This window comes from Vipera ursinii (assembly GCF_947247035.1).
Source record: "Vipera ursinii genome assembly, chromosome: 10".
Classification (NCBI taxonomy): Eukaryota; Metazoa; Chordata; class Lepidosauria; order Squamata; family Viperidae; genus Vipera; species Vipera ursinii.
In genome coordinates this window covers 21,096,875-21,166,160 of record NC_139520.1, presented here as the reverse complement: position 1 = coordinate 21,166,160, position 69,286 = coordinate 21,096,875, and the positions used below count along the sequence as shown (strand labels likewise).

The 69,286-nt window shown below is 45.3% G+C and overlaps 4 protein-coding genes and 1 long non-coding RNA gene across 6 annotated transcripts; 3 read left to right on the top strand and 2 right to left on the bottom strand.

Moving 5' to 3' along the window:
• Positions 1 to 393: 393 nt before the first annotated feature.
• Positions 394 to 14,922, bottom strand: LOC310645240. The gene is made up of 4 exons (XR_014493452.1): positions 14,886 to 14,922; positions 13,294 to 13,402; positions 9,702 to 9,823; positions 394 to 3,086 (listed from the first exon to the last, which is right to left on the bottom strand). It is a non-coding gene; the product is annotated as an uncharacterized lncRNA (long non-coding RNA).
• Positions 14,923 to 17,352: 2,430 nt separating this feature from the next.
• On the bottom strand, positions 17,353 to 22,949 carry EMC8 (ER membrane protein complex subunit 8). Its single transcript, XM_083370815.1, has 5 exons — positions 22,659 to 22,949; positions 19,694 to 19,770; positions 19,189 to 19,258; positions 18,629 to 18,723; positions 17,353 to 18,236 (listed from the first exon to the last, which is right to left on the bottom strand). The coding sequence occupies exons 1-5, from the start codon at positions 22,872 to 22,874 to the stop codon at positions 18,077 to 18,079; spliced, it is 618 nt and encodes a 205-aa protein (XP_083226941.1). The 5' UTR covers positions 22,875 to 22,949; the 3' UTR covers positions 17,353 to 18,076.
• Positions 22,950 to 23,044: 95 nt separating this feature from the next.
• COX4I1 (cytochrome c oxidase subunit 4I1) lies at positions 23,045 to 27,951 on the top strand. Its single transcript, XM_083370817.1, has 5 exons — positions 23,045 to 23,241; positions 24,876 to 24,955; positions 25,782 to 25,946; positions 26,554 to 26,685; positions 27,563 to 27,951. The coding sequence occupies exons 2-5, from the start codon at positions 24,877 to 24,879 to the stop codon at positions 27,697 to 27,699; spliced, it is 513 nt and encodes a 170-aa protein (XP_083226943.1). The 5' UTR covers positions 23,045 to 23,241; position 24,876; the 3' UTR covers positions 27,700 to 27,951.
• A 2,679-nt stretch (positions 27,952 to 30,630) lies between these two features.
• On the top strand, positions 30,631 to 44,975 carry LOC310645235 (dual specificity protein phosphatase 22-A-like). Its single transcript, XM_083370814.1, has 7 exons — positions 30,631 to 30,692; positions 32,195 to 32,228; positions 32,609 to 32,691; positions 36,283 to 36,332; positions 38,859 to 38,933; positions 39,551 to 39,722; positions 44,201 to 44,975. The coding sequence occupies exons 1-7, from the start codon at positions 30,672 to 30,674 to the stop codon at positions 44,417 to 44,419; spliced, it is 654 nt and encodes a 217-aa protein (XP_083226940.1). The 5' UTR covers positions 30,631 to 30,671; the 3' UTR covers positions 44,420 to 44,975.
• Positions 44,436 to 61,795, top strand: IRF8 (interferon regulatory factor 8). Of its 2 annotated transcripts, none has more exons than XM_083370812.1 (9): positions 44,436 to 44,500; positions 51,598 to 51,772; positions 53,025 to 53,208; positions 55,066 to 55,154; positions 55,978 to 56,092; positions 57,456 to 57,500; positions 59,171 to 59,539; positions 59,934 to 60,049; positions 61,407 to 61,795. In XM_083370812.1, exons 2-9 carry the CDS (start codon positions 51,662 to 51,664, stop codon positions 61,581 to 61,583), a joined length of 1,206 nt encoding a protein of 401 aa, XP_083226938.1. In that variant the 5' UTR covers positions 44,436 to 44,500; positions 51,598 to 51,661; the 3' UTR covers positions 61,584 to 61,795. The 2 variants fall into 2 exon arrangements, with proteins under 2 accessions (XP_083226938.1, XP_083226937.1); XM_083370811.1 differs by lacking the exon at positions 44,436 to 44,500 and adding an exon at positions 47,380 to 48,417.
• The last annotated feature ends 7,491 nt before the right edge of the window (positions 61,796 to 69,286 follow it).

The window sequence follows — 69,286 nt, the reverse complement described above, 5'->3', positions numbered from 1 at the left end:
CCCATCATTCAGTCAGAACCAAAGAAGCTTCTTGGATGAGAAGTGAAACATTTTCAAAGGGAAAAAAAACCCAAGAAACACCAGTTGCCTTTTGAAAAACACCTTTGGGACAGCCACAATCCAGATGGTTGAGAAGCTCCATAGACATTTGAGGATGACCCCAGTGAAAAGCATGCTCCATTGTTCTATGGGAAGATCTTAGATCACTGTTTCTCAACCTTGAGAACATGTGGACCTCAACTCCTAGGATTCCCTAGCCGGCACAGTTTGTTTGCAAAATCAAACACACCCCATTTTGGACGTATAAGGAATTGGAGTTGCTACTTCAGTTGGAGAGACGAGAGGGCTTTTTTCAGAATAGAATAAATGACTTAACATAAACATCAGGTGGAAAATTTTTAATGTGGTGTAATAAAACTGCGATGCTTTATAAATATTCCACCCACTCCAAAGTCTTGGAAAACATGACTTTGGAAAGGAAAAACAACCAGAACATGCCAATTCATGCTAAATCGGAAACAAAATGCTCAGTCAGATCTCGCATTCAATTAAAACATTTGCATCTCACTCGAATGAACCTGGAGGCATGAAAAAATGATTGTTTTTTGCAACCATTATAAAACGGGACAGGAGGGAGAAAGTGCACCCCATCTTCTTATGAAACCGAGCTTGGGAGACTCGGGGAACAATCCTTGGGGATTTATTCCAACAGTCATTCCATCTGGAATAAGTCAATCGTCTTTCATCCTGAATGTAGAATAGTAGTTGCAGGTTGAGTCAGTTTTAATTGCTTGATGGCACAAAGTCAGCGAAGAGAGTTTTGATGCCTTAGATCAAGAGTAAAAATCTGGCTATGGAAAAGAACGAGTTCATCACCGGACAGCTATTTGTTTGGAATGCTATAGGATCTCCTGCTCAAGCAGGGGATGGACTTGACCCCTTCCAACTCTATTATTCTGTATTCAATTCTCCAAAGCACATGAAGGCAGGGAAGCAACGGATGGAAACTAATCAAGGAGAGAAGCAACCTAGAACTAAGTAGAAACTTCCTGACAGAACAATCAACCAGTGGAACGGCTTCCCTCCGGAAGTTGTGGGTGCTCCATCACTAGAGGTCTTTAAGAAGAGACTGGAAGGCCACTTGTCTGGAAGGGTATAGGATCTTCTGCTTGAGCAGGGGGTTGGACTGGAAGACCTCCAAGGTCCCTTCCAACCCTATTCTAGTCTGATTCTGATTCAACCAAGGATTTGATGGTCAGTCTTGATGGAAGCCAATGATGATTTCTTATGCCATTCAGCTTGGATAGTTCAATCATTCTATCCATAGCAAACTCATTATTTTTCTCTCTCATTGGCTGTGAATGAAGTCCATGTGACTTCTTTCCATTCAGGCATGAGGTGGCAAGGAAGACAACATTCCCTTGGAGCTCCAACAGAGAATCTTTCTGGCTGGATGAAAATCACCTTCCTTCTCCAGTTTTAATGAAACCTTGTGTTGATTGGGGGAAAGTGGCATCCATTACACTACTAAATTCAAGGCTGCATCACCGCAGGTGACACAAGGGATGCAAACGGGTGCAAATCACATTTTTGTACAATGGTCAACCCACCTATGGACTACTATGGAGCTTCACTCGTGACAAGAGGCCTGGAAAACTGAATTCTTGGAAATTAAGGTTCCATTGCATTCCTTATACTGTGAGTTGAGTCTGTCTTCTCCAATCTGGTATCCTTCCAATGTGTTGCACCACAGCAACCATCGCTCCCAGTCAGTATGGCTCCTGAGGGCATCAGCCTAGCATGCTTTCTTCATCATGGCACCTTCTAGAGACGCCAGGAGAAGAACAGCAGCCAGAAGAAAAGGAAAAGACAGATGCTAGGTTGGAGACAGTCAGATATGGCCCCTATCCTGCCCCACACCACGTGGCTTGCAAGTACAGCACCCTGTTCTTGGAGAAACTCAAACTAAGCAGACTCTCCATAACCCTCCTTGCCAACCCCACCCAATTAGCCCAATTCCTAACTGGGCTAGCAAAAAGTCTGTTGATTTCCTACCAGGCCTGTGGCTTCTTTACTCTTGGGGAAAGCTCCCCGTTTAGGGCCAAGTCTTATTCAAACACATTCCCAGTTTCTTCCTTAGTTGTTTCTAAGACCTAGAGGCCACCTCCATCCACAAAGAAGGATCAGGCGAGAGAACCAAGAGCACTTTTCCCTCCATCCACTCAGGATCTTGGAGCAAAGCAAAGTTGGATTGTTTTGCTAAAGTAGCCTTCGGTCCCATTTGGCAGAGGGACATCTGCTGGAAGGGTTGCCCCGTCCAGATCCACTTTGAACACAGCAGAAGAAACCAATGAGAACTTAAGTGTTTCTCAGAAGAAGAGACAATCCAAATAGGAGATGGAGCAGCAGCAGCAACCCCCCCCTCCCAAAAAAATTCATATGCCCTCAGTCTTGTTTGCTCTTGAAACCACCACATTTCCCCTTAAATCTGCTCTTAGATACCACCAGAGGACCTGGACACGTCAGTGTCCTTTCTCTTCTGACAATGACCTCAGCTGGGTCCAAGTTGACCAACACCACTAACGAGAACCTGAGAGCCACCACCCATCCATTGTGCCACCCTCCTAACCATTACTGTAGGTCTTCTTCCAAGTAGACAATCGGTTTGCCGGACTCCTTGAAGGACCCTTTGCCTGCAACAGTGCCATGGTCGCAAGTGTGAGTGAGGTATATCTGGTGATGTTGGTCCATTTTTAAACAGCCCGGGAAGGGGAGAAGAAACGGGAGGAGTTTGCAAAACTCAGAGGCTGGGAAAGTTCCTGAGCAAGAGGGTGGAGAGCCACATTCTCTAGCAATGCCAGGGAGGTCCCCTTCTCCTTGGCTTGGAGACAGCAGGCTACATCTCTGCCTTCTGGCTCAGTAGTTGTCTTGGGGTTCATCGCCGTCCAGGCTGGGGTCTCTCAAGAGGGCCTTCCCCGTGGGAGTCGGAGGGGTGATAATAATATCCGGGACCCTTAGTCTTTTCTCAGCCATGACCGCCACCTCACTGCTGCTGACCCCAGCCCCGCTTACACACATCTTGAAGCCTGAAAGAGAGAGAAAGCGAGGATCATCCTGGTGCTTCTGGTGGCACCTGGCAGCAATCGAGAGAGGAAATCATTTCCCAAAGGACTCAGATGGTCCCCCCTTTGCCCTAAAAGTCACTTCAGGACCTATAATTTGATAGCCCATCCCCGAGTCTCTCTGCAGCTCGATAGAGCCCCCAACACTTCCTTAGTCATTGCCCGTGTAGTCAAGGTGAGCTTGGAGAGCCAAGATCTGCCATGTCCAAGTGGGCAGTCTTCTCGTATGGTGTGCCTTCACCATGATGTAAGGACGATTCCAGAAGATCTTTAATGAGCTAGGCATAAATGAATATGAATTATGCAATGATATTCAACCAGACATGATGGGCGTCCCACCTCTTTGCTAGCCAAAAGTCAAAACATGTTGTAGGGGAGTCCTCTCGTGGCCATGCGAGGGATGACCGCCTCCGGACTGACCTGGCCTAATAGGATTAATTAGGAGACGTCACCTTTTCCTGACCCAGAGGAAACATGCCATGAGGAATCAGGGCGATGGGAGGGCCAGGAGTCATCCCTAGGGATGTGGGGAATCATCACTTGGGATGTGGGGAAGGGAAGAAAAAGCAGAAGAGATCTAGCAAATTCCATCAGCAGTGAGGAACAGGACCGTCTGGGCAGAGCAACCTTCCAAGAAAAACGCCTGTGCTTGGGATCCTGCCCGAAGAGGACCAGGTGTGCATCTTGTGGCAGCTGACTTCTTAACAGAGATCTTTCCACAGATGAAAGGTGTCAGTTCATGATTGAACACAACACTGTCAAACCACTTGCTAAAGCTGCATTACTATGATTCTCCTCGTCTTTCCTATTACCTACCCTTATCTTCTTTTGTCTATAACTTGGTTGCTTGTATCTTACAATTTATATTGTTTTTAGTATGCTAGTATGATTCATTTTGTTGCTCAGCTAGTATTCTATGACTATTACTACATGTTGCATCTTATGATTTCTGATGCAGTTGTAGTTTGTGATTTATGATGAATGTATTATTATCTTGTTTATAATCATGATTTATCACTATTACTTGTAGGAACACGGAGAGCTTCTGCACCAGAGACAAATTCCTTGTATGTCCAACCAGACTTGGCCAATAAAGAATTCTGTTCTGTCCTGTCCTGTCCTGTCCTGTCCTACCCTACCCTACCCTACCCTGAATAGGAATGAAGCGGGCAGAAAAACAAGAGATTAATATTAAACTAAGAATAAACCAGCCTGCTTCTCCTCGGAGGACTTATTTTTGAAGCCATGTGCTTACACTTGGCCACCTAGTCCCTGGGTTGTGTTGTCACCGGAGGGATTTGCACAAGAGAACAGCTGCCCCATTGCACAAGTCCCCACTTCAGCAGCGCTTTGACAGGAGAGCCTGCGTCACTCAAGACGTACTTCGCAACCTCTCTCCCTTCCCGGCTTGCCGTATAATGATATTTAAGCAGAACAGGCTCAACAGGCTATTAACAAGAGAACTGTTTGTTTGGAGATCAATATGAGGTCTTGCTCTCCAGCTGGTGGATAAATCTGCATTAGGGGCCGAAGCCAAAATCTTTAGTGCCCCCAATGGATGTAATTTACAAATGCATTTGCAGGCAGCCCAGAGCAAGCCCCTGGCCTTTGACGCATAAAGGGCTGGGCTTGGTCTCTGCTACGTTCACGAGGCAGGGCAACGGCTGGAGCCACGTCAGCAAACCTTGCGGATAGCACTTAATGGCTTTAGGCCTTGGGGTTATTATGATGCAAAGGGGGGGGGGTGAGGGTGGGGTGTCAGGCCTTCTCAATCCCCCTGCTTCTCATGCACTGAAACTGGTTTAGGTTTGAAGTCGAGCCTTTGAGACCACCTTCTGGTGGGGTATCTTTCTTTCCTCAAAATGAAAAATGAAATGGTGTCACCGATTATCAGGGGTTGGGGCAAGGGCTGGGGGGGTTTTTTAGAAAATTCAACTTATTATCCCTTTAAGCCATCAAGGAATATACTGCACAGGAGCACGTGGTAAAGCGCCATCCAGGCATTTGAATGGACATTCCGATGCTATGATGGACCAAGATCAGAACTGTGCAAAGAAAGTAGGGCTTTGAAGAAGCCAGGATAGGAAGAGCATTGGCTCTTTGGAAACTTGGTTTTGGATAAAACCACGAACAGTCAAGGAAACTAAGCAAAGAATCATCAAAGAAATGAACTCAACGTTCTCACTGAAAGATCAAAAGACCAGGCTCAAGTTATCCTACTTCAGACATGTTATGGGAAGACCCAGCTCTCTTGAGAAGGTTTGCCATCTAAATCATAATAACAAGCACAATCAAAGGGAGGGGAGGGGAGAGGAAAGGAGAAAGAGAGAGAGAGAGAGAAGGAAGGAAGGAAAAGAAAGAAGGAAAAAAGAAAGAAAGAAAAAGGAAGGAAAAAAGGAAGGAAAAGAAACTTCAGTCTAGCGCTGAAAAGCAAACACATTGCTTAGATCATTTTTCTTCCAGCAGTTAAAAATTGTTCTGGGTGATATCAACATGCAAAGAAATGAGCAGCATCTGCAGGAAGCAGTCAAAAAATCAGGCTGGCCACTGTGATGGAAACAACTGAAGCTTCACCTGTTCTTCAGGTGCCTCAGCCAAGGTCAGCCAAGCGCTGCCATCTGCTAAGGCTAAAAGTCAAATCTATTTCCTGCAGGCTAAGCTTAATTCCTGGCCACTTCACGAACCTGCCCATGTGTTTTTGCTCCGCAGAGTTTCTGGACAGCCGAGAGCCCTGGGCTTCCCAGCCGAGGACAAAGCAGATCTGATCCTGGTTAGTTTCTTTAATCAGCGAATCTCAACCAGGTGCTGCGGTGGTTTCACTGGCTGGGTGTGCAGAGCCATCCTGGCTGCCTGTACCGAATGAAGGGCCTTAAAAAGCAAACTTTGGGAAAAACAAAGGGCTCAGAATGGAATTTCCTGGGGCAACGCACATAATACGCAGGGTAGGGAGCATTTGCCAACGAGGCAGAAGTTCCCTAGGGATGCATATCTTGATTGCTGCACCTGTTGGCTCTCTACCTGCCCCAGACAAGATGCTTCTGGGGAAGAGACGCATTCCTCTGAATGGCAGCTTTGAAACCCAACTGTCATCCCAAAGGGGGCATGAATTAGCTATGGTGCACAGACCGGTCCGTAGCTGCAGCATGGGTCTCTGGGATACGGGGAGCCAGCCTGCTCCTCCCCCCCCCATGCAAGAAGACCTCCCTGGGAAGGGGAATCAGCAGGCGCCAGGCCTTTAACGCTGCATTAAAGCTGACAGCACCTGCTGGCACCGGGGCTACGCAGCAGTGAAAAGCTAATGGGCAATGCAATATTTAGCATTTGTCCCAATTACCCAGCGAGAGAACCGAGCACATTGCAAAGGGGGGGAGGAGGAGGAGGAGGAGGAGGAGAGGAAGGGGAAGAAGAACCTTATGAATGTGGTTTCAGGAAGAAGAGAAGGAGGGGGTAGTGGAGGAAATGGAGAAGGAGGAGAAGAAATAAGAGAAGGAGAAGAGGGAGAAGGAGGAGGAGAAGGAATGATAGATGAGAGAAAGAGAAGGAGAAAGAGGAGAAGACGGAAGAGAAGAAATGAGAGGAGGTGGAGGAAGGAGGAGAAAGAAGGGAAGGAGAATAGATGAAGGAGAAAAAACGAGAAGAGGGAGCAGCAGGATTAACAAGAAAAGGAGAAGGAGGAGAAAGTGAAAGAGGACGAGAAGGGGGAGGAATAGGGATGGAGAAAGGAGGAGGAGAAGGAGAAGTAAATGGCCCTTTAAGAAGAGGAGGAGGAGGAGGAGGAGGAGGAAGCAGCAGCAGCAGCAATGGAGGTCTGTGAATTGGGGCTTCCGTTCTTCCTCTGCCTCCACCCCCAGCTTGGAGGGCACCCTTGGGTCTCCCTCAGCGTCAGCTGCCTCCTCCTGCCAACTCACTCATCTGGACCATCAGGCGAGGCGGGGGCTGGGAGCAGATGTTCCCATTACTTGTAAGTAAGTCCGGAGCAGGGCTTGTGTTGGGGTTGGAGTGTGGGGTTTGGCCTCTGCATCGCCTTTCCCACTTCCAGGCAAGGGGCCAGCCCTCCCCCTTCACCCGGGCTGGCTTTTAAAGTCGCACTGATCAGCCTGTGATTCAGTGCAGCTCGCAAACGGTCAGCCTAGACAGCCATAGAGATCAAAAGCCACCCGCCTCTTTGGGGTGCCAAAGGAAGCAGCCCTCGGTGTGCTGAACCTTCTGACCCAGACAATCCAAATTGGGGAGGGGGATGGTGGGTGGTGAGCCACTTCTGAAGATCAGTTGCCCGTCTTCTCAGGCTTCCTTCTGGGCCCTGTGTGGATGTGACTCTTATTCCTTGCAAATGAGGGTGAACTATCTGTGTCCCAGGATATCACTGCAGGAGCCAATCTGAGTTGGTCATCGGGCCCAGAGGTTTTATTCCTCCGAGCTTTTGGGCTCATGCTGCAGCCCCCATCCTCTGGGAACTTCTCTCTCTCAGTTCAGTTTTGCAGCTACTACAACTGTTGGCCAAGCAGGGCCAAAAAAAGGCTGGGGAAATGGTGGAAGCCGGGGAAAGGAGCCCCCTGTCAGTCGACAGGAGTGCTGATTTATGAGCAGCTTGTCAGGCACTTAGGAGCCAAGCAGCAGGCACAAGGAAACAACAACCAGCCACTTAATAACTAGCCATCAACACCCTAATTAGCAACTAAAAGCTACATACAACAAGGTATCATATGAACACAACAGATAGAACAGCCCCGTGCACCTAATCTGGAGAGAGAGGATGGTCCCCAGCACGAAACCGAAAGCTTAGAAGGATAAACCTTTGGTCCCTCTCCTCTCCTTCTCCTCTCCCTCTCAGTTCTGCATCCACAGGTGCTGCGGGACTCTCCCAACTTCCAAGAATTCCTGCCAAGTCTGATTTTAAGTGGACACGGGGGAGGGAGATAGCAAGGGGGTGGGGTTGCAGATGTCGTAGGCAGCTTTGGGCTCCTGTTAAAGGAGTCGTAAAACCATCTTGCTGGTGCCGAAGGTCTTTGCCCAATTCTTCCGAAAGGATAAAAGACGGGCAGTTGAGCCAGCAGCTGCTTTTGGTTTTCCATGAGTCCTGTGTTTCACTTCATTGTGGAGAAGACACGTTTTGGGAAACCGCTCTGCCATTTCTACTTAACAAATTATCAGGGTGGGTAACACACCACCCAGAGGTTGCAACACCCAGAGGTTGTCCCTTTTCTCCTTGGATATGGGAGAAAGTCGTTAAAAACACACACACAATTTTCTCCAGATGGATTGAAGGCACATAAATGCAGACATAAATAAATCCATCCAAACTAAACAACTTTACAGCCAAAGAAAACAACTCCAAATAGTAGGGGGGAGGGGAAACAACTAAAAACAAAAAAACCCCACCCCAAAATAACTGTTTGCCGAACACGATTGCAACCCTATAAGATAACTGACCCAAAATAATAATGTTTAAAGTTGAGGTCTTAGCTCAGCCTGGTCAAATACCGGCTCTGTACAGCATAGCTAAAATATGTTTATGTTTAGAAGACTCTAGTATTTTTCAACCTTGGCAACTCTAAGATGGGTGGACTTCAGCTCCCCAGAATTCCCCAGCCAACAAATTAGGAGGCTGGAACATTTCTGTTGTTGTTGAGACCTTTCTCTAATCTTTAACAAGTTAGTTAACAAGTCTGGAAGGGTTTAATAGAATAAAATTTCTTCTCCCTTCTCCCTTCTCCCTTCTCCCTTCTCCCTTTCCTTTCCTTTCCTTTCCTTTCCTTTCCTTTCCTTTCCTTTCCTTTCCTTTCCTTTCCTTTCCTTTCCTTTCCTTTCCTTTCCCCAGCAAGGCTGGCTAGGGAATTTTGGGTGTTGAAGTCCACCCATCTTACAGTTGCCAAGGCTGAAAAGCACTGTTTTGTATTATTATTATTTTTTAATTTTAATTCCATTTATATCCCGCCCTTCTCCGAAGACTCAGGGCGGCTTACAAGCTTAGCAGTAGCCTTCATTCTATGTATATTCCTGCTTATTAGGGCTTTCACACACACCCCAAGCGGCATTATTACAAAGTCAGCTTAATTGCCCCCAACAATCTGGGTCCTCATTTTACCTACCTGGGAAGGACGGAAGGCTGAGTCAACCTGGAGCCTGGTGGGACTCGAACCTGCACTAATTGCAGGCAGCTGGTGTTACTTAAGGAGGCATTAGCCCACTGCTCCACCAAGGCTCTATGAAAGAGGAATTGTACTTTGCCACATTTCAACCAGCGTAGCACTATCAACCCCCCAAACAAACATGCTTAAAGGAGCCCCTTTGAAAAGTAAAGTTTCTTCAATAAACACCCAACTCCCTTCTTAGTCAGGAGTGGCCACTTTTACATCCACGCTACCCTCCACGTGGAGACAGCCTCAAGAGTAACATGCATTTCTTGCTGAGAAAAGCTACTGATGAATCAGAAGCCAAGGAGGGGAGAGACCTAAGTGCTCTTTTGGCTGCTAACTCTCCCTCCAGCTTCCTGGCCCCAGTGTCTCCAAGACCATCACACGCCATTCCTCCCTCTCAGCATCTTTTCTCTTCCCAGCGGAGCAGAATTCTCCCTCTTACCTTTCAGACAGGAGACGCTCAGGCCCATGGTTTCATCCTTTTAGCCGGGGTGGGGTGGGGTGGATGGGGTGGGTGGGATACAAGTCAGAAAGATCCGCTGCAGCTGCTTAGCTTCATGGAGGCTGAAAAGAGAGAGTTGTGGCAGTTCATCAAGTCTGCAAACAAAGGCAACTTGCACGACTTTCCAAACAGTCCCCCATCTCCAAGCACTGTGTAAGCTCAGCTGCCACTAAAATGAACACAACCAAAACAATTCCTGTCAAAAACATTAGGAGGCCAAACCTTCTTTTGTTGAAACCTTTCTCCAGTCTTTAACCAGTTAGTTAACCAAGCGTGGAAGGGTCCAATAGAAGATAATTTTTCCTTCCTTCCTTCCTTCCTTCCTTCCTTCCTTCCTTCCTTCCTTCCTTCCTTCCTTCCTTCCTTCCTCCCTCCCTCCCTCCCTCCCTCCCCCCTTCTTTTCTTTCTTTCCTTTCTCTTCCTTCTCCTTCATTCCTTCCTTCCTTCCTTCCCTCCCTCCCTAAAACCTCTCCTCTCTCATCCTCACCCGGGGAGAGAGTTTTATAGAAAAGAGGCAGGATGGGAGAAACTGCAAGGACTTCTCAAAAGAGCTGTAGGATACCAGATTAAACCTACAGGTTCTCTGTGTCTGTTTAGGAACACGATGGCTGGAGAACCGGGTGTGGGCTCTCTGTGTGTAATGTAACACAGGAGTTTTCCATTTTTTTAAGGCAAAAGCACCTGTTGGTATCCTTGATCCAGAGGCTTGTGACGGAGGATTCACTGGGCGTCAATGAACCCATCAGGCTGTTGACGAACCTGAGTTTAACGTAATAGAGTGGAATCAAGGGGGGGGGCAGGGGCCACATTCACACGTAGCTGTCAATTCTTCCTCCACCACCAAGCTGTGGCCAGCTTATCTTGAGCACGCTTCTGCGTGCACAAGAAGAATCTAGCAGAAAGTGTTTCCATGACTGTAACCTTCCTTGGACGGGGAAGTAAGTGGACCTTATCAGTACAAACAAGAGGAAGACACTCTGCCTTCATCAGGCTTCAATTTAATCATTAACTTCTGATCAGCTCCTGGAACCCAGCAGGGCTACCACCGCCAGATGCTATAAAAAGCAGATTCCTGGGTGTGATGTGACTTGGATATTCCATCTGGGGCTGGTTGGGATCCATGGGAATGAATCTAGCTTCAGTCCTTCGCTGGTCTCGGTTTAAAGGAAAGATTCCAAGATATGCCCGCCATTCAGCAGAAGGAGATTAGGCTGGAACAGCGGAACATTTATTTGTGGGGCAGAAAAGAGTGAAGTCGGACACCTTGTCAGAAATGTCCACCGCTCAAAGAACAGTCCTGCAGATGTTTGAGAGGGCCCTATTTTGCATCAAACAGAGCAATTCTCCTATGCTGTTCTCTCAGGCTACCGGAGGTTTCCGAAGAGGGAGAAATTCAACAGGAAGAGCCTCACCAGATGTGAATTTGGCTGTGCTCCCGTTAAATCAGGAGTGTAAAGTATCTGGTTTGAAGGCTTCATGCTTTCTGAGACTTCTACTCTTTCAAGCCCCCAAATTTAGGGGTTGGGGGTGTTTTTTTGGCACTGGGGGGGCTGGAAAAGGAGTTCAGGGGCAAGATGACTCCCTTACATTTTGCAGAGGCATAAAATATCACTTTTCCCAAAGTTAAAAACCCCTGAAGCTCCTTTCAAAATGGGCGTTGTCCCCATCTAATTTGGAAATATAACATTATTCTCCCCAAAGTCCCAAGCAATCTGGAGTACCTGTGAGCTGGTAGGAATGGTGTCACTCTGATTTAGGTGCAACAAGGACTTTTCGGGGGCTGGGGTGTGTGTGGAATGGGGGCAGCTTAACTCCATATCTCTAGATTCTGAATTGCTTCATTTTTAAAGAATTCAACTTTTGCACATAGGAAAAATAATGCTACTTGAAGACAGGATTTAAAAACCCACCTTGGCTTGCTTGTATCTAATTTGTTTTCATCCCTTAATGAGAAATGAATAAATGTGAACGCTCAGGTTTGAAAAGACATTTCAAGAAACGGGTGACAAGAAAAGTTCCCTCCCCCCACCCAAAGGATTTGATGTTCCCACTTCTTCACACAATGTTTGCCTGAAACAGAATCTGGGTATTATTTATAGCGGGCACGTTGACTCTGCCAGGAGAGTGGAAGAAATTGCAAATGGAAAGTGCAAACAGTCAGTGTACATCCACCCAAAATATGAAACCAGATGTTGCTGAAAATCCCGGTGGCCCCCACTGGCCTGGCAGGTGATGAATTTCAGCAGCAGCTGGGATGTTTCATGTTTCTTTCTCCTGATATAGACCAGGCCAATGAGCTGCAGATCTGGGGACAAACTGGTTATTTGCAGCTGAAAATCCCAGGACACAGGGTATTCATAGTACCAACAGAAGAGAATATGTGTAGCTCAAGGTTGAATTGTGGGGGTCCTTGGTGCTCTCTGAGCTTGGTGGTTTTCTTGCAGAGGTTTTATTATCCAAACTAAGTAATGTCATCAGTGCTAGAAGACAGCCGAATTTGCGAAGAGGAGGAGGAGGAGAAGAGAGAAGGTGAGGGAGAAGGAGAAGAAGAAAGGAGGAGGAGGAGGAGGAGGAAGAGGAGGAGGAGGAGGAGGAGACTGTGGGGTCCTTGGTGCTCTCTGAGCTTGGTGGTTTCCTTGTAGACCAGGGGTCTTCAAACTTGCCCCTTTTATGACTTGTGGACTTCAACTCCCAGAATTCCTCAGCCAGCGTGCCTGGCTGAGGAATTCTGGGAGTTGAAGTCCACAAGTCATAAAAGGGGCAAGTTTGAAGATCCCTGTTGTAGACATTTCATGACCCAACTAGTGAACGTCTAGCTAGTACTAAGGATTCCACAGAAAGAGAAACCCAGATAAACATGGATTAACATCAAACAAACAATCAAGCAGAAAACAATACCTTAATCAAGAAACTACAAAGAACAAAAAAAAAACCACATTCCCACGAATACTGACAGGACAAGCCACTTGTATATAAACAGTGAGACAAGCCTCACTCCCTTGTAGCACCAATGATGTTACCAAGTTGGGTAATGAAACAAAAGTCTGCAAAAAAGCGAGCTCAGAGAGCACCAAGCACCCCCCAGCATCACTAGCATTGAGGTTGCGGTTCCCTGTTCAAAGAAGTTTGTGTTTTAGCACTGTCGGAATGCAAGGTCCATCAGTTTGCAAGCGAGTTGGTGAATTTTTCATTGGCTCAACTTCACAAACATTTCAACTCCTAGCACGACTACTACCAGTTGTGACAAAGACAGAGGGGTCAAAGACTGTGCCTCCAATGTAGCCATTACCAGTGACTGGATTCATCCCATGCGCCAAACCACCATTTTGTGACTTAAAATGTCATTTTAATCCATCTCCTGGGGTCTGTAACCCACGATTTATGGCTTGGTATGTTATATGATCCTACTGCTCTGTGGTTTGTTCCACAAGCCCCAGTGGAACAAAATGTGGCTTATTTTAGGAGAACAAGGCCAATGATTAAATGTCTAGAGGAAGCCAAGGAGTATCTAAGTACAATTGGAAAAACTCACTGAATTTTAGAAAGATAGCAGAGGGCACAGTTCCAGGAGAAGAAACCAGATTCCTATCTGGTGCTCAGTTGTGAGTGGAGAGATCAAGAAAATTGGACTTATTTCCCAGCTGAGCAGGGGAGAGAGAAAAATGAATATTAATACATCCAGAGGACACCCCAATCTGTGCACAATCTGGTTCTTGAACAGTTCCCCCCCCCCGATTATTAAGCTCCAGAGATGTTCTCCCCATCCCTCATTCCTTAGGCTATTATTTCTTAGGATATGTGTCATCCTAGTTCAGGGGTGTCCAACTCTGGCAGGTTAAGACCTGTGGACTTCGACTCCCAGAATATCCCAGCCAAGATGGCTGACTAGGGAATTCTGGGAGTTGAAGTCCACACATCTGGCTGTCCACGCATTCCGGAGCTGAGGTCCACAAGACTGAAAAGTTGCCAAGGCCGGGTACCCTGTTCTGGTCCAGCTGCCCATCAGCGCCCCAAACGGAGGCAACTCCCTTCCTTTGAGAGACCACAGAAGGAAGGAAAGTTTTTAGAGCGATGGTTTCTAAAGAAAGCAGAACTGGAGGCGTCTAGCTGGCTGATCACACCCTTCCTGGATCGAAATCCATAATCGCTGAGGTGGAAACACCTTTCACCTATTCCTCACGCAAGACAGCAAATCGTTTCTTGGCAATGCCGAGCAATCGGTGGGAAATCAATGCGCCTCGAATGGCTGAAAAGTTCTCTAAGAGAGTCGTCGGCGAGCACAACCGTGTTTGCCCCCAGCCCTCCGGAGACTGCTGAACTACAGTCCCCAGCATTCCCAGCCCCACAGGGCCACGGTAACAAATGCTAGACCCCCGGGTTCAACAACCCGGAGAGGAGAAGAGGAACGAAGAACTCCCCCCCCCCATCCGCTCCAGCTGCTTCTCTCGCCAAACCGGGGGAAAACTTCTGAAAAGTTAGGGAGGTGGCGCCCCTCCCAAACCCACTTCTTCCCTCCGCGATTCAGCGGAAGACCGAGCAACAGCTGGAAGCGTGCCCGAAAGGAAGCGCCTCCACGGGTGCCAACTTTTGTGCCTCGCCCAGATGTTCAGCTCCTCTGCCCTCCTCTCCGCCCGGCTCTCGGGGGGCTGGTCCCGACCTGGGCGGGTGTGTGTGTGCGTGTGTGTGTGGGGGTGTGTTTGCAACCGCCACGAATGATTTGGCAGGGCGCGGGTGGGTCTCCCACGGTGGTTTAAGCCTCCTGCCGCACTTTTGAGCCGGCCCCGCGCCACAGACACACATCCCGGTGTGATTCAAGGCGTTCCCCTCCCCCCCACTCGGGACCCCTGCCCACCCCCGCAACTGCCCGGATGCCCGCGATTCCCAGGCGGCAGCTCGGCCGGGGAGCAGTTTGGCCAGCCGGGAAAGGCAGAGAGGGGCGCGCGCGGGGCAGGGAGAAGTGGATGGGGGGGGTGGCGATGCATGCAGCATGCAGCACAGAGCATGCAGCACGCCCCCCCCCCCACCGCCCCGTTGCAGCGCAGGCGGAGGGAGCCCCGCCGACCCCCTTCACCACCACCACCCGCCCCCCGCTAGGTCCGGGCCGGACAGAGCAGAGCCACTCACCCGCTCGCGCCAACTCCCAGCCGCTGGCATCGCTGCGTGTGCCCAGCGCAGCAGCAGCAGCAGCCCGGGAGGCAGGGCCAGGGCGATTTGCATACGCGTGGCCGGGGGGGGTGGGAGGGGTGGGGAAGACGAGGAGGGGACGGGATGGGCCATCTCCGTGGACAGGCGTGTCCAGCTCCCCCCCCACCCCGCAGGAGAGCGGAGGGAGGGTCGGGCGCGCTGCCGCTGCTGCGTCTCGCTTCTGGCCCGGTGCGGGGCTGCAGCTGGGGTAGGGGGGAACTGGCGAGGTCCCGAGGCGAATGGGTTGTGTGTGTGAATCCTAGCATTCCTGGGGTGGGAAAGGAAGCCAGGGCTCTGGAGGAAGGGGGCGGGAGTCAGAGAGCCAGGGTGGGGAAGCTGATGCAGCTTCTCCTGCTGCAAGAAGAAGCGGCAACCGGGTTTTCCACCCGCAGGTGGGTGCTGTAAACAAGAGAGACCCTCCAAATTAGGGGATGCTGCTGGGGCCGACGGGCAAGGCGACAGGAGTTGGGGGGTCCGATCGCCCCTGCCCCTCTGCAGGTGCGCGGTGCCCTCCCGACCTCTCCACGCTGAATCCCTTGGCCTCCATCCTTGCTCCGGGGCGAGAGGCTTTCCTGGCGGAGGCGTGGTAGGGGCGCGTTCCTCAAGGAAGCCCCCTTGGCGAACACCCCTTGGATGGGTGGGTGGGTTTGTGCAAAGATCCAGAAGCTGCGAGGGACCGGCACTTTCCAATAATGCGGAAAGGAAAACGGGATGTAGTCACGGGGCTGGCGCAAGCCCCCTTACAAGCTGGCTGTCACTCTCCAACAAGTTTGGTTCATAGGCTCCTGGCCACCTCCCAGGATTAGAGGGGAAGAGAACTTTCATGAAGCTATGGGAAATGAGCAGACACCCCCCTGCCACCCCTAAGCAGAAACCTGCAGGAGAACTGCCCTCTCAGGCTGCATCTTGGTGGCATGCCAGCTTGCGCTGCTGCCTGCAGGAATGGGAGCCCAGCAAGGAAAGGTTTATAGCAGGGGTGTCCAACCTTGGTCCCTTTTAAGACTTGTGGACTTCATCTCCCAGAATTCCTCAGCATACAATAGCTGGTTGAGGAATTCTGGGAGGTGAAGTCCACAAGTCTTAAAAGTTGTCAAGGTTGCAGACCCCTGGTTTATAACCAAACACAGAGGTGCTTTTTCAGCGTTTGTTTCTAGCTGAAAATCAAGCTAAAAGCAAAGCTGTCCAAGGTGGAAAATGTTTTTCGGTCGACAATATACCCCGTAAAATTTTCCATCTGCCTCGGAGACACCCATGCATCGTTTGGCTTTGCTAAAGGTCTTCAGATCATTATAGAGAAAGCAGGGAAGCTCAGCCAGCCAAATCAGGGCTGGTGTTTTAGGCAAGTCAAACACTCTTTTCCAGAGAGCAGAGCTTTTAAAAGCAGCCACTGCACGTAAGGTACATTCCATCAGAAAACCCTCTTCTGCTTTGCAACACAGCCTTGACCTCCAGCCAGGAAGATTCCTCCACACCTTGCAATTCTCTCCTAAGGGCAACTTCAGACTGACAAACAGCATGTCACATCTTCTGACAAAATGAGGTTTGTTTCATCAGCTTTATTTTCAAGGGGATGAAGGAAAGAAAGCAATATAAGAGCCGAAATGGCTACTGTTTGAGATACAGAATATGCCACCAATAAAAGGTCGCCTTAGTGCAGGATCAGTCAAGGTGGAAGAAACGAAACAAAAAAAAAAAAAAACAGACCTGTAAAACAACACGAGGAGGAGCACACCTTAAAAGGGGGGAAAAATATACCAAAGTGACACAGGTTGTATTATTTTAAAGACTCTTTTACACTTTACACCACAAAACCATCATATTATAAGCCGGATCCAAACAGCTCAACAGGTAACCCCAACTGTTAAGACACCATGACATTTGCTTGCAAGGAAAGAGCATGACAACAAACAGGAAGGCCAGCACTGAACGATCAACAGTTGTGCTCTTCCACACTTAACTTTCACTAGACAGGTGACAGGAGATGTATCCATCAATGTGTGTGCATGCTATGGAAAGTAGGGGGACCAGCACCTGGAGGCAAGACACGAGTCCATTTGGAGCGCGCTGATTTTGAAAAGGGTTGCACATTCTTCTCCTTTGTGTGCAAAGATCAAAAGTTTGCACTGAATTGCAGCTGGTGATTCTTTCCGGACTTGGAAAAAAACCTGGTCTCTGAAAACCTGAATAACTAATCCGAACTTGGGAGGACCGGGAACAGAATTGGCAAATCAGAGGAGTGTTTCAAATGCACAACTCACAGCTGTCAGAACCCTTTTCCTGATGGGGCAACACAAAAGGGGAGTGCTGGGTTAGAGGCTACTCCATCGGAATTGTTTTAGGAACTGGAATCCATGGCTGTAACTTCTCTTCCTCCGTTTGTGCCATGAAACATCAAAGAAATTATTCCCCCCCCTCCAGATGCAAGAATCAAGAGAACTATTTTGCTTTTTTGTGGTTAACAAAAACACGTGTTTATAATTCACTCAGCCGTTTGGTCTATACTGAATTCACGAAAGGGGTTCGGTGTTCCAAGTTCAACATTCAAAACTGGAGTCAGAAAAACTGCAGCGTTCCCGAATAAGGAAAGAAACTTGGCAGCTTCTGGGGATCTACCGTATCTCAAGTTTTTTTTCTCCCTGCACAATCTACCCATCAACTGCAACCATGTCCAGAAATCAGCCCTTGGAGTAAGAAATTCCAAACTGACCTGACCATGTAAAGCTCAATAATTTATTTAGATGCAGATTCTTTAAAAAATAAAACTAGCTGTTAACTCTCTGAGATATTTCATAAATCTCTTTTTTTTAAATTATCTCTAAAGGATATGAAAAGTCAAAACTTTTTAATACGAACGATTTGGAACAAGTAGATCTAGTTGGAGGGTAACAAGAATGCATTAGCAGGAGGACACCGGGGCAACGGACAGAAAAAGGCTTCAAAATAGGGTGGATGTCCCAAAGATTCTCATTAAAAAGACTTCAACTGCATAGCAACACATCCTTTCCCAGGTGATGGGACTCACTCACCTGAAGGAACCATCACCTTTCTATTTACATTTGAAAATTAATGCTCTTTTTTTGTTTTCTTCAGCACAGTGAAAATCCCAGTATGTCAAGTCAGTGGGAATCTTCTTAGCAGAGGTGCAAAACAGCCTTATTGATCTCTGGGTTTGTCCAGTCATTCCGAATGTCATCTAAGTGGTTGTCAAAATCCACTAGTGTTTCATAGGACCGGCTGTCCAAAAGGGATTCGGAGATCCTTTGGGCTTCTGTCCAATCCTCACAATAATCCCTAGTGAGGAAGAGAAGGGAGAAATAAAAGACCATGTTCGAAGGAACAACAGCGCTGGAAAAAAGCGACATTTACAATGATTACTACGTCCCGGGGGGTCACGTGACTGACATTGGCAGCTTGGCCAGGAAGCTTTCAACAAACCAAGTGAATGTGGGAAGCCAGAACGACCATCTGATTTGCTTAACGACCACAGCAAAAAGGTTGCAAAATGACCCATTTCACGACTGCATTATTTAGTGATGGAAGATCCAGTCTCAATTGTGGTCGTTTTTAACGTTAATCCTTTTGTTTTCTGCTTTTTGAAATAGCCCGGAAGGAAACTACTACGTAAAAGAATTGCAAAAGGCATTCATTTTTCGGACAGGAAAGCTTATTTTAAGAATACTCACATGTGTGGGTCTCTGCATCTCCATTTATTTTCATGGTGTTCATACACATGAACTGCTGGTTTTAGGCACTTCATTGTAAATTTAGTGTTATCCACCTGATGCAGAACAGAAAAACAAGGGTTTATTTGTGTTATTCCAATACCTTAAAATGGAATGTGTGAACACTAAAGTATTTGGCTTATTGCTCTTCAGGGATCTGTACACGCAACGTAAGGTTAATATAGGAATAAGGCGACTTGCTCTCATTTCCAAAACAATTTTCAGGACAGGCTGTCCATTCTCAACAGAAATGACCATCCCACCCCGCACCTTACATCGAAACAGCATGAGATTTTAACTGCTTTCAGCTGCTTCAACAGGAGTGCTCATTTGAAAGTAAAAAAAAACCTTGGTTGAAATCGGGTTATCAACTTTAATTTTTCCCCCTAATACACATTGTAAGGTCAAAGACAGTTTACGGTTGCCAGCCCCCTCTGTTATTAGATAACTCCGGAAGCAAGTCGCTGAAGAAATTGCCCATGAAATAAATATTAAACTAAGAAAAAATAAAGCACGTCCACCATTATGAGGGCTGTATCACTGAAGTTTTCTGCAATCCTGGAGGCGACTTTTTCAGCAAGCAGGTTTGGACTGCAAAGCAAAGAGAGGAGAACTTGATCAGATAGCATGTAACGAGCCATTAAAGGGATGAAGAAACAATTTCAGAAATAACATTACTCTCGTTAGCAGATATGAATAATTCTCAACCCAAACTAAAAACAGCAATTTCCTGTAATGTCATCTTACTATTCTTTAGAGCGGAGGACTCCAAACCTAGTCACTTTTTAAGACTTGTGGACTTCAACTCCTAGAATTCCTCAGCCAGCCATGCTAGCTGGTGAATTCTGGGAGTTGAAGTCCACACGTTTTATAGTTGTAGACTTATAATTTAGAATAGTAAGCCTGTTTCTCCAACTGCTTAAGTGCTGCAATGCAAAGCATGGACAACTTGGAAGAAATCGGGAAGGAAGGTGCTGCAAAAGATGAATTAAGTCAAGGATAAGGAAGATAAACCCAGCTACCCACCTGGCATCCTTCACACGTTCATTTGCTTGGTAGTAGCCAGCTATTACATAGCTGTTCTCTCGGCACCAAGAATCAATCTGAAAAAGTCATTAAAAAAAAGATATAAGCACCCAAAGACAATAAAGGCAGAGACTAAAATATTGGATGTTTGCAACAGGCAATTTTGTTGAAATCACAACCCGATTATCCATTTTCTTGAGAGTTATTTCACACTGACATATCGACTGACACCCATCGTCGGGACATGCTAAAAGCTGCTGCAACAAAGAAGATAAAATATAACTGGCAATTGGTTTTTACCTGCCAGATATCTGAAAAGGCATGCTCTGTATACAAAGCATGATCTAGTTAAGCTTCTTAGGCAGGACTTGGAAGTTTATGGCAAATTCTATTATAACCTTTGTTTTGCTACTGAAAATTAGCTACTGCAGTGGAGAGAAAGCTCACAGATTTTACAAACGTGTTTTCTGAATTAGCAGCTCTAAGGAAACACACAGTGTACTGAAACCCTTCTTTTTTTTTTAGTGGGTCACTGACGCTCTCTGAGCTTGATGGCTTTCTTCCACTGTGCAGTGATGATGTTACCTAGCTGGGTCATGAAACATCTGCAAGAAAACCCCAAGCTCAGAGAGCACCAGGGACACCCTGCTCAATTCAACCCTGAGCTGCAAGTATTCTCTTTTACGGGTACCTTCTTCTTCAACCTCTGATCATTTCCATGGAAAATGACCTCAGGGAGGAACGGAGCAACACAAAGAGACAGATGGCAAAGCAAGAACAAAAGAATCCCTCCCTCCCCTCCCCTCTCTAATTTCTTCAGCAATATTGAGGTGGGGTCAGCACAGGCTGAACCTGGGAGGGCGGAGGAGAAAGTGGTTTATTAATTCCATCCTGAGGGGCCCACATCCCAAACGGCAGCCGGGACCGCAGGCTTTAAGATCTGGAGATAAGCCTCAAATAATGTCTTCCTCCTCCCAAGAGGCACTTTAATTATACAGTCAGCCTTGGTATAAAACTCTTATTTTATCGTAATGTACTGTATCATCTAATCTGCCATAAAGCTTTATTAAAATACTTAGGAAGAATTAAATGTTAGGAGGCACAATCTGATCCGAATGCATTTATCCAAACTCAGATTCTGGCCCTGCTTGATAGCTTTGAAGTCACTACATTTGCTTCTTGTAATAAGATTATCTGATTAAGATAATCCAGTGATTTAGGGAAGCGGGAAAAACTACCCAGAAATTATGTATATGCCAGCTACATTTAAAAAAAAAGGAAAAGAAAAAACTATCAGTTCTCCATATTTCACCTAATTTTTTAAAAAATCCCATTTATATCCCGCCCTTCTCCGAAGACTCAGGGTGGCTTACAATCTAAGAAGCAAAAATCAATGTGCTTAGCAATTACTATTGCCCATTGAATTACAGTCTTATGCTTTGTGGGCTTGGGCCAGATGGGTAGCCAAGCCTGGAAGGACAGCCAGGCCAATCGTATTTTTCACTTCTCATCATTTCTACTGGCCATTTTCAAATAAAGCTGTCACATCTAATTACTCAGCAGCAAGAAAGTTTCCCAAAGACAGATCGGTGTCCTGACCTTCTAAGACATAATGCACTATCGCTAATTAAGTCTTCTCAGTCTGTTCTAAGTCCCCCTCAGCAATCCACCCTGATTTACTAATTGATTCAGCTCTGTCCATTTCCAATTTGGATGGAAACAGACAAAGTCAATTGCTTGAATTACTTGGTATGCAGACTTGTGACACTGTCCAGGTTCTACAATGGCTGTAAATGCAAGCCTAATTTTGCAGTGAATTTTCACGTACACTTTGGCAAAATAACATCTGAACGCTTGGTGATAAAACTACCATGTTTCATAGGAAGGCATTTGCTGGCATTTTTGTCTTCAGTGAGACTTTCAGATACAGGCAGAAAATGTCATTTTCCAAATATTTCTATCTGCAGCTAACATACGAAGCCCAGCAGCATCTTGCAAGTCTCCATCTCATAACGTCCAAAGGGTTCAGCCAAGATAGCAGGATGTTTCTGCAGGGACTCCCCCCCTAACATTTTGTAAAAGCTGTTTGAATGACTTTATTCTACTGGGTTTTAAAATCCTTCTCGCTTCTCTCCTCTGTGGGAGTCCCTGGAGCTTTCTGAGTTTTGTTGTCGGCTCGCAGATATTTCATTACCCATCTAGGGAACGTCATCAGTGGCAGATGTGAGGTTGGCTGTCTGTTTATATACTGGCCCTGACAGGTGTGTGTGTGTGTGTGTGTGTGTGCGCGCGCAATTTCCTCCTTGATGATTCTCCTTCCTTCCTAGATTTTCTATTACCTCTTTTGAAGGGCACGAAAATGTGATTTATCTGGGTCTGCTAACGGTTGGTTTGTTTTGAAGACCAGAATCTGTCCCCTCCAGCAGCCCTCACTCAGAGAAGCAGGGATCAGCCCCAGACCAACAAGCTGGCAGAAAACAATGACTAAGGAACCTTCTTCTACGACCCTGTTTCCCCGAAAATAAGACCCAACCGGAAAAGAAGCCCCAATTAAGATCATCAGCCAAATATAAGCCCTAACCCAGGGCTCTTCCAACTTGGCCCTTTTATGACTTGTGGACTTCAACTCCCAGAATTCCTCAGCCAGCTGGCTGAGGAATTCTGGGAGTTGAAGTCCACAAGTCATAAAAGGGCCAAGTTGGCTGAGGAATTCTGGGAGTTGAAGTCCACAAGTCATAAAAGGGCCAAGTTGGCTGAGGAATTCTGGGAGTTGGAGTCCACAAGTCATAAAAGGGCCAAGTTGGCTGAGGAATTCTGGGAGTTGGAGTCCACAAGTCATAAAAGGGCCAAGTTGGCTGAGGAATTCTGGGAGTTGGAGTCCACAAGTCATAAAAGGGCCAAGTTGGAAGAGCCCTGCCCTAAATGGAAAACAACGCGTCTCTTCGCTCTCCCTCGCCCTCCTCACCAGGCTGAGCGCCACCTCCAGCATGGGCGCCAGGGCCAGGCTGCCGTGGAAGAGCGGGATGCAGTCCACCAGCAGCGCCTGGGCCGGCGACTCCCGCTCCCGGCCGCGCTGGGCCGGCGGCTGCTTCTCGGCCACCAGCAGCCCGTTGACGGCGCAGTGCGGGTACTTGGCGCCGTGCAGCACCATCTTGCAGTAGGCTTGCGTGCTCAGCTTCATGGCGGCCGCCGCCGCCGCTGCTTCTTCCTCCTCCTCCTCCTCTTCACCGGGTCTCCTTCCCGGGCCCGCCGTCGAGCGGGCGAAAAGGCCGCAAAAACGTCGCAAAAGCCACTCGGCCCGCCGTACGCCAGAGGCGCGCGCGTGCGCAGACGGGGGAAGGGAAGAAAGAGGGAGCCTGAAGGAAAGACGGAGCGAGCCGCTCTTCACGCCATAGCTCTATGGCGCCCGCTGCTTCTTCTTCGCCTCGCTGAGTCCGCCGATATCCCGTCGTGCCTTGGAGCTCCACTTCCGGCCTGCCCTGCCCCGCGTCTCCCGTCTTCTCCTTCCGTCCTCCATCTCCGGCTGTAGAGGACACGGGCAGTCTCGGGTGAGTGGTTGGCCGGCGGCTGAGGCGCCCGACTCCCCGCGGGCCGGGACGGGGAAGGGGCTGCGGGGACCTGGAGGGGAGACGCGGAAAGGGACGGGGGGGGGGAGAGAAGCTTTCCAGGGTGCCCCGCACTACACCTCCCATCGTCCGCAGCCGAGGGCCATCTGTTGGGGCGGACAGAGGTGAAGGGCGCCCTAAGCCTCCTCGGAGTAAGGTCCGCTTATGCGCGCGCGCCCCCCGCTTTTTTGGGGTGGGGGGAGCTACACATACAGAAACACAGCCGCTCCTGGGGCTGGGCTGGCGAAGGAGGGGCAACTTTTTATTTATTCATTTAAAATATTCCTGTAACCTCCCACAGGTTAGATAGGTGGGATAATAGCAGCAATAAAGTGGGAGTGGGGAGCAGTAGAGAGGCTTGTCACCTTGAGTATGTAGATGATAGATAAAAAGGTAATACCTGTGAGAGACGATTGGATAGATAGGTAGGTAATAGGAAGAGATGATAGGAAAGTGACAGATAATAGGTAGAGATGGTATATAGCTATATACATTGATAGATATATAGATGGATAATAGGAAGAAATGATAGGAAAGGCATACGTAGAGATGGTATATAGATATATAGATTGATAGATAATAGGAAGAGATGATAGGAAAGTGACAGACAATAGGTAGAGATGGTATATAGCTATATACATTGATAGATATATAGATGGATAATGGGAAGAAATGATAGGAAAGGCATAAGTAGAGATGGTATATAGATATATAGATTGATAGATAATAGGAAGAGATGATAGGAAAGTGACAGATAATAGGTAGAGATGGTATATAGCTATATACATTGATAGATATATAGATGGATAATAGGAAGAAATGGTAGGAAAGACATAAGTAGAGATGGTATATAGATATATAGATTGATAGATATATAGATTGATAGATAATAGGAAGAGATGATAGGAAAGAGATAATAGGTAGAAATAATACATAGATAATAGGTAAGAGAGATGATAGGATGGATTGATGGATGGATAATAGGTAGAGATGATAGGAAAGACTGACAGATAAATAGAGATGACAGAAAGATAACAGGTAAGAGAGAGAGGGGGGGAAAGCATAGACAAAATAAAAGTGAGATCATGCAGTTTCACCTGTTCCCAGGTTTTGGGATTCCGTACAATAACATGGGCCATAACTCTACATGGGAATGAGTCTGTCTCTGCCAGTCTTGATCTGAGCTCACTGGGGTTGACTTTAAAGCAGCTCTGAAACAGACTGGCTGTGAAGAAGTAAATTTTATGAAACTCTTGGTGGTTAGGATTGGTTGCATCTTGAAAATATCCCTGCAAAGCAGATTAGATAGAAATATTCCTTGGTGTGTGCTAAACAGAGAAGATTATATTAGGATTGAAACATTTGTTCCCCACCCTCTGTGTTCTTCGTATTGTTGCTTAGAAGATCTTTTATTCTTAAGGACTTCAGTCTACATTAGCATCATTTCCAAACACAACAGAAGCTCTTCTTGTGATATCTGAAAAAACAAGAAATGGCATTTGGAAGGACGTTGCAAGTGGTGGATTCCTAGTAATTAGTGCTACATAATGTCCTACCTTCTTTTTTTTCTGTTTCAGGATGTTGGCTGCTAGGGCATTCAGCCTTATTGGCAGGCGTGTTTTGTCCACTTCTGTTTGTGCAAGAGGCCATGGACATGGTAAGCCAGCCGTTGAATCATCTTAACTGGTAGCTTGAAAATTGTTCTTGACTAGCCCATTTCAATTTAGGGATGCAGATTCCCTTTCTAACAGTTCTTTAAATTCTCTGTTAAGTTCTCTGTCATGTTCTCACCATATGCTAAATAATAAATAAAAATGCTATAAAATTAAAATAACAGTTTACGCATCTACCTAGAGAACTTCACGTTGACTAGGCAGCCGAGTTGATCTCAGTCTCTTTTGCAGGTTCCAGTCTGGATCAGTCCCTGGGATCAAAGGTTTAGTCCAGGGATCTTCAAACTTGACCCTTTTATGACTTGTGGACTTCAACTCCCAGAATTCCTCAGCCAGACACACTGGCTAAGGAATTCTGGGAGTTGAAGTCCACAAGTCATGAAAAGGCCAAGTTTGAAGACCCCTGGTTTAGTCTTTTGAGCTTTCACACCTATGCTGGAAGTCAGGGAACTTCTATCAACTTGGAAGACTAAACCTCTGGTCCTGGTGAACCAACCCAGACTGGATCCTGCAACACTCTCCTGGGACATGTACATTTGCCCTCATCCGTCAGTCTCTCATCCTTTGTCTGGTCTATCATAGTGGCCTGACAGAGCCAGATCTAAATTTCAAGAATTCTTCATCATGGCTTTTTCTGAAGAAATAATGAGCACTGCTGGGTTTGGGGTTTTTCTGGCCATGTCAAATCTTTGCAGAATGAAAACTTTGGTGCTTATTCTTCTGTTTTTATATTTCTGCCTTGCTAATGTCCTTCAAAGTTGCCAGGTCATGTATTAGAGTAAGACGTATTTTTTTGTTTGTTGCCAACAGAAGTTACAAAAGCACCAGATTATACTCAGCCCATATATGAGGACTACCCTCTTATTCCTTTGCCGGATATTCCGTTTATACAAGACCTGAGTGCTGAGCAGAAAGCTCTGAAAGAGAAAGAGAAGGGCTCTTGGGCCGCCCTTTCCCCGGATGAGAAGATTGCTCGTGAGTAGTGCCACAGAGGGAGAGATGTTACAAGAGGGGAAATCAAAAGAAACGGAACAAAAATGACCTGGCCTATTTAAATGCAGCTAGTCCTCGAATTACAACCGTATTGGAGTCTGCCAGTTACTGTTTTAAGTCTTGATGGTTGTAAAGCAGGTCATCATGTGACCGACCCAATTTTATGCCCCCCCCCTCCTCTTTTTCCTGCAATGGTGGTTATGTGATTCATTGTCCAGCATGGGGTGCTTTTAAGAAAAACAGGAAGAAAACATTGGTTTTCAGCAAGAATGTCAGAAACCATAGTGATGTGATCTTGGGATGCTGTAAAGGACCATAAATGCGGGCCGGTTACCAGGTGCCTGTAGTCACGTGATCACGAGGGTTGGACAGTTGTCAGAATTTGGGAACTGGGTCATAAGTATCTTTGGGATGGGGGAGGAGGCTCCATTGTAATTTTGAACGGTCGCAAGCTGAGGACTACTTGCACGTAAATGTGTGCGTTCAGCTGTCAGCATTGTTCCGGTTACATTTTTTTTTTTAGAATATTTTGTACTTTGACAAAGAGGGGTTTTTGTCCCTTCCCTCTTCCCTCTCCGTCTCGTTCCAGTCTACCACATCAAATTTGACAAAACATTTGCTGAAATGCTGAAGCCATCGAATAACTGGAAGACTGCGATGGGTTTAGCTGGCTACATGGTTGGCCTCGCGGCTTTCTTTTTCATTTGGGAGGTTCTGTACGGTAAGTCATCCCCTTGTATAGAGGCCTTTAAACCCGGGCAGGGGAAAATCGATGGGAGCTGAATATTCAGCTTATACCCACACCCACGTTTGTACCGGTGGGAGAATTTTGTCTAGTGAAAAAGGGACAACCAGGCCTTTCGAAAATAGCATTTCACGTTTTGTTTGGCTTCCTAGTACAAGAATGGGAAGGATGGATGATGGGGCACGAAACATTTGAGCCCGACAGAACTCTTATACTGGCCCTCTCCAAGCCTTTCTCTCTCTTTTTAAAAAATTAAATGCAAAAGAAACAAGAAGGAAGGAGAGGGAAGGGTGGAGGGAAGGAAGGAAGGAAATGAAATCAGAGAAGGGAAGAAAAGGGAAGGAGGGAGGGGGTAGGAATGAAGGAGGGAGAGAGAAATGGAAGGGAAGAAGGAAGAGAAGGGAGGGAGGAAGGGAAGAAAAGCTAAAAGACCTCCAAACCTATATTTACATTTATTTATTTATTTATTATATTTGTATACCGCCCTTCTCCCGAAGGACTCAGGGCAGTGAACAGGGCACATAAAAAATACAGAATACATCTACACGAATCTCAATAAATTGAATCCGTGATTCATTACAGTCGCCCTTAGCTCATCCGCCTTAATTCTGCAGACCCCTGAATAGTTGAAGTCATACTTTTGTCTCCAAGCATGTAAAGAGAGCTGGGCTAAGGGGTCTAGGTCAGTATGAAGATTCGGACGGCACGTGAATTTGCGAACACAAGCGAGCTGCTGAATTACCTTAACAGCCTGTTGAGAGCATAATCTATGCCCTGATGTCCACCACTTGGGAGAGATTAGTTGTTGCTGGCTAACGCCAATTGTCACAACCATGATCTCATCCAATTACAGTTCTGAAACCAGTCCCCCACACTTTATCGGAGGATTGGAAAGCCATGGAGCTGCGGAAGCATCTGGATATGAAACCGGATCCAATTTCCGGCCTTTGCTCCAAGTGGGATTATGAGAAGAACGAATGGAAAAAATAAACGCCTTCAGGAGCCCCAACTTCTCTCAGGGGTGTGTGAAAGTCTAAACCCATTTCCTCATCTCTAGGTTGTTGCCCTGCTTCTGCCTATGGTGAAATAGAATCCTTCCTTAAACCATGACAATTTATGTACCTGGAAATGTTGAACTGTTCTTACAGGTTAATGTGCAAAATTACTACTAAACTAAATCCTGTTCGCATTTTGTTTTGTTTTTTTGTTTGCAGGAAGATTAAAAATTACAGTAAACAAAAAGAGGCATTTGATTCTTTATTTGGTGGGGAATGATCTGCTTAAAATATTTGGAATCACTGATCTGTTGAGCTAAACAGCCAGCGACTGTCAAAGCTTCCCTAATAGGATGGTACATTTTTCATCAGTTGTGTTCTGGCAGCAGAAATAAATTAGTGATAAATTATACTATGCATTCAGAATTGGTAGTAATTTATCTGGTGGGGATGTATAATTGAGAGTTGCACCCTAGTGAGTTGGGCTGCTGCACAGACAGGATTAAGCAGTTTGCTGTAATTGCAGCAATCTTGGTTGTTTTTTTTAAATCCCAGGCAAAAGCATCCAGCTACATTTTTGGAATAGGCAATAAATAAAAACATGTTTACGTTTGTAGGATTAGACAGTAATCCTTTGACAGTTGGACTCCTGGCTTTCTTACACTTGTTCCATAACTCTACAGAAAGGGGTTTAAGTTCGATATCGCAAAAATTGTATATCCGATTCTTCACTACACAACATTTCATTTTGTTGGGGCAGGGTTGATTAGGAGAGGAATCTTGGAACCGAGGATGGTTTGATGAAGCCAACCCAGTAGGTCTACTGTGCAAGTCAAGTCTGTGCTTTGGAAATGCAATAAATCCAACTGTTGATACAGTTCCTTTAGGCAAATTGTATATAGAATAAAAGGGACGTGGTGGCTCAATGGGTTAGGATGCTGAGCTTGTTGATCAGAAGGTTGGCAGTTTGGCGGGTCGAATCCCGAGTGCTGCGTAACAGAGTGAGCGCCTGTTACTCATCCCAGCTTCTGCCAACCTAGCAGTAAAAGTGCAAGTAGAAAAATAGGGACCACTACGGTGGGAAAGTAACAGCGCGCCTTTGGCGTCTAGTCATGTCGGCCACATGACCACGGAGATGTCCTTGGACAAGCGCTGGCTCTTCGGCTTTGAAATGGTGATGAGCACCGGCCCCTAGAGTCGGAAACGACTAGCACGCATGTGCGGGGGAACTGTTACCTTTTTATATAGAATAAAACGGCTACGGGCAACTTGCCGCAAGACGTCTTGCTGCGGAAAAGAAGCTACACTAATATCAAAGAAATGATGGGATAGAATCATTAAAGAACGCAAAAGCAGGCCGAATGAAATGTGAACAACAAACATTAAAATATTTTTTTTATTTTAAATAATTGAATTGTTAAATTGTCCTGCATCATGTTGTCCTGCGGTGCTTGACCGTAGTGAGTTGGCTGCAGCAAGTTGTCCCATTCGGTATAGAATATGCCAAAGGGTTCGTGTCAGAGACCAAGCTGAAAGGATCTTAAATACAACCTTGGGGCCATCCATATCTGAGGGGAAAAAGCCAAAGGAAAATAAAGAATTTCGTAGGGCACCAGAGTGTTTGAAAGGAGCTCTTGACACTGAGTCTTGGTTGGAGGGCTTCATCTACCAGGTGGTGACTGAGGAAAAAAACTGGGTTTCTGCTGAATTTTGGTGGAGACCCTGATGGTTGCTGCAGGGTATGGAGCTTTCCCAATAAAAACAAGTCGGTAATGGAAATCTTGGGATAGATAAAATTTAGGAAGAATGAGAATGTTGGACTAGCTTAAGATGAGCATGGCTTTCCTCCTGCAATATCTACAGTGTGGACCACCATAACAAGGGTGGAAGTTCTCAACCCTCCTCCCCAGTTTATTGTTCCCCCCCTCCTCCTCCTCTATACTGTATATCAGAATTCTCTCCTGCATTGTGTACTAGGATGGGACGGTCAACACCCTACTGAAACTAGAAAAAGATCTGCTTACCGTTACAACCTGATGATTGAAGAAACTCAGCCAGGCCATTTCTAGCTGACAACCAAGACCTTTGGTGTCCCAAAGAGCCCCTGCCATGATGTTCTTCCCCCTCCCAAATGAACCTTCTGTGAAGAAATTACCTGTATTGCAACACAACCTCTTGGAGGACTATAGATGACATGATAGCAGTATTCCACTATCTAAGAGGCTGCCACAAGGAAGACGAGGTCAACCTGTTCTCCAAAGCACCCAAAAGCAGGACAAGCAACAGATGGCAACTCATCAAGGAGAGAAGAAACCTAGAACTAAGGAGGAATTTTCTGACAGCGAGAACAATTAGTGGAAAAACTTGCCTCCAAAAGTTGTGCTCAAACACTGGAGGTTTTTAAGCAGAGATTGTACAGCCATTTGTCCAGAATTGTGTAGTGTCTCCTGCTTGAGCAAGGTGTCGGACTAGAAGACCTCCAAGGTCCCTTCCAAGTATGCTATTTTGATGTTCTGCTTGGCAGCAACAACTGGGTTGCAGTGACGGGAGGACAGAAGGAATAGTGCCACAGGCAGGCATCCCAAATCAACTGCACTTGTCCCAAGCCCAGCCTACACAGGGTCCCCGCCTCCCTCAGTCCTGGGTGACCTTAGAAGGCTTCGTTGGGCTGACAGGCCATTGGCAACAGCTGTCCTGAGCTCAGAAAAGCATCAGCAGTCCGAGTGAGCGGAAGGAGAAATTGTCCACTTCTCGGTTCCCGGCACTCTTCCTCATTCCCAGGTTTGCTTCTCCTTTGACGAACACACCCTTTGGACACACAACACACTCCTTCCTTGAAATAGGGTGTAGCCGGGTAAGTCTCAGCTGCAAGCTTGTTCTCTGATTCGGAGTCACCTGTTTTTGCTTTGCAGGGTCTCGGAGAGTGAACGTCGCCTGTGCTTGCCCGCCAAAGAACGAGCAGTTGTCATGGGGATCGGCATGAGTAAGGTAGAATCCTAGAGTTTCATAGAAAGGGCCCCAAGAAGGTGTGGGTGGGGGCAGAGTGGCTGGGTTGTAGAAATTGAGGGTGGTGGTGGTGGTGGTTGTCATTTAAAACAATAGCTGGAAAGGAAAATAGGAGGAACAGGAAACGAACAGTCTAGCTTGCATCGTTCTTCTGTGATCCAGCTTTTCTCCATCCACCTTGGTCTGTGCACCAGCGCATCAGCTTTGTCTCTTACATCAGCAGGCTGGGAAACTGGGAGCTGAAGTCCAGCCATTTTAAAGTTCTCCAGCTTGGGAAACACTGTCTTACATTTTGGTGTTATCATGCAATATCCGAACGAATAAACGTGCAGGAACCGGTTCACGTTTGGTATCTGGAGTTGAAGGCCCTTGAAGGAGTAGAAGTAGAAATTGTTTGGGGTTGTTTGTTTTTTTTGTCCCCGCCCCAAACCTTTCAGCAGAGCTTAAAAGAAAAAAGAAGGAAGCAATCACTTTTTTTTAACACTACTCTCTGCCTAGCGGAAGTTTTTTTTACAACTTGTGTCCCTAAACAACGGGGAGAGTCCTTGCTTCACTGAAGTATAATTAGACCTCCTGACCCAGATAGAGGAGTGGTCTCAGATTTCTTTCCAGGCTGCGTTGAAATAAAAGAGAAGATCGTGCTCAGCCAGCAGGCTGCTTTTCCTGCAAGATCCGGTAATTCCAGGGATGTATCAGTCCAACCCATTTGGATTTCAATCAATCAGAATAGAGCTGGAAGGGACCTTGGAGGTCTTCTAGTCCAACCCCCTGTGCTCAGGGAGGAGACCCAATACAATTTCAGACAAGTGGCTGTCCAGTTAAAAACCTCCAGTTATTAAACCACAATTACGCAGACTGTGGATTAATGCAATGAGTGACTGGTTGAGATCGACGCTTCTGAGGAACAGCTGCTATGGAGGCGGTGGGAAGGACAGTGCAAACGAGTGGGCACATCTCTGGCCTTCCAATTCTGTTGGATTTTATATATTGAAGTGCTGTACACGATGCTATTTTTTTGGTATTATTTTACCTTTTTTAAAAAAAATGCTTAACTTTCCCAACACTCTACAACTGTTGTTTGATAAGATGTTTATAATCTCTCTCATGTGTCCGCTGCATCTGGGTAACCAACCTATCTCCCCTTCTCTTTCCCCTCCCCCCCACCTCACCTCAGTTTAAATCCTCCATCATTTATGCATCCGATGAAGGCAGAGGCACTTCACAAAAGCTTCTGCCTTTGAATACATTTGCTTGTTGGAAAAAGTGCCACCAGACTGCGTTGACATTCTGTACAACTGCTTCAGTGTCTCTGAAGTTTTCTTAAAATGTGATGCCCTGGATGTAAGGCCTTGTGTGGGGAGGCCTAACACACGTAGGATGGAGTAAAACAGCTGCTTTCCATGATGTATTTATTCAAGGAACTCATTCCCCCCCCCCCGGCATTAGAGACAACGCACTCATGTTCTTTCTTGGTGTCTCTTTAGGTGGTTGAGGGCCTGTACCTCGGAAGCATCAGTGGTAAGTTTTTTTCCATACTTTATTCTTGGAGAAGCTGATGATGGCTAATGTTATGGAAATCTCCTCCCCTCCATTCATCTAGCCTAGTAAAATGGGCCCGGAATGAACCAGGATAACGATCCATAGCACCACTGAGATAACAACAGTTGCAGGAATGTCTACAGGATATGATGCACCAAAATCCAGATGGCAGCTGCAAATGTGAAATTGGGGGCTCTGCCTCTTTTTATGGGAGCAATAACCCTGAATAGTCACAAGGCATCTCCTGAAGTTCTTCAGGACTTCTTTGGAGGCAATCAAGCCCCGGTCATAAAACCGTGTGGTTATTTCTTCTAATGTCTGCATCCATGTGTTCATCAGAAAGATTTGATTCTTTGCAGATGCTGAAGACAAAGAGAACTTGACGAAACACGGGATCACCCACATTCTTTCGGTGCACAACAATGCCAAGCCTCTGCTGGAAGTGAGTATCGCAAATCCCTTGAGACATTTTGGGGAGGGCAGGTGGTCCTGCAACTTTCAGTCTCACAGCGACAAATAGGTTGAAAGGCTCTTTCCTTAAGAGTCGCCATCCTTCCATCTACACAGAAAGCAAAAGTCATAATTTGCTGTAACCGATGGAGGGCAGCAGACCCACACAAGTCAGAATGAGTCATAGTCGTTCTACCTAAAAGAATGTAACTCAGTGCAGTTTTCTTGGTAATGTTTGTTGAGTTGCCATGGCTTTATTCCTAGGGCTGAGAGAGAAGGGCTGGCCCAAAGAGGCCCAGCCTGCTTTTAAGTCTAAGAGGACTAATTGATTCTGTACCATCAAGTCATTTTTGACCCCATAGACCAGAGGTAGGCAACCTTGGCTGTGCTGAGGGGAAAGGGAGAGGTTTCCAAGCTGAGCCATGCTAGCTCAGGAATTCTGGGAGTTGAAGTCCATGAGTCATAAAAGAGCCACGGTTGCCTACCCCTGCCATAGACCATATACATAGATTTTCTCCATGACAATCTATCCCTAATCTGGTCTTTCAGGCCTTGAGATGGGACTACAATTCAGATTTCCTAGCTCCTACTGTGACAACTTGACCAGTTGACCGAACTGGTATATCCTTAACTGGTTTGTAGGGCCTAATGTCCCTCAGCCCTTTAGGTGAATTAGATTGCATCTCCCTTCTGCTGGACACAACATGACTGTGTGGCCACCACCGGTTTGGCAAAGGCTGGGATCTGGCTGCAGATCAGAAAGACCTGGCTCACAAATGCCTCTTTAGGAACCGGCCATTGTCTGATTGGCTGCGTCGCACTAAAACCCTGGTGGGCTTGGTCCAGCTTGGTCTTATCATCGGGTCCGTAATTCCCACCTTGAAAGAAGGGGAAGTGTGTGTGTGTGTGTGGGGGGGGTTAGGTGAAGATTTCAGCAGGCAGATGGCCGATCCACCAGCCTTACAGCAGGATGGAGTAGGAAGGCAGAAAAGTGGAAAAAAAAGAAGAGGAACCGGAAACACATGAATGAATTGAGTAATGTGGCAATCTCAGGGCAGAGTGAAAGAAATGCCGAGACAAGCTGTGGTTCCCAGGCATTGGGCTCAATCTGGTGGGGGCAAGGAGGGTTGATTCTCCTCCTCCTCCTCCTCCTCCTCCTCCTCCTCCTCCTCCTCCTCCTCCTCCTCCTCCTCCTCCGGAAAGTGGGTGGGCTGTGAGGGAGAGGAGGTTATAAACTGCCTGGATGATTTTGCTATTGTGCCTGAGTTGCAACACACTCCTTAGATTTGCATTTTCATGTTTCAAGTGATGTGTATCTTTCTAGTTTTCCTTCTGAAGAGAGGGAACAACTTTACAGCCAAGATTTCTAGCCTTGCATTGTGTGTCCCAACTTAGCAGTTGCTATTCAGCCTCTCGTCTCTTCTCCGCAAACTGCTGCACTTGAGACGAAATGTGTGAACTTGGAAGCTTCCCTTTCAAAGGCCAGACTCTGTCCTGAAACTGGGTCCTCTTCTGAGGAGCTATTCATCCCTGCTGGGTCCTCTTTTACAATGTCTTCGTGGTCTCATGAAGCTTTCCTTCTGGACTGGGAAGCTAAAGAGGCCTAGGTTTTTGATGGAAGATGCCAGGGCAGCCTAGAAGAAAACAATGGCAAACTATTTATGTTCTGTTGCCAAGAAGCCATCCTGGATGTGTTTATGGAATCTACATTAGCTGGACTCCCATTGGAAGAGATTCTACCCCTCTTATCCTCTTTTTTTTACTTCCTCTCTTGTTTCCTCAGAGTCTGTGCTGAACTGAGTGAAGAAAAATAAAGTTTAGCCAAGGACGTTTTAGATCTCCGATGTTCCTTTCTCATGGTGCTCCTAATCTCTCTCAAGTCTCAGAGTTGCCTGGAGTGACCAGTTCTGAAAGGGCTCAAAGTTGGTGACTGAAGCATCTCAAATCCATTCCTCACTTACCGGTTGGGTGTCTTCATGCAACCAACTACTAACTAGGCCATCGTTTGCACGGCGAAGTTCACATGGCACACCAAACTGTTAGGCCAGCCAAGTTACCAAGCAACAGATAGAGAACCACATTTTTGGCTTACAGCATTGTGAGAGTTAAGATGACCCATGCTCAGGCCAGCTCCTCTCCTTTTACCCAACCGACTCTTCAAGGCTGTGATACTATGAGGCAAATGGCACACACACGGCCTCCAGTTCTTGAAGGAAATGCAGAAGATATTATTTGATGAATGATAAATACATTGATCCGGATGTGGGGTCTCAGTGTCTCCCAACCCAGCTGAGTTGGCCTATAGCTCCTCTCCTCCTCAGCCAAAAGTGTGCGGCTGTGGTGACACAGCACACTAACCCAGGTCAGGTAAAACCCTAGAAGCTAAATTGGCACAAAAGAATCAAGCTTGCTCAGAGCTCACCTTGGCAAGGCCCTTTTCCTGGTTGACAACATAGTGTGGGAACCCAGCTTGTGGCTTGCTTAGCTGGTTAGTGCAATATGCAAACTCAGAAAATGAGCTAATTTGGTCCCAAAGTCACACACACACACACACACACACACACACACACACACACACCGACCTCTGGGCAAATTACAGAAGAATGATGGCTTTCTTGGAGTTGTACCTCCAGTCCTCTGCTCACAATCAGCACTGAGCCCCAACTTTCCACTGCTAAGCAGCAGGGTGGTTAAGTGAATTGTGCCCCATTTCACGACTTTTTTAGCCACACTTGTTAAGCACATCTGGCTTTCCCCGCAAACTTCGCTTGTTGATAGCCATCTGGGAAGGTTAGAAATAGTGATCAGGTGATCCTGGGATGTTGCAACTGTCACATATACCTGCCAGTTGCCAAGCTCCTGAATTTTGATCACGTGACCAGGGGACACTGCAGTGGTTGTTAAGTGTGGAAAACAGTCATAGGTCGGGGGTTTTTTGAGGGTCACTGCAACCCTAAACGAGGATTGTAAATTAAAGTCTACCTGTAGCCCAGAGGGCACAGTGGAAGATTTTTCTTCAAGTAGAAGCCAACCAAGAGAAAGAGATTGAGGGTACCTCATCTCCCCTTCTCCACAGCCTTGATCCCCACAGGTCCCTTTCTCCTGAGGCTCTTTCTCCAAAATGGAAATTCTGTTTAGGAGCACCAAACCAGGATGGCCCTCAGTAATGATGGTCGTTGGGATGGACCATTTTTTCTTTCAGTCAAGAACAGTAGGGTGTCAAGAACCAAAAGAAACAGGATGGGGACAGAGTCAGAAATAGGGAATATAGCCACCCTGCCTCTTTCTGAAGCTTTCTCTCTCTCTCTCTCTCTCCCCTCATTCAGCAAGGTGGCTAGAATTTCTGAATGGATTGTGGGCAGTACATAAAAAAAAATACACTGAACTCACTTCAAAGGCAGGCGGCTCCCCAGAATTTATCAATGCTTTGTGTCAAAACTATCTTAGAACTGCAGCAAGGGGATTTTGCCAAGTGCCACAACAATCATGGCACTTCCTCATTTAAGCCGATAAAGCCTCGTCATGTTGATGTTTATCCAAATCACAGATAAATCTCCATAAACTTTCCCTTTTTATATTTCAGGGCATGACCTACCTCTGCATTTCAGCGTCAGACTCTTCGAATCAAAACTTGTAAGCCCTTTCAAAACGATTCCACGTGCCGTGAGGGTAACGGAGGGTAAAAAAAAAAGTCATTTCATAAATAATGAGTTTTTGAGATGAGAAAGCAAGATAGAGCAGTAAGAATATCCCTGTCTCATTTCTATCTCATCTCTATCTTGATGGCCTTATTTTCACAGCACAGAACACACAATCTGTTCTCATCCTTCCATTTCTTTGAGTTCTTTTATGCACTTCTGATTGTCATGTGTGTCTGTGTTTACTTCTCTTCTGCCATGTGCTCATCATACGCTAAATGATAATAATTTCTTTGATGATGCATCAAAGCTGCATCATCCAAAGCAAGGCATTTCCAAGTGTTTCATTTTACTTGTGGACATCCTTCAAGGAAAGCATAGGCTACTTGTACAAACCGGGAAAATCAAGCTGATTTTTTTCCCCCCAGAGTGTTGTGAAATTAGCTAGGAAAAAAAAGTGTTATCTGATTGACCCAATGAGATCTTTAGATAAAATGATGTGGTGGCATTGATTGGAAAGTGCGTGAAATATTCAGATGATGGACAAGCTATACTGATCCCAGCCTTCTGAACAGATGGGTGGGCAGAACGTTTGAAAAAAAAATGCACAAAGTTGTGGCTTCATCCCATGCAGGTTTGCAGACAGAAAAATGGACTAATTTAATTACACGAAATTTACAGCTGCAGTTTTATTGTTCACCCACACACATGACTGTTCTTGAACCTTTGGTTTTTTTCACACTTACACACAAATCTCTTGTGTTCCTGTTATAAAAATGTGTGGCTACTGTACCTAGTTAATAACCGTGTGTTAAATTTATGTGCTGCTGAAGCGTTGGTTTCGCTTTGAAAAATTACCAACCTCTTTTGAAGTTTTTTTTATTTTTTTTCCCATTTTTGAATTTTGAATTTAATAACTTTTGAAGTTTTGAAGCCAAAGATGGCAGCATTTTTGCAAGCATTTTCTCCTCTGAGCTAAATATTCTCTGTGAAAAATTTTTTTGGTGAGAATATCCTACTTCAGCAAAATTGGATGTTATTTACTCCTCCCTCCCCTCCATCTTTTTTTGTGCAATCAAACACTTCTCCGAGCAGTGGGCCAAAGGAAGGAAACTCTGTTCAGAAGTGCCTATTTTTTGCACTCTGTTTTGGAGTCTGGATTTCACAATCTCAAATGAACTTTGAAAAGGTTTTCCAAGAAGCTAGCTGAGAACGGGGTGGCATGGATTGGCCCCATAGCCACAGATGAAGGCCAGAGTTTTGGACCCTCACCCTGCTTCTGCTCCAAAAATTGGGGGGTGGGGCAGGGGGATGGCTCCTGGAAGGATCTTAATCCCTGGAGAATTATCTCAAACAGCTTTGCTGATTGATCTGGAGGGTTGCCCTTCCTGCAGAGAGTAAGAAAAATGACCTTCATGGAGATAGACAGGACAAAGGCAAAAAGGACAGAATCATTTTTTAAAGTCCAGAATTTTAAATAACACTTGGAAGTAGCTCGGGCACACAGCTGCCTGGTTCACTGGAGCATAAAAGTGGGGAGGCAGTATAGCAGAATCTTAATTTGGTTATTATAGCCAATCTCAATAATTTTCCTTCCATTTGTCATGTCACCTTAAGCATACCATACTAGAGTGGGAAACATATATGTTTAAATGTGAGGGCATGACAGAGTTATGCAAACTTATTTATTTACTTATTTATACCAGAAGCATCAGAATTGAAATAATGCATATTAGAACATTTAAAACATAAACTACAAGATTAAAATGTGTGCAAATTAAATAGATCTAGCCCAGAAACCGGCAACTTTAATTGTGTTCTGTTGCGCTGCCATGAGGTCCTTAAATGTGTATTGATCAGGACACAGAAGGCAGGTATACATGTGTGTTGTTCTCTGCATATCACCACAGTCACAAAGAGCAGAAACTGTAGGAGATGACCAAGCTGAGCCCGAAGAAGGGGTCAAACGCGTCATCAGTCATGAGTTCCTGCATGTCCACAAGAGATCTAAGTACAGCCCACCTTGAATTCCTTTCTATTCTTAACTCCCACTAATTTCCCTTGACTGTTAGTAGTTCAGATTCTTGTGGAGAGCTTAAGCTTACAATAAATCTTTATACACATTTGAACTGCCTGGATCTCCTGATATGCACTGATGACGTTACCTAGTTTGGGTATTGAAAGATCTGCAAGAAAACAAGCAAGCTCAGAGGGCACCAAGGACCCCTCATGTCAACCCTGAGCTACAAATACTCTTCTCCTTTATCTCCTGATTTCCCTTGTGCTTGACAGAAACCTCCTTGCATAACACAATTTGCAGAGGTGGCTTCAGGATAGGTCTGGAGGTCTTGTTGAACCTGCTCAACACACTCAACCAGAAGGTCCCCCTAGATCCTGCCTCGTCATGAGGAACAGCTATAGTTTATTGAATGTTCTTTCTTGAATTCGGGCTTGCTAGTCAAGAGAAGTGCTTAGTTAGAATCTCAAAGCAAGTGAAGTTTCTTTCTTCTCTCCATTCCAGAATACAACATTTTAAAGAGTGTATCAGGTTTGTCCATGAATGTAGACTACATGGTGGAGCCTGTCTCATTCACTGGTATGTAATCCTGCCTTTTTTTGTTATTTTCCCGGGAAACCCATGCTCTGGGAATTTAAAGATCTGCAAATAAACATAACTTTAAATCTTGTGGATTTACTAAGCAGAATGGTAGCGGTGGTGATGGCTAAAGGTGGGCTGGGGAATTTTAGGAGTTGACCATGTCCACATTTGCTAGCTGGGGAATTCTGGGAATTGAAATCCCCAAATCTTAACATTGCCAAGTTTGAAAACACTGACACTACACCCATTATTATGAGTTTGTGAAAAATTGGGTTCCCAGATCTGCCTTAAAAACAATCAGTGCACGTCTGTAGACAAAGATGGACTTGAACCCAAGCCTTCTCAGGCCTCATCAGACACCTTAACCATTTAATCTCACTGACTCCCATTTTGTGTCTTGCTTAGTTAGTTGAATCCAGTTAATTTTGGTTTGTTAAACAAGCCGTGATTATATAACTTAATGTGACAATGGGCAATTACAGGTACAAGATTTTGACAATTTTACTTTCTCTTGAGTTAGAAACTCTTGCTAATCCTGAGTCTGTTGTGAATATTTTCCACTTCTGTGTAAACTGAAAACCATGGCTTCTGTCTTCTGTCTTCTGTCTCCACAGCTTAGCAGGAGTTTCTCGCAGCACCACGATTTTGGTGGCCTACCTGATGACGGTAACCAGCCTTGGCTGGAGAGAATGTTTGGCTGCTGCCAAAGTGGCCCGTTCCTACGTGAGCCCCAACTTTGGGTTTCAGAAACAGCTTCAGGAATACGAAGCCACATTACTGCAGGAGGTATGGCATCATAAGGGCACCTTGTTGGACCCAGGAGTCATTAGGGGCAAATTTTGCACGCTTGTGTCCTTCTCTGAAGACTGCGGCAATTCATTTACTTTTTATTAATTACTTGCTTTTATTGTTACTTATTTATCTAGCTAATTTATATAACTGCCCATCTTGTGGAAGGTGACTAAGTTAATGCTTAGGAAGTGGAAACCGATGGGTAAGGCAAGAACATGAACTGGCACGATGGGGGAGAAATAATTAGTGCATTGAGTCACGCACTCAGGGTAATGCCGGGATGCCCCATCTTGGACTGCACATGTTTGATGTGCCTCCCTTGCATGTTGGTAATCAGGGGTCTCCAAGGGCTGGGTGAGGGCCAAGAGGACAACATCTTATGAGCTTTGTTCCTTTTTCTTATGGGTCACCTTGGTCCTCATCCCGGAGAGGATTTCCCAAAGCTGGTTACCTCCTTTGTTCCTCTCAAAACCCAGAACTCGGCAGGAACCTCGTCAACTAAGGTGGAATCTTGATTTTTGATTGCAAGGTGTAGTCAACGCTACATCCATTTTGATGTACATTGTGTGTGCAACACAGGTAAAAAATGTGCCAGGGATTCCCTTGCATGGTTTGGGTTAACATCTTGACTTTTTTGATCCTCCTACCCACGCCAGGAGGGAAACTCTGGTTTCTCCCAAGCCAACTGAATTTACTGTGGGCTTACTTCCTTTTTCCCCTGAACTTCTGAAATTAGGATGTTCTGAGAAAAAGTCTGCATGGAGTGGGATGAGGCCAAGTGGGAAGAGGAGCTGAGAGTCACAGTGCAGGGAAGAAAAAGTCGAAAACATTCAACTCTTGCTGAACTGAGATTGGGATTCCCCCCAACAGCTAAAATGTTTCCCCCAGAAGCGCAGCTGGTCTGGAACCTGGGCTGTGGCATGAGAGGGCGGAATGTGCCCACCAGGAAAGCGGCTGGGGGTCTTGAGGGTGGGACCATCACCCACCCACCCATCCTGCCGACATGTAATTTTCTGTCAGTGAGTTTTTAAAAAGAGGCATTGAGCGTGGGGATAGATATCCATTTTCAAGTTGTAACTAAAAGGATCAGACACCAACGAAGGGAAAACAGCTCATCCTATTTGTCCCTCCCATCCTGCATCTGGCAGGCAAAGCCTCAAAACCAAATATTTTCTGGATTTTCGAGTATTGGAGCAGCGTTTCTTAATGGTGCAGCCAGGTGGGAAATTCTGGGAGCTGAAGTCCACACGGCTTAAAGTTGCCAAGGTTGGGCACCCCTATACGAAATGATTTTTTTCCCCTTTAAATCAGATAATGTTGTTTATGAGTTTATGAAACATCTTTTCATAAAATCTGTTAGCCTGATAGTTCTCCAGCAGGCTGTTGATTTTTGATAATTAGAAGAAGAGGGGAGTGACAGCAATTTCACGGAAAAGGAGAAGGCAAAAGCTATTAATATATCGCGATACTGAAGTAGAACTGCAGCTTTTAGAGGCAGTCTACCTCTGAATAGGGATGTGGTGGCTCAGTGGGTTAGGACGCTGAGCTTGTCGATCAGAAGGTCAGCAGTTTGGCGGGTCGAATCCCGAGTGCCGCGTAGCGGAGTGAGTGCCTGTTACTTGTCCCAGCTTCTGCCAACCTAGCAGTTCGAAAGCACGTAAAAATGCAAGTAGAAAAATAGGGACCACTACAGTGGGAAGGTAACAGCGTTCCGTGCGCCTTTGGCGTCTAGTCATGCCAGCCACATGACCACGGAGACGTCCTCGGACAAGCGCTGGCTCTTCGGCTTTGAAACAGAGATGAGCAGCGGTCCCTAGAGTCGGAAACGACTAGCACGTATCTGCGCGGGAACCTTTACCTTTACCTTACCTCTGAATAACTGTTGACTTCTTGCCATGCCTTGTTGAAAGGGCTTCCTGGAAGTCATCGAAGAGTAAGATCGCGAGCTCAGGTTGACCTTTAGAGTCACAACCACAGGCGTTCTTGGGGCTGTTTCACTCCAGACACTGAAACTGAATATTAGTTTCTCTTTTGATTGATTCTCTGAAATGAATTTACACTTCAGCTTCATCCTTTTCCAGAGAGTTTATCTGTGCAGATCCAAGGCTTGGTAATCAAGTGCTCGGCGTAGGTCAGAATGCGGTCAAAAAGTCAAGATATAAGACAGAGATGAAACCATGAAACCAGATGGAGCTTAATCACACCATTGTGACTGACATCTTGGCTTTTTTTGACCTTATCCTGCAGCAGTGGTGACATATTACTCCCCCCCCTCCACACACCAATTTTTCATTTTTTAGGCTCACTGATCTCAGATGCTTAATCCACCCCACTCCCTATAACACAAAGCAGTAGAGCCCCCTCTAAATGTCTACTTAGGAAGAGTAGGGGAAGGAGTAGCAAAACTGGAGGCAGAGTTAAAAGGGGGAGCAGTCTAGAATCCCCACATAACCACAAGCAAACTAAATTCAGCTCCCTTGAATTTCATTGACCCTTATCTAACTCCTAGGAAGTGCTGATTGTTTAGCTGAGAAGATTCCTGCGCAGAGGCTGTTTTGCAGTAAATCAGCTTAATTGGACTTTCATGGGTGGACCTGATCTTTTGTGCCTGACAAGAAGTTAGTTTAGTGAAAATATTTCTCATTCTTCTATCTAATATACTACTTTTTCCTTCATTAAAGCAAAAAAACAGAAAACAAAAAACCCCCCATCTTTCTGTTCCCAGAGTAGCTAAAACATTAATTCATTATGCACAAGGTGAAAAAAAGTTTTCTTTTGGAAATCCCCAAATAAGCATTGTAGCAAATCATATGATTTGTTAAAGGATAGATAGATAGATAGATAGATAGATAGATAGATAGATAGATAGATAGATAGATAGATAGATAGTTTGGGTGGGGTGTTTATATGTTTGTGTGTGTGTGTGCATTTTCTGCTAACATTGATTTGCAAAGAAAGCCAAATTTCATGTCATATTGTCTGATCAGCAACAATTTGGAACAGCACCTCAATAATCTCTAGCAAATTATTTGCTGCACATCTGAGGCTGAGGATTGTGTAAGCAGAATTTAAACAGCGGGAAAGGGAAATGAAAAATTCTTTTTTTCTTTCTTTCTTTTTCTTTCTTTCTTTTTTTTTTTGAGTCCAATTTTTATGCTGGCCCAGAGGGAAACCGGAAGGTGGAGTTAAAGGCTTTGGCAATCTTAATTAAGCTCCCAGATGCTGTTTTATTGGAACGGCTTGGCAGTATCAGAAAAATCAAATGAGCTTTTGGTCTTGTTCGTAGCCCCGAGAACGGGAGTGAACTGTCGCGTGTTTTCCTGTTTCAAAACAATCTGTGGCTGGTTACAGGCGGGGGTGGGGGTGGGGGTGGGCTCCGTGAGCCAAAGAGAGGTATGTCAGGAGAGGCAAAAAAAAGTTAAAAATTCCCACTGGAAGTCCCCAAAAACTAGCCACAACCCACTTGTGGAAATTAATGATCAGGGGACCTTAAAGGCTGCTATGAATGGAATTCACAGCCTGCTCTGATTGGCACTGGTGAAAGTCCTGTCTCGTTGACTTTTTCGTGCTTTACTCATCCTCTCCTCACGTGGCTTTCTGAAAGTGACCAGGGTATTTTGCTGCTCCCTGGGCGTAAAATTAAGACCCACCGCAGGCTCTTCTAGGAGCCAATTTGGTGATGATCCTGGAAGTGGATCGGGCTTTTGTGATTGTGTGTTATTTTTCCAAGGAAGAGTTGAGTAAAGTGACTTTATTCAAGAAGAGCAACAACATTGATCAGGGGTCTGAAGGCTAAACCAACCATATGTTGAGCGAATGAAGGAGTTAGGTATGTTGAGTCTAACAAAGAGAAGGACTAGGGTGACATGATAACTGTCTTCCAGTACTTGAGGGACTGCCAAAGAGGCGAGGGGTCATCCAGTTTTCCAAAGCACCAAGGACAAGAAGTAACAGGTGGAAGATCATCAAAGAGAGGTGCAACTTAGAACTAAGAAGAAATTTCTGGACAATGAGAACAATCAGTGGAATGACTTTTGCCTCCTGAAACTATAGGTGCTCTGTCCCTGGATGTTTCCAAGAAAAGATTGGACAGCCATCTGTCTAGAATGGTATAGGGTCTCCTGCCTGAGTGGGAAATTGAATTAGAAGACCTCTGAGGTCCTTCCAGCCCTACTATTCTGTGCTCTATGTTCTACTTCCAGCTTAGCTCTGGCTTAGGAGGACTAATAGAACTTTAGTTCTGGAAGGAAGTGATCATGTTAGAGGTCCGTGGAGATAGAGTGAGAAGACCCCTGGCACGGACTGTGTCTTTGTGTGCTATATGGGTCTTAGGTGACCCATATCTTTCCTCTAAGGCAGCATTTTCTCCTTGAGTTGACCATAGCCTGTTCCCTGATCTTTCATTCTATGTACTCTCTGTACCTTGGCCAAGTCTTCTCATTGACAGCTCCTCTGGAATTTTGTCTCGGCAGTACCGAACCTGGGTCCTCGTGGAGTATGGCAAGAACCCGCTCCCTGACCAAGAGGAGCTACAGCGGTTGCTCTCCCCCCAAAAAGAGAAAGTAAATGAGCCAGAAATAGGACCTGGAGAAACCAAATGGAACGGTGCTCCAAGCCCAGCCAACCACCAGCCACACACCAAATGTGGTGAGAGCAGCTCCAGTGGCCACTACCAAGGGACTGGCCGATGAGGCGCCTTTTGAAAGAACCTTGTTTTGCTACATCTTTTGGAAGATGAGGTGGCCTTGACTGATTTGCTGCATCTTGAAGAGGTTGTTGCAGTTCCTTCCCTTCTGCTTCTTCCTTGACTCCGTCATTCAGTCTCCTTGTGGGTTGGGGCTGCAACAGTGGGCTTCTCCACAAGTGCCTCTTACTGTCCATTTGGAGGCTGCCTACATTAGGAAGAAAGCATGGGGTCATGTAACCGTTCCAAGGAGACAGATCTACAGTTATCCCAAGCTTCTTGCTGGCTGAGAAGATGGGAAAGTATCTTGGTAATTCTTGAGGGATGTTCTCAAAACTCATATGGAGAATGCTTGTTTTTGAATAGGAGTGGTGAATACAGAAGTATCTATCTTGGGAAACAGGTTTTTTTTTAGCAATAATTCTTAGAATTGGAGCTGATATTCAGATTTTGAGAAACCAATTGTATTAGGTTTACTTCAACTGATGTTTGAATTAGTGCCCCAAATTTGATGCACTGTGATGGGTACATTACTACGATAAGCCACCAATGAAATTAAATAATGAAAATCAATATGATGTTTACATGAACAACAATAATAATACCCAACAACATAAACCAGCAATTCTATACTAAGTATCTGGGGATCTATCCTAGTGTAGGATTGCCCTGAGTTTCTTTCATGATACTGCTTAAAGGGTTTTTCACATACATGTTCAAAAGAAACCCTTACATAAATCTACACCTGCAACCTTCACACAATCACCATCAGGTCACGCAAATCTTTAGCCAGGGAAGAGAATCCCATTTTGCCATCAACACTGGGAATCTGTTGGGCAAGAATTTTCAACAGAAGCTTCACCTTTTCAATTAATCTGCCATATTGTTAACCATTTTGGATGAGGTGGCCATTCTTGTAGCAACAGCCATAGCGCTCTCTAAGCGGTTTACAGAGTCAGTGTATTGTCCCCAACAATCTGGATCCTCATTTTACTGACCTCGGAAGGATGGAAGGCTGAGTCAACTTTGAGCCGGTCAGGATCGAACTGCTGGCAGTGAGCAATGGGTTAGTTGTGCTCAAGACCTTTTCTTCCCAAATCATCAAGTGAAACTCCTCGGCTCCTTTGGGAGACTGGCCTGCAGCCTCAACAGAGAAGCAACTACAGTTTTGGCTGTTGGTCAAAATGGCTTGTGGGGGGAAGTTCAGAAGAAGCCCAGACAGTTTGTCTGGCTCTTTTGCAAACGGCACAGGAAGACCACACGGGAACTCAGCTCAGAAAAAGAAAAGAGGCTGTTTTTGGTAGGAACAGGAAATCATCGTAGATATGTGATAAGCAGAGATTATGTTTGCAATCATGCTAGCAACAGATCGAAGCTACTACAGTGGGATACGTTGCTTAAGCGAGAGCATTTGCTTCCTCGATCTAGCCTGGAAGATCTCCCCTCCAGTTGCTTTCTCAGAGGCTGCACAATCCATGTTCCTAGGAAAGGAAGGCCCTGGGTAGACAAATCAGAGGTGAAAATCAGATAGGTACAGGATCTTGGAGGTTTCTCCCTCCCCAAGACTCAAACATCAAATCTCAAGGGTTGCTTTTTATCTATGGACATCCAGGAAAGTAGGACGAACAAGGTCTTTGGATGTCCCAAAGGTTTGTTTTTATTTTTTTTTTAAAAAAAGCAAGCAGACTTACTTTGTTTTCCCACGAAGACGTTTCATTTCTCATCCAAGAAGCTTCTTCAGTTCTGAAGAAGCTTCTTGGATGAGAAGAGAAACATCTTCAAGGAAAAAGCAAAGTCCAGTTGTCTTTTGGAAAAAAGCACCTTAGGGACCTGGATGACTAAGAATCTCCATAGACAAAGTCTCTGGCCAAGCAGTTGGTGGCTGAGAGCCACATTTAGTACTTTTTGAAGATGAGGGGATTGTGGGAATGGGACAATGAAACAAAGGGGGCAGATTGATGTGATAGGAGGGGAAGAGGACCTGTTTCAACCTTCATTTTGGGAAGGACAGGATGGAGTTTTAGACTATGCCAGGGATGTCCACCAGATGCTGGAGTGCCAAGATATGAACAATCATTAGCCACCCTTTGGGTTTCCAGGAATTAGGAGGTAAGGAGATACTATGAATCTTGAATTTCCAAGAAACAGAACAGCAGACATCTTGTGAGAAGGCTACTTCCTTTTTCAGGATTTGTCTGCTGCAAATATTGAGATTCTGATAAAGGAGAATCTTTGAAGCTCAGGGTTGAAATGAGGAGTTCTTGCTGCTCTCTGAGCTTGGTGGTTTTCTTGAAGATGGAGGAGGAGGAGGAGGAGGATTGTGGGATCCTTGGTGCTTTCTGAGCTTGGTGGTTTCCTTGCAGACATTTCATTACCCAAACTAGGCAACATCATCAGTGCTAGTGGGTAATGGAATGTCACAAGAAAACAACCAAACTCAAGAGTGCCAAAGACCACCACCACCACCTCCTCCTCCTCCTCCTCCTCCTCACAAATTCCACTCTCTTCTAGCACTGATGATGTCACCTAGTTTGGTGACATCTGCACGAAAACCACCAAGGGATGCATGTCCTCCTTGGACAAAAGTCCAAGGCTGAAATGGAGCCAAACAAGGGAGCTCAACCTGGGTGACCAAACATGGAGATGGTGATGAGAGAGCCTAACGTCCATGTCCCTGGAAAGGAAAAGGATATTTTGGGACTGTTGGTCCTTAGATTCGACAGATGCCAGACCCTCCTGACATTCCTTGGCCGGCCTCTGCAAACATGCCGGGAGAAGTTTAACATTCACGACTAAACTTTATTGATTTAATAAAATAATAAGGTTGTCCACAAATGCATGGACTCCAGTCTGCCCCTAGACGTGGAGGAAAAATAGATAAAATGAAGAAAACGTGTTGGGCTGCCCACTGTCTATCAACTGGCCAAATAGTTCTGAAAGCTTTAGTTTTCCTCTGTAGTATAATAGTAGGTGAGGAAGGAAGAGATGCAGTTTTAAAATGCATTTCCCTCCCTGAGAATGAGGAAAAGCTGCCTCCAGTTTTGTCCTATAGTGATGTTTCTTACAATTTTTAATAGATTTTCAGCTGCTGGCCAATTGCTCACAATTCTCACCCTCTTTGTGGTGTCGTAAACGGACACAATTGCCACCGCCCTTCAGCCACCTGCCAACCTCCGCTGAGTTTCCACCCTAATCACCGTTTTCTCGCCCTTTGGACTTTACTCCTGCCTCTCCAAGAGTCTCTTCCTTGCCTTTCTACCATTTACTAAGAAAAGAAAAACCCACACCAAACAAATAAATAAAGTGGGAAGGCAATAGAAAGAAAGGAAAAGAAAGGAAGTAAAGAAAGAAAAAAAAGAAAACAGGCAGGCAAGAAGGCAAATAAATAAATAAATAAAAGGAAAGGAAAGAAGAGAAAAATAGCAGGAAGGCAGAAAAAGAAAGAAGGATGGGAGGGAGGGAGAGAGATGAAAGGTAGGTAGGTAAGTTGGAAGGAAGGAAGGAGAGAGAAATGAAAGGAAGGAAGGAAGGAAGGAAGGAAGGAAGGAAGGAAGGAAGGAAAGAAGGCAGGAAAGGAAAGTTTCCCGAGAAGGAGAAGCAGATGCTCCTGGCAAATCCTCCAGCTCCTCCGTCTCCGGCTGGTGGGCACCCCAGGCCACCCTCGAGCCCCGCGGCGCTTCACCAAGCCTGCCCAAGGCCGGCAGACGCCCACCTGGCAGCGGGGGCGCCTGACGCGCGCGCCCGCTGATTTCTCGGAAAGGGGTGCCCTGGCAAGAAACCCCTGGCTGTGCTCCCCTCCCATTGGCCAGCCTGCCTCCCGCTCGAGCTTGCCATTGGCCCAGCGACCTGTTGGCCGACGCCCTCCGCTTGGCCGGGGGGATAAAAGGGCGGGGCGTAGCTCCTCCGAGCGCGAGTTTCGGGCTAGCCGCTAGCCTTGCGGGCGCTGCGCTTAGCCTGGAGAGCTTCTCGCCTCGCTGCAGCCGGCGCAGTCCAGATGTGGAGCAGGTCAGCGGGAGGGGAGGGGAGGGGAGGGGGCGAGAGGGCTTCCCTGGAGGCGGGTGGGCACGTCTTGCCAGCCTGGTACCTTGTTGGGTCCCCCGGGCTTCCAGATCCAGGGCTCTTAGCATCCAGAGGGAGTCTCCTAGGACTGTGGCGCATCAGGACCATGGACATCTTCTTGGCGGTGGTTGGCCCCGACCCTTCCCTTCGAACCTGCAGTTGCCATCTTTGCTTGATCCGGGTCTGTCCTTGCAGCTTTGGGCTTTCCCCCACTCGTTAGATGAGCGGTCATCCTTGGCACTGCCATCCAAAAGGTGGCCATCCAGGGTGGTTTTCCTGCCTGAAGTAGAGGCTTCAGAACAAGAAACGGAAAAGGAGCAAGTAGAGATGGAAGGGGAGGACGCCGTTGGCTTGCCTTCTCATGGTGGAGAGCCAAACGATGGTGCAATCGACATCTGTCTCTAGAACAAGGTTTCTCAGCCCAACCGCTTTAAGATGGGTGGACTTCAACTCCCAGAATTCCCCGGCTGGGGAATTCTGGGAGTTGAAGTCCACCCATCTTAAAGCGGTTGACCTTGAGAAACACTGGCGTAGAAGCAGAGTTGGGACTTTTCTGCTCTGGCCTCCTTCCTGGTCCGGAAGAACTCAGAAGCTGCTGCTCTCATGGATTTATTTTATTTATTTTTTTAAATTTTAATTCCATTTATATCCCACCCTTCTCCAAAGACTCAGGGTGTCTTACATCCCGTACAGGGGCTGCCTTCCGAGTTAACTTGCACAGAGGACTCTTCCTGTAGAATGCTTCACTGGACCGTGGCTGTTCTTTTTTTGACAGGGTTTAAAAGGCAATTGTGGCTGGAGTTTTAAAAATGGCGCACCATCCAGAGAAGCCCAAATCAGAAACCTTCCCCATCAGCTGAAATTTAGAATGTAAAATTCTAGCAAGAATTTGTAGTGAGTTATTCTAGGTTGTTATTTAAATGTGGTTTGTGTGACAGGTACTCGCAGTTTACATCCAGATCTTTAAGGCTCATGGCATTCTAACTTAGACAAACATTTGACTTCTTGACTTTGCTTCTTCTCTGATTCTATGACTATTGAGATGTTGCTCAAAAGCTGTTGCTTCAGATCTTGGGGGAAAAAAGCAACAAATAGTGTTAGGGGGCTGGAGGCTCAAACATACGAAGAACGGTTGCAGGAATTGGGTATGTCTAGTCTAGTGAAAAGAAGGACCAGGGGTAACATGATAGCAGTCTTCCCATATCTCAGGGGTTGCCCCAAAGAAGAGGGAGTCAAGCTGTTCTCCAAAGCGCCTGAAGGCAGGAGAAGAAGCAACCGGTGGAAACGACCCAAGGAGAGAACCAACCTGGAACTAAGGAGAAATTTCCTGACAGTGAGAACAATTAAATAGTGGAACAGTTTGCCTCCAGAATTTGTAGGTGCTCCAACTCTGGGGGTTTTAAAGAAGAGATTGGACAACCATTTGTCTGAAATCATATAGGGTCTCCTGCTTGAGCAGGGGGTGGACTAGAGGACCTCCAAGGCCCCTTCCAACTCTGTTATTCTATTAAATTCTCCATTACAGAGCATCTGCTTACCTAGATTTAACTGTGCTGTAGGGCATATTAGGGCAGTGGTGGTTCTCCAACAATAGCAGTCCAATCTACTAGAATTACAGCTGTTGTTGTAGCAGTGGAGAAACTGTTTGACAGGGTCCGGTTTTGCTAGCCTCGGGCCCAGTCTTCTGCCTTTCTCATTTGGGTTGATTACTGGCAATAACACAGGTGCACTGAGGGCACTGACATGTTAATAAATCCGGTGGGACATGCGAGCTGTACTCACTCGGGATGGCTGCAATGTAGGAAATGTTTTAGGAAATGTTTAGGAAAAATTTTCACCTCTTTTAACAAAATAATAATAATTGCAAAACGTGAAGTTTCATTCTCCGTGTTCTAAGTTATCCACCATGGGTATCTGAATATTTCCATTTTTATAAAGAGAGAGAGAGAGAGAGAGAGAGAGAGAGAGAGAGAGAGAGAGAGAGAGAGGAGAGAGAGAGAGAGAGAGAGAAAGCGCACTGTAAAAGGAATCTGATTCTTGAGGAAGCTCTTTCTCAGGGAAAATTGTTAATTGTTCTTGATTAAAGATAGTTTGGGCAATTCTCTCCCCCCCACACACCTACAGTCAACTGATACATTATCTCACACAGTTTTACACTGAACATTTTGTTTGTGAAGAGACTTCCTTAAAATGCAGTTGGAATCAAACCTCTTGCGGGTGCCATATTTTTTTTCCTCGGTTGTGACTTATCTCTATTTGTATCTTGCCTCCAATGACGCTCGTAGTGACTGCTTTCAAGAAAAATCATGGCACTCAAAAGGGCCTAGGTAGAGTTTTATCCTGTGTTGGTCTTTCCCTAATATAGATATAAGCAATTTGAAATTTTTCACTCAGTGTTCCTCTGTGACATAAACTTCCACATATTATAAAATATAATTTGGATCTCTTGTTGACCCCCTCAAGTCAAACCTGGCTCCTCATGATCTCCTGGACCTGTCCATTCGATATTTTTATTTGTCAGATTTGTTTGTCACCCATTTTGCTTCAAAGCAACAATGCAAAAATACAGAAATTGATATTACTGGCATCAGGAACTCCCCCCCCCCCGAATCCAAGTTCTAACTATGATTGACTCTGTGGATCAGTTTCAGAACCAGCCAACATTGATTTAAGTGTTGCTATCTAGCTGGCGTAGAATGTATATCAGCATCTGTTAAAATATAAGATATTTGAGTTGGAATCATAACTTTTGGTACAAGAGCATTCCATCTGCCCCAAACACTCTGTGGTTTACATTATATTACAACCACCAAACTTTTTCTTATTATTTCCTAGATCTGTAGCTACCACGCAAATGCACACCTTCCTTCTTGAGGTCCTCCCTGTTGACACCTGTCAGATCAATTTCATAGAGGGTTAAAAATGGAGCATAGGATCAGAGCAGGGTTTCTCAATCTTGGGAACTCTAATATGGGTGGACTTCAACTCCCAGAATTCCACAGCCAGCCATGGGTGAGAAACACCAGATTAGAGACTGAATCTTTAACAATATTAGAGTTCCACAGCAAAAGGACTCCAGTTGAAGAGTCCTTGTTGAAGAAAGCCCTTGACATGTTCTCCTTACAGGGTGTGTGACCGAAACGGTGGAAGGCGGCTTAGACAATGGCTGATCGAACAAATTGACAGTGGAATGTATCCTGGTTTGATCTGGGAGAACGAGGAGAAAACCATGTTTCGTATCCCATGGAAACATGCAGGAAAACAGGATTATAACCAAGAGGTGGACGCATCAATTTTCAAGGTATTACCAATCGTCTTTTTTTTTTTTAGAGAAATCACAGACATTCTTTGAGTTGTTGGTAGTTTGGCCTCAGATCCAAATAATTGTCAAATATGAAGTTGTCCATCCCCTTTTTTGAGTGAATTTTGCTAAACTCAATCCCACCCATTTCATTTCACTATTTTATCACATTTAATAAATAAATGTATAAGCCAATCACCTTGCTAGCCAAATCATGGTGTCCAACTTAGATTTTTTTTCAGCTCTTTCCCCTCCACCCTCATCATGTAAAAATGGGTTCCTACATTGGAACAACTTCAAGTTTACCTAGAACTTGTTTTGAATTGCCCATGGAATTGGATGGTAGTTAAATAGATGGGACCCCAATTCCTCACCACTACCAAGGAGGTATTTCTTTTATTTTGTCTGTGGTGTTGAATTGGAGAGCTGGGGTAATTTAGACGGCAGTGCTTGCAGTAGTCAGGAAAAAAGTTGAATACACCTTGATTCTCAGTAGAAATTGTATTTTAAAGAGGCTATCTGCATGCATTTTTAAAATAGCGGGCAAGATGTTTTGACGTGTCATGGGTGCTGACACCGGTGATCCTAAGATGTGGGAGAAGCCTAAAAATTAAGGATGAAGAATGGCCTCTACAGGACCAGTGGCCCATCAAGTGATGGTGCAGATGGATTTACTGAGGGTCTTCCTAATTTGTTTTTATTTTATTCATTGATTTGGATCCCATCTTTATTATATTTATGTATTTATTTCCCACCTTTATTATTTTTACAAATAACTCAAGGTGGTGAACACACCTGAAACCCCTTCCTCTTCCTATTTTCCCCACAACAGCCTCCCTGTCAGGTGGGTTTGGTCTGAGAGAGTGGGGCTGGGCCCCCAGGTTGCATGTACACTGAGTGCTTTTGTACTGGAGACAAATTCCTCGTGTGCCTAATCACAGTTGGCCAAATAAAATGTAAATTAAAGTCAATTGCCCAGTTGGTTTTCATGGCTAAGGTGGGACTTGAGCTCACAATCTCCTACTATCTGGCCTGATGTCTTAACACTAAACCAAGCTGCCTCTCCTTTGCCCCTTCCTTGGGAATCCTTTGTCCTTTTCTTGGGAATCCTTTGCCTCTTCCTTGGGAATCCTTTGCCTCTTCCTTGGGAATCCTTTGCTCCTTCCTTGGGAATCCTTTGTCCCTTTCTTAGATCAGGATCTCAAGCCGTCGAGTCCTTCCTTGTGAGAACTATTCCTGTCCTTCCTTGTAGGCCTGGGCAATATTCAAAGGGAAGTACAAAGAAGGTGACAAGGCAGAGCCGGCCACGTGGAAAACTCGACTGCGTTGTGCCTTAAACAAGAGCCCTGACTTTGAAGAGGTGACCGAGAGGTCACAACTGGACATTTCGGAGCCCTACAAGGTTTACCGCATTGTTCCAGAGGAAGAACAGAAATGTAAGTGGGGCCCAGCCATGCAGCTTTGCAGCACTGCCTCTGCTCACTGCAACTATGTCTGGGTGCAGGTATTAGTTGGTGGGCTTCGTTCTTATTGGCTTCTCTTCAAAACAAAACCTTTCCCACGATAAGTTACACAGATTTTAAAAATCTTTAGAGCCGCTAAGGTTGAGAAATGATTCAAACTGTTCTCTCCAAATTATTGGAGAGAAGAGAACTAAAGTCTTCCCTTATGTAGAGCTAGATCGAAACACTGGTGCATTTAAAATAAATGGTTCTCTGAAAAAAACAGCATGATTGCAGGTAGAGCAATAGCAGTTAGACTTATATACTGCTTTATAGTGCTTTTACAAACTTCTCTAAGCAGTTTACAGCATCAGCACATTGCCCCCAACAATCTGGGTCCTCATTTTACTGTCTTTGGAAGGATGGAAGGCTGAGTCCACCTTGAGTCGGTCAGGATCAAACTCCTGGCTGTGGGCAGAGTCAACCTGCAATACTGCATAGTAACCACTGCACCACCCAGCTCCAAACAACAACCATTACAACAATTTGTTTAGCAACCATTTGAAGTTACAGTGGCACTGAAAAAGTGAGTTAAAACTCCAGGAAAATACTTAAGGCACATGTGGAAGTGGCATCAAGCAAATCCCTGCCCTTTCCAGACAAATGTTAGGACTTCAACTCCCAGAATTCCCCAGCTGGAAAACAACCGTATAAGCAAAACCACTCGAGGTTTTTGATCTTGCATGTCTGGTGCATCTTTTTGAGCAACCATCTCAACCAGCTTGCTGTGCCCGAGCCATCTCTACTTTTCTGCCACGTCCTTTTCCTGACATCGGTGGGAGCAGAGAGGATTTGCTCCCCATTTAACCCCAGCAGTTCTGCCACCCCAAGATTCCATTTTCCGGGGTTGTGAGAGTGGGCAAAAATGCAACTCTGGGTCGCTCTTTTGTCATAGCTAAATGTTGTGGTTATAGAACACCATGTCCGACTTTACCCGAGCTGTACAGCCGGCATTATTTTTAGCTGTGGTTCTTCTGGTGTGGTGTTTTTTCAACCATGCAAAACTGAATTTCAAGAAATTTCTCTCTGCACCGGGGCTTTTGCTGTTGATTGCATAAACTCCTTTGTCTTTGAAGCAACCCCAAATGCTGTTTTCTCACTCCCTTTGTGTGATGTTTTGAAGGTGTCAAGGTGGGGGTCCCTACAGTGAAATCCACAAAGCTTGGTTCCCCGTGATAAAAAAAACAACTTATTTTCTCTCTGGTTTGCATTTAAAAACTAATACAAAAGTTGCCCTCGCCCTCAAGGGTTTGTCTAAAGGCTACTGTTTAAAACGTGTCCAAATGTTGGTCCTTTTTTCTGCACTCTGTCTTTATGATTTAATGGTGTGTGTGTGTGTGGGGGGGGAAACCTTGTCAGGTCTGGAGTTCTGAATATCCTGTTTTTCTACCCACCTCAGTGCCAAATCAACAGGGTGAGGTTTTAGAATCACCCCAAAGCTGATTTTCCCCTCCCCAAAATGCAACTGCACTTCTCATCCAAGAAGCATCTTCAGTTCTGACCGAATGTTGGGGATGAAGATGCTTTAACTGCTTAACTGAAGATGCTTTCTTGTATGAGAAGCGAAATGTCTTCAAGAAAAAGAACAACCAAAAAAGTGCAGTTGCCCTTTGGAAAAAGATAACCGTAATCTGGATGATTGAAGAAGCTTCGTAGACAGATTTTAGATCACTTTTTCTTCTTGTTTTCCTTTGCTTCTTTCTCTGTCAACCTCTATCAGTCTCTGAATCTCCCGCAGAATGATATTCTTGGTAAAATGTGCAGTAAGACTCAAATGGTATTTCCTTCCAGGCAAACTTGGAATGGGGACCAAATGCAGCTTGAACGAGATCACAGACATGGATTGTAATCCTTCCTCAATAGAAGAGCTAATGAAAGAGGTAACTAGACTGTTTCACACTAGGCTAAAGTGTCATTTTCCCCTCCCCCCTTTAGAGTTGTATCTTTTGGTCAGAGTTTTTGCATACAGTAGAGCAGTGAGTCTCAACCTGTGGTCCGCAAACCCCTGATGGGCTGTGATGTGAAGGCTTAAAAATGTTATGATTTAAATCTTAAGTTAAGTCTTGGGGGGGCGTGGCCACAAAAGGTATTTAAAGGAGGGAGGGTCCGTGGTGAAGAAAAAGTTGAGAACCACTGTAGTAGAGTAAATAAAACCTGGTCCAATAAAATGGATTTAGTATGGAAGAAATTGGTCCCCAAGCCCTTCCACTGATGATACTATTCATCCATCAGGGTCCAACTATTCTTCTCCAGGTGAATTGCTTCGGTGGTGTCTGCAGGGCATGGATAAAAAAGTCAAGATGGTAGACCTGAACCTTTTCATGTACATGAAAAAAACGCAACATGCACACAAAAGTGCAAGCTGGGATTGCACTCGTGGCCGCCATTTTGGCTTTTCTAATCACACTCAATGAGTGCTGATTTCTGTGTAGGTTGCAGGAAATTGAATCTGTTGTGAGAACGCTTCCTGGATCCTTCATTGCAGCTCCTCCCACCCTTTCCAGAATAAGTACAGCTCAGGAAGATAAGTGTGCATGGCAATATGGGAGAAAGGCCATAGATAAAAAAAAATGTGGGTCACTTTATATGGCATTCAGAGATGGCCAATCTCAGAATAATTTAGGGTAAGAAAACTGCTTTCTGGTGTCAGTTCTGATGGCTTGGTCAGCTCAAGGTTCCATGTCTTCTCCATAAACTCCCCAGACTCCTTCAACTGTAGAGGAATATCTTGGCACAATCAAAAGGAGTCCTTCACCACCACAGGAGAGCAGCAGAAATCCACCCATCCCAGACTGGTGGATGCATCAGTCGAACCCTGGTAAGCCACGCTTTCCAATAGGAGAGAATATGTGTAGCTCAGGGTTGAATTGTGGGGTTCTTGGTGCTCTCTGAGCTTGGTTGATTGTTGGCATGCAGAAGTTTCATTACTCATCTAAGTAACTTCCATCAATTAGCCTCATTATCACACTGATGATGTTATCTAGTTGGGTAATGAAATGTCTGCAACTCAACAACTAAGCTCAGGCAGAACTCCTCCTTTGTCATAGGCACCCACCGACTGTGGGAAAGAGAGAGCAGGTGATGTCATTCCTGTCATAAGATTGTTGGGTGAAGGACTTGTGTCAATTCCATCAAGATTTTTGGGTGAAGGACTTGTGTCAATTCCATCAAGATTGTTGGGTGAAGGACTTGGGTCAATTCCATCAAGATTATATTATCCATAGCTGTCTTGATTCCTCAGCCATAAGCCTTTGGAAGTCTGTGAAGAACTACAGAAAGAATCTAAATTGGGCTTTGATTTGATAAATTATCCAGACATATTTGTTTAAACCAAAGATGATGTGGACAGGTCAATGAGGGCAGAGATGCTTTAATGTGATACCGGTAAAGTATTTGTCAAATTTCCAACAGCCAATTCACCCCAGCAAGAGTCTCACAGAGACATCTTTAATTTTTTTCATTGAAAGAGAACAAACACAACAATGTTACATGCATCTTGAGGACTAAATACTTTTTAAGACCTTACAGTATTTATGTCTGAATTTGCTAGGGAAGAGCTATTTTCATCCTCAAGAAAGCATCTTCTATTCAACAGGATATGTAGCAGAATCTCCAGATGTTGTGGACCTACCATGTTTTCCAAACTCATTCCTTTCTCCTAGGCACAGAGAATGCAATTATGTTAGCACTTATTTATGGAATAAATAAACTAGGCCATTGTGTTTACAGTACAAACTGGCCAGCTCATTGTGTAACTCTGTTGTGGTGGTCTTGCTTTGGCTGATAAAGGCGAGGACAACCTGTCCATATAGGTGAACTTGCTCTTTGCCCATGGAACCAAGTTCATGAGGATGCCAAATTTCAAGAAGGAAAAGAAAACCCAATCAAATCAGTCCTTGACTTACGTCAAGGGTGGCAGTTGCAGATCTTGAAACCAAGCAATCTTCTGGCTGAAGGCACAAAGTTCATTGTCCAACATTTAGACATCTCAGTTGCAGATGGCAGAAAGTGGTGGAGGCCTTCAAGAGTTAGTCCCAATGAGTCAACAGCACTCATCCCAGATGAAGTAGTTGATCTGAATTTAATCCAGCAGAGAAGGGAAGCCTTAATTTGGAGATTCCAGATGTATATTCTGCTTACAAGAAAAATTAATAATTTATTTTTTCTTTTCTTAACCATAGCTTTGTCCTTGATGACTGGGTTTGCTGCATATGAGCCGCTTCTAGGTACGGTCTTTCAATCAGTATCCATTGCGATTATCAATGATTTAACTCCAATTCCTTTTCAATTGCCTCATTTGTTTTTCCATTCCAAAGACTGTGAGCATTATGCATGCCTTCAGGAAGAGGGGAATGTCCAGAATGGATACTAGAACTAATAATACTAATATTAATACCAATAATGCCATGGAATCAAATACAAGAGCCCCAAAACAGTAATCAAGGCTTGCTGCAGTAATTATTCAGCATGTGCTGGAGGAAATCCTTCCCCTAAATAATGAAGTGAATAAATGATGTAAGTCTGAATATTCATAATCAACAAATATCAAATTACTTCTCCAACTTTCTACCTTTACAATCCTCAAGGTTATTGTCTTAAAAAAAAAAGAAATATATTAGTTATGTTGCCACAGCAGTTTTGATAAAGCATACTGAGAACTGAGGACTTCAAGGCTGCCTCAATCAGCACGCATTCTTTCTATGTTTCTATGTTTCCCACCCTTCCCCAAACGTGTTTTCCTATAGTTCTAATACTTATACTAATACTAATATTTAAATCCATCTTTCTCATTGTCAATGACCATGTGTTCAATAAAATACCGGGGGACAGGGCATGGGGTTCCAGTCTGCACGGGGAGAAATGAGTATTGCAAAAGTTTGGACGAGGCTTGTAAGATGGAATTGTGCAGTTTTGTAGCTGCAAGCCCATGAAGTTACAAGGCTGAGAAGGGGTGGATCTCTTTGAGGAAGGAAATAGGGCTACAGAACAAAAATCACGGGCAAGTAAGCTTGATGTGACTCTGGTGGGACATGCTTATGGAAAGCAAAGTTTGAAGGCCACTCTGATTTCAAAATGATTCCACTAAGACTTCAGGATCGCAGTGATGTGGCTGTAAATCCAACAGGTGATAGGTGCCTGTGATGGCAACATCGGGTTTCCTTACAACGAGGGTCTTCAAACTTGGCTCTTTTATGACTTGTGGACTTCAACTCCCAGAATTTCTCAGCCAGGCACGTGTGGGAGTTGAAATCCAGAAGTCATAAAAGGGCCAGGTTTGAAGACCCCTACCTTACAAGTTTGTGAACAGTCCCATAAGCAAGGCTAAGGCGAAGTTTAAAATGCTTCCTTGTGCAATTTTCTCAATGAAATTCAAAGCTTCCACCGGAGAAGAGGATAAGAAGATATAAGAGGATAATTCCACCTTCCCAGTTTGGCACAAGCTTCTTGTCAGTCCCTTGGACTTGGTTTTTCCAAGCATTTAAGTAAAATGGAGGCATTGAAGATCCCACTCTTTGCTCCGTTTTCTGTTTGCCCCAGAAAATTTATAGAATAACAGAATGACAGAGCTGGAAGGGACCTTGGAGATCTTCTAGTCCAACCTTCTGCTAGAGCAGGAAACCCTATCATATTTCAGACAAATGGTTGTCTAATCTCTTCTATAAAACCTCTGGTGTGGGAACACCGGCAACTTCTGGAGGCAAGTCATTCGTGTTTGAAGGCAATTTACACTAGAGAGCACAGCTTTGATGTAGTCTGGTGGGCTTACATCCTGAAATACTTTCTTCCATACCACGATCCCATTTTTGAGATGAGCACCTGGGTCCACCCCTTGCAGCCCTCAAAACAGGCTACCTGCAAACTCACCTGATGATTTCTACCTTGTGTGACTTTGTAGCCTACTCCCAAATGGTGATCAACTTCTACTATGGAGGAAAGCTGGTGGGGAGCACAACCACCTCTCGCCCCGAAGGCTGCCGGATCTCCCTGGGAGAAGCGCCCTATTCCCTGGATAGCCTGGAACACGTGCAGTTCCCATCCGCAGAGTTGATCTCCAATGAGCGCCAGAGGCAGATTACCAGAAAGCTCTTTGGGCACCTGGAACGGGGTGTCCTTCTGCATTGCAACAAACAAGGCATCTTCATCAAGCGGCTGAGCCAAGGAAGAGTCTTCTGGAGTGGGAACACCATGGCCTGCAAGGAGAAGCCCAACAAATTGGACCGGGATGAGGTGGTCAAAATCTTTGACACCAACTACTTCCTCCGAGGTCAGTGAGACCTTCTTCTGTTGAAATGTCTATGGAGATTCTCAGTCGTCCAAGTCCTGGTTGTCCCAAAGGTGCTTTTTCAGGAGGCAACTGGACTTTCTTGTTTTTCTTTGAAGACATTTCGCTTCGCATCCAAGAAGCTTCTTCAGCTCTGACTGGATGGTGGGGAGGGGAAGGATTTATATTGCTTGCAGGAATATAAACCCTTCCATCCCCCATCGTTTAGTCAGAGCTGAAGAAGCTTCTTGGATGAGAAGCAAAAATAAGGAAGTCCAGTTGCCTCCTGGAAAAGCACCTTTGGGACTTTTTCTGTTTATCTGCTGCTAAGCCTACTGAGATCAGCCACCCATTCCTGATTTCAATGAGTAAAAGTTTGCTTGTTTTCCCCTTCCAGAGCTCCATCAGTATTATAACAATCAAGGACGCTTTCCAAACAGCAAAGTGATTCTGTGTTTTGGAGAAGAATTCCCAGATGCCGTTCCTTTACGCTGCAAGCTGATCCTGGTGGAGGTGAGCAGGACAATCGGTCAGGATGTCAGTGACTCAAATTCTGACTTGAGTTCCCCGGTCCAGTTTCAGAACTTCCTAAGGTTAATTGTAGAGCTGGTCCTCCTTATTTGTGTTAGATTCACTTTTCTTTTTCAAAACAGCCACATACTGTAGAGGACCAACGCTCGTGTTTTCAGATCTTATTTGATGTGAGTGGTTTGGACGGTTCGGTTTCCCACTGCAAGGCCCTGCTCTTTCTTCCTTGACCTTCAAAGTTTCTTGTTAAAATTGCTCTGCTTTTGAATATCTCTGTGTGGCAATAGTTTCCTTTATTGTTCTTCACCTATAGGCAGAATCTTGCCAGGCTCAGAACAGAATGTAACAGAATAACAGAGTTGGAAGGGACCTTGGAGGTCTTCTAGTTCAACCCCCTGCTCAAACAGGAGACCTACACCATATCACACCAATGGTTGTCCGATCTCTTTCTAAAAGCCTCAATGATCTAGCACCCACAATGTCTGGAGGCAAGCAGTTCCGCTGATTAATTGTTCTCACTGTCGGAAAACTTTTCCTTAGTTCTAGGTTGGTTCTTTCCTTGATGAGTTTCCACCCATTGCTTCTTGTCTTGCCTTCAGGTGCTTTGGAAAATAAGTTGACCCCTTCTTTGTGGCAGCCCCTCAAGTACTGGAAGATAGCTATCATGTCAGAATACACAATAACAGAGTTGGAAGGGACCTTGGAGGTTGTCTAGTCCAATCCCCTGTTTGGGCAGGAGACCCTATGCCATTTCAGACAAATGGCTGTCCAATCCCTTCTTAAAAACCTCCCATGTTGGAGTACCCACAACTTTTAGAAGCAAGTCATTCTGCTGATTAATTGTTCTCACTATTAGGAAATTTCTCCTTAGTTCTAGGTTGCTTCTCTCCATGATTAGTTCCCATCCATTGCTTCTTGTCCTATCTTGCGATGCTTTGGAGAATAGGTTGACCCCTTCTTCTTTGTGGCAGTCCCTCAAGGAACTATTACTACAGATTTACTCTGGAAAAAGCTAGAGAGGAATTATCTTAACGCTCTTCCTGTCAATCAAACTTTCTAAGCTGGTCTTTGGAAAGTAGCTGTCTACTTTCCTATGACTCCTGAGAATCCAGATCACATTCCATCTCATTGACCTTTGAGATAGGTTGGATGTTGCACAGGGTACCCAAAGCATCCTGGACACCATGGAACAGCAAGCAGACTCAGCTGCTCTTTTGATACTTGACCTTTGCATTTGCAACTTCTTCTTCACCTTTGCTTGTACAACCTCTCTGTTGCACTGTGGGCCCTTCCCATGTAGCCATGACCCAACCCAAGGTATCTCCTTGTCTTCTGAATGCAGATTGAGCAGCTGAGCATCCGACAGCTGGCGGAGGAAGCCCGGAAGAATGAAACCAGTGCTGTGGGCCACCCAGCTGGTGAGGAGGTGCATTATGACCAGATGTACAGGAACTTCCAGGATTCTTGTGGACCTCACCAAAGACCCATTTTCAGAGAAAACCAACAAATTACTGTTTGAGACCCCAGAGCAGACTAGTTCATAATTTTTTTCAAGCTTTTTTTTCCCCTCTCCTTCCCCACCCTCCACCTTACAGCTTAGATCTTTCACAACTTCAGTTGAGTTTTTTAAAAGAAGGTTTTGTGTGTAAATATATAAAGGGTTTAAATAATTCAGTTCAGTCTTTATTATGGTCACAGACCAGCACAAAAAAAAGTTAAAATAAAGCAGAACCGAACTGAACAAGACACACCAATGTATTACAATTGATGGTGAAATTGTCGGGGGGTGGGGGTGGGGGGGCAAGGTCTGCCTAATTTTATAGACAGGGTAACAAAACGTAGCTACGTTTGGAGAAACTGAATCGTATGGATCTGGCCATAATAGATGTACATAAAAGAGATCAGAGTTTATGGGATATTTAATCAGATAAAGGGTTATAAGATGAATCCATGACTTCCTATAGAAGTGGCAAAAGTGTAAAAGTCACACAGAAAATAAGTTTGACAGCTTTGATGCATGTTGGTCTTTTTAAAGGGTGTAACCATCACACCCAAACACTTTTTTTTAATTTCCTGCAAAGGGTCTGATTTAGCGTTGTTCTGGGGGAAACGAATGGAAATGAAACACAGTCAGCCCTCACAGTCTGCATTGTCGGGACGAAGTGAGGTTGAGAGACACAGCATTCGATACTTATTTAACTTTATTCTGATATTCACCAGCATGAGAGAGAATCAGTATTCCACTATTCAATATCTCCAAAATTAAATCGACAATGCCAGGATAGTTCAAAATGCATACAGACTGAAAATTATACATAGACATCAAGAGGACATTAAAAGCAGCCTTCTGGAAAATAGAAACTTGGAATGGCAGCATAAATGCAAATATTACCCATCTCACAGGCTTGTTGTGAAGGGAAAAGGGGGAGGAAATATAAGGAGTATAAGACATATTCGCCGCCTTGAGTTATTTATAAAAATAATAAAAGTGGGATAAAAATAAAATTAAAAATATATACATACACAGGCATGCACACCTGCACACACACGTGTATTCATAAATGAAGCAATAACATGATCCAGAAGGGATAATTTAGTTCTGGATGTTTTGAATATTTTAATTCTCTTGTGCTGGTTGATGACAATAAAGTTGAGCAAGGTTGTATATTAGTCACATGGAGTAGAGCAAGTATTGGTGATGTTCCCTGGTCATGAAACATGCAAGAAAACAGCCAAGTTTAGAAAGCAACAAGGACCCTACTTTTGCCTCCTCCTCCTCCTCCTCCTCCTCCTCCTCCTCCTCCTCCTCCTCCTTTCTGCAAACCCTACTCAGTTCTAACACTGATGATGTTCCTTAGTTGGTTCCTGAAATCTCTGCAAGAAGACAACCAAGCTCAGAGAGCACCAGGGACCCCACAGACCTCCCCCTCTCCTCCTCCTCCTCCTCCTCCTCCTCCATCTCACATACCCCACTCCCTTCTAGTACTGTCTGCTATTTTCTTGCAATGTCAGAGCTCAGAGACCCCACCGCGAGGACCCCACAGTTCAACCCTGAGATGCAAATATTCTCTTCTGTTGATATTGGCCTTTGTTGGGACACACAGTGTTGACTTAAAACCCTTCAAGGTCAGAGGAATCTCTTGAAACACGCACTGGATCACTGCCTCTCAAGATTGACACACATGGGAGTGTGTATGGGTGTTCGTTCATGCAGATCTACCCTGCTCGTGATTATGAAGCGCTGGTACAATCTGCACCACCGATTCCATCATTGTTTTAAAAAAGGGCATGACCTTCATTTGCTAAGGGGAAATAAGGATGCTCTCTCTTTGCTCCTGGGCTCTTGTCCTGGGCCTCTGTGGTGCTCCACAGAGGTAGTCCTCAACCTTTGACCACGACTGAGCCCAAAATGTATGTCGCTAAGCAAGGCATCTGTTAAGTGAGTTTTGCCCCATTTTATGACCTTTCTGGCTGCTGCTGTTACGTGATTCACTGTTCACTGAGTAAGACGGTTGTTAAAGTGAACCTGGCCTCCCCATGGACTCTGCTTGTCAGAAGGTCACAAAAGGGGATCACTGCAACCATCATAAGTACGAGTCAGTTGCCCAGTGGCCGAATTTTGCTCACGTGACCGCCGAGAGGCTGCAACGATTGTGTGAAAAAAACGGTCATTTTTCAGCACTGTTGTAACTTTGAACGGCCATTAAACAAACTGTTGTAACTTGAGGACTCCCTGCAGGGTCCCAATTCCTCACGGAGAGCAGAGGCAACCCAAGAACTGCGCTGAGGTGCCCCCCCCAAGCATGACTGAGAGCAATCAGGCTGATTGCTACATCGCATATTTATTTTGACCGCTGCTTTAAAATGTTTCGTGATGGTTTTGCCCACATGTGCCTTCAAGTAAACACCAGCCTTTTGTAAGCAACTGTTTTCTTCCTTCTGATGGGGAAACACACACACACACACACACATCTAGCCTTACCTTAAAGCCTTGGGGAGGGCTCCCCACCACCCTTTTTGCTGGAGGTAGAAATCCAAACTTTTCTTCCAAATCTTAGGGTGGTGGGCTGGGCGCAGAGACCACACTTCCTGCTCTGGAGGAGGAGAATGGCCTTGGGGGGCTAGTTAGTTTGATGAGTAGCAGATGGACCCAGTGCTGAGCAAGGAACTTTGGCATCCTCGTGGCACGTGGACACGTTTTGGGGGTGGCGTTCAGGCCTTTCTCTGCTGGTTCTTTTAAATTGGGGTTGAGCAAGGTTTTTTGGGGAAGGCAAAGCCTGCAGTTCAACCTCCAGGACCACCTGGAGATGGGATTATAGGTAGTCCTCAGTTTACAACAGTCGCAAAAGGGGTCACTTGACCCCCGGACAGTGTGACCATCACAATTATGAGCCACTTGCCAAGCATCTGGGGAGGTTGCAACGGTCATCGGTGTGAAAAATGATTCTAAGTCAGTTTTTTCCGAGGCCGTGGTGAAGTTGAGCAGTCACCAAGTGAACTACAGCGCTAGCTGTATTTGGAACTAGGTCAGGGGTAGGCAACCTTGGCTCTTTTATGACTCGTGGACTTCAACTCCCAGAATTCCTGAGTCAGCTGGTTCAGGAATTCTGGGAGTTGAAGTCCACGAGTCATAAAAGAGCCAAGGTTGCCTACCCCTGAACTAGGTCCTTCTTACTTTGCCTTTTTGGGCCGCACTGATCTGCACTTTGGAAAGAGCTGGGGAATGCAGCAGCCTCTGATCTCCTTGGCCAAGGGTCTCCCATCCCATTTCTGGGAGGGAAGGCTGAAATCCATCCGGGACAGTTTCAGTCAGAAGCAGCAAGCCCAGCTCCAGCAGTTGAACGGCTCCGGGCTGTCAGCAGAGGATTGCATCTGCTTCCTCCAGCCCTCTTCAATCGAGCTTTCTCAGAAGTGTGAAAACAGGCGTTAGAAAAACGAACAGTCGCCCTTCTCACCCCCCTTTCTTTTTTTTTTTTCCGCTTGCAAGCCCCGAGGTTTGGGATTGCTCAATCTGCAAAGTTCAGTCCGTTTCCCAAAAGAGCCCCTTGTTTTTTTTCTTCCTGTCTTCGTGCTTTTGAAATCTGGGACGGTCTATCCTGGTTCGGTCTAGGCTGGCTGCAAGAGCTTGCGGGGATGTTTCTTCAACCGTGTCAGACGCACTGACAGATTCAAATAAAACAGGTATAAATAGGTTATAAAAACATAGCCCATGGTTTAAAAAGTACAGGTAGTTCTCGACTTGTTTAGTGACCGTTCAAAGCAGTGAAAAAAGTGACGTATGACTTATGACACAGCCACCGCAGCATCTCACGGACGCGTGATCAGAATTTGGGCGCTTGGCAATTGACTCATGTTTATGACGGTCACAGTGTCCCTGATTCCCTTTTGCGACCTTCCGACAAGTAAAGTCAGTAGGGAAGCCAGATTTACTAGTTGGACAACTGCAGGGGCAAAGCTCATTCAACAAATGTCTTGCTTAGCAGCAGAAATTCCGGCTTTAATTGTGGTCGTACGGCGAGGATTACTCGTATAAAGATGGGAGGGGAAGAAAAGTAATTTTAGATTTGCAAGATCCTGTTAAGGTTCCCTTGCAATAAAGTAGAATTAGTCCACCTTGCAAGGCTGACATCAAGGTTACCTTAACAGAATCATGCATGTCTGAAAGAACATTCTTGTTGCACTTGATAACCTGATAGTTCCCCACAACAGCAATTCTTGAGGTTCAAACGTCCATTTCTCTCTCCCGGGAAAGCCCAAAGCAACCACCGTGTTGGGGCATTCTGGGAAAACAATGGTAGCTGAGAGGGACAAAAAAGTAAAAATGGAAGGAAAGAGGGCAATAGGGACTTACTAAGTGAAAAAGCCTTGGAGGTGTAACTCTCTGGAGTGGAGCAGCTTCCGAAAGCTGCATTTTAAGAAATACACCAGCCAGAGAAGAGAAAATGCTTCATGAGGCCAAACCCTACATTGCAATTCAGGACTACAACTTGCTGCAGGTTAAACCAGATTAAAGCTTGAATTCTCAAGGGGGATAGTTCTTATTTGTTCATCATTATTCCCCTAACAGCTGGAAGAAATCTGTTTCCAACGCCATAATTATCTGTTTAGAAGAAATCTGTTTCCAACCCTGATTATCTACAGTGGTGAGAGAAGGCCTGCGTGGATGGCATGTGAGAACTTGAAATGCAGGTAGGGAAAGAGCAAAACACGGCCATCCGTAGGTGGGGAAAATCTCAAGATCCCAATCAGGGGTTAATGTAGTTTCTCACGAGACCTGTTCAGAATAGTTCTCCCTTTGCAAATGACTTCACTTACAAATCTTTAGTCACCAAAATCTGGCCCGGTATGATTCAGGCTGACAATTAATTGAGTTTTATTTCCTTTGAAACAATTTGAGCTATCACATGCACTCTCTAACAGCCGGAGTAATGTTATTGTGGAGGTATTACTTTCACTATTACAAAGTCTGACCTGCCTCAGTTTAGTGACTTGCTTGACTTCCTAGGACAACTTTGTTCCATCTTAGCAGCTTTAAGATGGGTTGACTTCAACTCCCGAATTCCCCAGCCGTTCTGGGAGCTGTTCCACCCCTCTTAAATTTGTCCAGGTTGAAAATGTTGTCCAGGAGATGCCATGTAAAGCAGGAGTGTCCAATCTTCACAACTTTTAAGATCTGTGGACTTTCAATTCCCAGAATTCTCCAGGCAACCATGCTTTAAGATGGGTGGACTTTAACTCAACATGCTGGCTGGGGAATTAGGGGAGTTGAAGTCAACCTAGTTGTTGTATAAATCACCCAACGCTAATTTATTGCACAAAAGAAGCCCTGTCTGTATTTTTAACTTCTTTCCTTCCTCTCCTTGGAATTTAGAGGGTTGGTGAACTGCCCTTGCAGGTGGCTAAAAGCCATGGCTGAAGCCATGTGGTTAGGAGGAAGCAGCTGCAAGTCCACAGCTGCTCTCTGCACCCAATGTAGCTCAGGGTTCAACTCTGGGGTCCTTCTCCCAAAGGTGCATTTTTCAAAAAGCAACTGGACTTCGTTGTTGTTTTTTCCCATGAAGACATTTTGCTTCTCATCCAAGAAGCTTCTTCTGTTCTGGAGAAGCTTCTTGGATGAGAGGCGAAACGTTTTACGAGGGGGAAAAAACCAAGAAAGTCCAGTTGCCTTTCGGGGGAAAAAAGCACCTTTGGGACAAGGATTCCAGAGTTACAAAGATTCTCTTTTATTGGGCGCATGGAGCAGCTGGGGATCCATGACCTGGATCAACTGAGGATCTCCATAGACGTCTGGAGTCCTGACCTTGGTGCTCTCTGAGCTTGGTGAGGGAATCTACCCAGTCTCTAATTTCGACTCTTTATCACAAAAGCAGAAATCAATATTTCTTAACGTCTGCTGAAGCCAAGCCGAGAACAACAGTGGGCTGCCCCTGGTTGATAGCTGGATAGGCAAAATGGCACACTCCAGACAGAGATGGGATGTTTTTTGGGGGAAAATATGGCCTCATTCTTGGAAAATGAGCATCTTTAAGACTAGCAATTGAGGTATATTCTCCCCCAGGTAGCTCAGTTAAGACTATGTGCACTTGTCCCAACAGTTCTATCTGTTTTTCAGGGAGGGGGGGGGGAAGAAAAACAATTTTTTGGCTACACCTGTTTTCTATTTACCTACCTACGTGGGACAGTTGCTGTCGCAAAAGCTCATTTTATTTGTGTTTTAAAAAGAGAATTTTTGAAAGAGTTTTTTCTCCTTAATTCCAGGCTGCTTCTCTCCTTGATCAGTTTCCATCCATTGTTTCTTATCCTGCCCTCTGGTGCTTTGGAAAATAAGCTGAACCCCCCCTCCCTCTGCTTTGTGGCAGCCCCTCAAATACTGGAAGACTGCTATTATGTCACCCCTAGTCAAATGATTTTGAAAAAAAAATAATAATTTGAAGGTTTGGATGTTGCTTGTAGACCTGGAGGGGTTTATGCACTTTATGTGCTTTCTTTGGGTTCTTAACCCTTTCCGCTTGAGGTGAAATATTTTTTTCAGAGGAAACTTTGAAGCTGAAATGATGAACAGGAAACTGAGACCTTTTTTTTTTTTGCTGCTAACGTTGTGTGCTAAATTTGGAGACCCGCGCAATATTGGCCTTCAAAGCATTTTATGATTGATAAAGCTGAGTTGCAGTTTTCCCAACCTCGGATCAGTGTTGAGACACTGCTGTGCTGGCTGGGGAATTCTGGGAGATGACGTCCATGCAGCTTAAAGTCTCTAAGGTTGAGAAACATTGCCTTTGTTGTTTGTCTTCCCAAGACTGAGCCTTAGATCTGGTTTGTTCAGTGTGTGAAAGGATGACAGATAGTCCCTGACTTACCACAATTTGTTTAGTGACCACTCAAAGTTACGACACTCAGCAAAGTGACTTATGACCGTTTTTCACACTTGCGACTGTTGCAGCGTCCCCAGGGTCATATGATCAAAATCCGGACACTTGGCAACTGACTCATATTTACGACGGTTGCAGTGTCCCGGGGTCACATGACCCCCTTTTAAAAAAATTAGGAATATTTTGATGGCTCTAGTACTTGCAAACAGAGTTCATCTCTCGTTCGCTTTTGGCTATCTTTTCTGGTGGTGAAATACATCAGGAATTACACAAGACTTGATTTTTTTTTAACGTTGCAAAGAGCTATAATTACAAGCTTAGGATAATTATAAAACTTGCCCATTCTTAAACTATAGACTCAGTTCAAAAGATCAATGCAGGAGAAAGGAAGATTGAGGACTTTGTAACTTTCCAAAATAGGACAGCAAAAAATGTAACATTTTTCTTTTTCTCTTTCTCTTTCTTTTTTTGAGGTTCCTGCCAAAGCACATCAAGGTGGTGCCCCATGCAAGCTTCCCCCTTTTGTCACCCAGAATTATCATCACAACAAGCTTAGTGAGGTAGGTTATGGCCAAGAGAACTGGGTTGAGAAAAACTTGTCTGAACATATGAGCTAACAGATAATAAAGGTTCCACACTAAAATAAAATTACCTAGCCCTGGGCTGGGTTCACACATGATAACTTTTCCCAACCTAGGATCACTGTTGAGACACTTGAAAGTCCATACATTTGAAATGTAGACTATGATTAGACCTAGGATTGGAAAAAATTCTTCTAAGCTGCAATGGGAATGGTTTTCTTAACACATTATGGGACCCATTTTGTTGATGGTTGATCATGTCATATGAACCA

Excerpts from the sequence above, each read along its gene's own strand:
- EMC8 (XM_083370815.1), bottom strand. The coding sequence starts at position 22,874 with ATGAAGCTGAGCACGCAAGCCTACTGCAAGATGGTGCTGCACGGCGCC. Across the intron at positions 19,771-22,658 it reads TGGAGGTGGCGCTCAGCCTG|ATTGATTCTTGGTGCCGAGA; the intron begins GTGAGGAGGGCG and ends TGACTTTTTCAG. Across the intron at positions 18,237-18,628 it reads AGATGCAGAGACCCACACAT|GGATTATTGTGAGGATTGGA; the intron begins GTGAGTATTCTT and ends CTTCCTCACTAG.
- COX4I1 (XM_083370817.1), top strand. The coding sequence starts at position 24,877 with ATGTTGGCTGCTAGGGCATTCAGCCTTATTGGCAGGCGTGTTTTGTCC. Across the intron at positions 25,947-26,553 it reads CCCGGATGAGAAGATTGCTC|TCTACCACATCAAATTTGAC; the intron begins GTGAGTAGTGCC and ends GTCTCGTTCCAG. Across the intron at positions 26,686-27,562 it reads CATTTGGGAGGTTCTGTACG|TTCTGAAACCAGTCCCCCAC; the intron begins GTAAGTCATCCC and ends ATCCAATTACAG.
- LOC310645235 (XM_083370814.1), top strand. The coding sequence starts at position 30,672 with ATGGGGATCGGCATGAGTAAG. Across the intron at positions 32,229-32,608 it reads GTACCTCGGAAGCATCAGTG|ATGCTGAAGACAAAGAGAAC; the intron begins GTAAGTTTTTTT and ends GATTCTTTGCAG. Across the intron at positions 36,333-38,858 it reads GACTCTTCGAATCAAAACTT|AATACAACATTTTAAAGAGT; the intron begins GTAAGCCCTTTC and ends TCTCCATTCCAG.
- IRF8 (XM_083370811.1), top strand. Across the intron at positions 51,773-53,024 it reads TGGACGCATCAATTTTCAAG|GCCTGGGCAATATTCAAAGG; the intron begins GTATTACCAATC and ends CCTTCCTTGTAG. Across the intron at positions 53,209-55,065 it reads TCCAGAGGAAGAACAGAAAT|GCAAACTTGGAATGGGGACC; the intron begins GTAAGTGGGGCC and ends ATTTCCTTCCAG.